This window comes from Talpa europaea, assembly GCF_964194135.1.
Source record: "Talpa europaea genome assembly, chromosome: 3".
Taxonomy (NCBI): Eukaryota; Metazoa; Chordata; class Mammalia; order Eulipotyphla; family Talpidae; genus Talpa; species Talpa europaea.
This window is the reverse complement of record NC_140069.1, coordinates 62622678-62694766: the sequence shown is the minus strand read 5'-3', so window position 1 is coordinate 62694766 and position 72089 is coordinate 62622678.

The following is a 72089-nucleotide window of genomic DNA, read 5'->3' as shown; positions in this document are numbered from 1 at the left end:
GGGGAAATTTTCCAGATGAGTTGATCTGAGGACAGCAGTAGGATGAGAGTAATGCGAGGGTTATTCTACATAAAGGGTATATCTACATAAATGTAGATAAGCAAGTGGGCCACTGTTTTAGCTATTCAATGCCTGGCCTACCCTACTTTCCCTTTCCTAGCAGGGGTCTTGGAAGTTTGCAGGTTTCTTTGTATTTAACTGCAGTCCTTGCTATGCAGTGATTCACTAAATTAAAACTTGGTTGTCATGGGCAGTTAGACTGATTGCAGAAGCTTGAATGACCGACATCTTGCTGTCTTATTGACCATTACCCTGGGATGAAAGTGAAACAGACAATGGACACAGGGCTCCAGAAGACTTCTGATTTTAAAATATATATATATATATATATATATTCATTTTAGCATTAATTAACTTAAGATTTGCCTTGTCTTCAATGTTTGATCCTTCTGGGTTTCAGTTCATTCCTGGATTTGCTTATATAAACTGTCACAAGCCCTGGGCAATTTAGACTAATATGATTGTCTCTTTATCTTCAGATAATTATCTCAACTTTTTCCTCCCTTTGACTAAGTGGAGAAGTCTGGTAGAGATAGATAGAGGGATGAGAGAGAATAAGTGTGCTATTGGAACAAACTATGGTGATGTCTGTCTAAAATTGAATGGAATTGTAACATTAACTTCTGACATGAACATATTTGTATTAATTTCAAATGTTATATTTGTAGCTAATAATAACTTTTCTGTTTGTTTCTAAAAGTTAGACATAAGCCAACAAGCTGTTGGGCATGCTTGTATTATGATTGTCTTTTGGGCAGTCATTGTTACAGATCAGTGAGATAAACCAGCTAGTCAACTGATCCCCCTTTTTATTTTTCCCTTTTTAAAAAGTAAAAGCTACAGAAAGGATCTGGCCACCTCTGAGGTTGTTTAGATTGTGTGGATTTTCTGGAAAACATCTTCATTATTCAGGGTGAGAAGTTGAAGGTTTATTTTTATGCATCCCTGTTTTTAGCTGCAGATCAACATTGCTGGCTCACAGTGGAAGCCCCTTTGTATGAAACATCCCTTATTGCCTTTGTCCCTGGAGCATTGCACATGCCAAATTATCATCCCTAATAGGTAGGCTGGCTTTCTGGAGAGAGGAAACATCTTGATAACTGCCTGAGATGTGTTATGTCAGAGAAAGTGTGTCATGGATCCTCGACAGCTCACACAGGGCATGGCTAGGGGAGTGATGCCAAGTGGCAGTGCCTCCTGCTTACCTGTTCAGGGACTGTTGCCCATCATATTACCGAACTGTGTACACTGGGCTGCCATTTTTTTCAGAGACACTTACGCAGTGGTATTTAGTAACGACGTCAAATCTTTTCCTGTCTGACCAAGAAGATTACAGTGACTCAATGCTGGCTGGTCAACCTTAAAGATTAAATCGAGGACATTGGCTTAATGATTTTAACAGCTAGTGTAAAGGATTTCCCAAGTATGAGAATCACGATATAAAAGAGGTTTGGGAATTTTATTCTATCTTAAAGAGAAAGTAAGTAACATAGCTGACTCACAAGTAAGGCACATTTTCTGACAGTGCTTCTTAAAAATCAGCTTCACTTTTTAAAAGATTTAAACTGAAATAAGGATATAGGCATCAAATAGAGAATAAACATATGCTAGTTGTAAAATGCCCTACTATATGAATGAATTATATGAACACACTGATTCTATGTTGGTAACTATGCAAGAATCATTATTTTATGATCATGATAATTAATTTCTCAGTTAAATTCTTTTGGATAAAAGTCTTATTTGGTCTGGTGCAAGGTTTTTCAAATAATTCACACACATAAGAATCTCCTGGGCTACTTGTCTACAAGTGGGTTGTATCCTTAAGTCTTCAGTAGGGATGGAATGGGTCCTAGGCCCATGGAATTATTTTATGATTCCAAAGCCGATGGTTGTGGAGATGGGGACTCTTTAGCCAATCATTAAGCACCCCTGGATGTTGACAGAAGAGTTTTATGCACACACCTGCCCTGAGTAAAGAACCTTTTGCTGAACCATCTTTAATTCTACTTCGAGCATCCTAGAGAGGCATACTGTTTTAAAAGAAGGGCGGAAAGCCCTGACATAATGACTATAAATCTTTAAAAATATGTTAAGTGGGGGAAAAAAAAAAAACAACTCCTGCCTTGGACTTGTCAGGAATAAGTCTATGATGTCTGCTTGGGATTTTGCATCCCAGTTGAAAGTACCTGGTCTGGGGTGCTTTACAATTAAGCTCTGTGTCTTTGTTACTCCACCTGAAATGGGCAGAATGGGAACACGTGGTGGTGGGGCTGTGGCGCTGGTCAGGTAGGATGGGAAAATGCCCCAGCAAGCTGCTTCCTGACCCTGAGCTCACTTGTCAAGCTGCATTTCCATGCTGGGCTGCTGCACCAGGTCAGAGGGAAAGAGTAGCGTGAGCCTTAGCCTCACCTTTTTCTCATAGAGTGTAATTTTCCTCAGATTTAAAAAAGTTGTATCTTTCCTCTTTGAGGAGAATGAGGCAAATAATTTTATTTTTAAAATATTGAGACTAGGCTATGGATGAATAGAGAAGCAATTCAACAATACAGAAACTCCTTCTCTGTTGGGGTTTATTTTTCCTGCTGTTATTTTGGAAGGCAGCAATTGTATGAAGCTTCTTGGAAATCAAGAACACTGTGGAAGACGACAAATTCTGTCTTCATTGCCTTGTGAGTCTTTTTGTGTGTGTGTGTTGTTTTTTTTATTATATTAATTTTTTTTATTTTTTTACATCATTGTTCATTTAAAGTCTTAAACCTTCTGGACTTTGATATTCTACAAGAATGTCATACTCAGTGTACATAAAAGTAGATGCCCTATCAAAATCCCAATGGCTTTTCTTTTTCAGAAACAGGAAAGAATTCTAAAATTCATATGGAATCCCAAGGGCCTCTGAATACCCAAAATAATTTTGAAAAAGTAGAAAAATATTGGAAGACTCACACTTTCTGGTTTCAAAATGTATTGCAAAGCCACAGTAATCAAAATAGAGTGGTACTGATATAGAAACAAATAGGCTAATGGAATAGAACAGACAGTCCAAAAATCAATCCACAATATGCTCAAATGATCTTAGATAAAGGGATAAAACCACCTCCCAATGACAACGGCTTCATCAAGATTGATAGCTTTACTAAGGGTTGAATCAAAGAGATCTTGACCAATCTGCTGAAATTTGGACACCGACATGAATTACTTGTCTTTGTCACTCTTCTGACTTCCACATCTTACATGGGTTTTTGACATGGGGAAGTGGTCCTCCTGATTAGACCAGTGACAATTCCTTCAAACTGAGCCTACCCAGGTCAGCTTCATATTCAAATGCTTGGGTCCAAAAGCATCTACTGTAAGATATCACAAGTCAGTCTGCACAGATGTGGAGTGTTCACTCTTAGTCTTCTCAGCAATTTCCTGGACCCTTTGAAGTGCTGTGTCATATTTGGTCAAGTCAACCTTGTCTCTCTTTTGACCTTCACAATGTGTCCTCAAGGCCTGGCCAAAGTCTTCACTGCCTATAAAAGTGTCTTCATTGATGAACTTAACCTCAAATACTCCTTTCTGAATTTCCAGGACAGACATATCAAAAGTTCCACAACCTAAGTCACATGCAGCAGTTAATTTTTTTTTTAAGATTTATTTATTTATGCATACAAGAGCTAGGGTGTAGGCCAGAGGTGTGGGAGGTGAGAGGATTCACCAGAGACAGCTGAGGGGAGCAGCAGTGAGACAGGAAAAGTCTGCTGCTCCATGTGGGTTAGCTACCTGGCCGGGGATTGAACTCGTGCTGCACTAGCTGAGGATTGCTTCATAGCGCTGATGCTTAACCCCCTGTGCCACCAGGAAGGCCCCAACCCTTAATTTTTTTTTTTTTAAGATTTAGTTATTTATTTATACAAGCACTGGGTACGTTTAGAATCGCGGGAGGGTTAGAGAATTCACCAGAGCCAGAGCGGGGAGCAGAACAAGCAGACAGATGAAGTACACTGCTGAGGGGAGCAGCGGGTGGCAGGAGAGGTCTGCACGCCATGTGGGACCCTGGCCAGCGGCCGGGGATGGAACTGGCACTGCAGAGGCTGCGGGCAGCTTCACAGCCCAGCGCTCAACTGGTGCGCCACCGGGGAGGCCCCCTAACACTTAATTTTTTCCTGTGTATCTAGACTATAGGCCAGAGCAGTAGCTGTGGGTTCATTGGTCACCCTCCACACACATTTAGTCCAGGTATTTGGCCAGCATTCTTAGTGGCAGTTTCTGAGAGTCAGTGAAATAAGCTGGGACTATGATCACATTTTTTTCTTTCTGCTGCATGTCCCAAGTAATTTCCTTCAGCTTCTTTCATCTTCATCAACACAAATGCTCCAATCTGACTGGGAGAATAGATTTGTCCATGACCTTCAACCCAGCTCATGGAGGCATGGACAGTACTTAGCAATATAGACTATGTTTCAGTGTTCTGAGATTCCTTCACATATTTCCATGGAGATTGGTTCTACCAGGTCCTGGAGCTTGATGGACACAGGGACAGAGTCATCCATGTCAAAGTGTGGATTTTCAAAGGTTAGGGACAGCTGGAAGAAAGATGGATGAAAAATTCTGCTGACCTTGTAGGGCACAGACCTGGAAGACAAAGGACCTGAAGGAAATGGAGGCGGCCTTAGGAGCCTGTAGCCTTCTTTGGGACCATCAAGACTCTTATTCTGTCTAGAATAGTAGTTTAATCAGCATGGAGATCTGCAAGAGTAGGTTTCTGCCTAGAATACTCTGAAAGAACTCATCAAGAGAAACTTGATAGGAACAGGAAATAAATATGCACTTGACAGAGCTACTGCTTTAATGCAATACTATTAAAAACACAAAAAGGAAAATGGATTTGGAAAAAAAAATCAATCAACATATTTAGTCTGTGTTAAGCATTTGCAATAAATCAAGAATCTGTAAAGAATAGAAGATAAAATCAACCTAGTTTGACTTATACTACTCAGAGCAACACAAGAGTATTTAAACATGATCTGGTCTACTTATAACAATCCTGGCCTATCTGATTGTCTTCATTATTTGTTCAAGAAATATGTACTGGGGCCTCCCTGGTGGTGCAAGGGGTTAAGACGCAGCACTATGAAGCTATCTGCAGCCCCTGCAGCAGGAGTTCCATCTCCAGCCAGGGAGGTGACCCACATGGTGCAGCAGACCTCTCCAGTTTCACCCGCTGCTCCCCTCAGCAGTGTATTTCAGTCAATCTGCCTATTCTGCTCCCCGCTCTGCCTCTGGTGAATCTGCTCACCAACACCCCCACCTCTGGCCTGTACCCCAGTTCTTGTATGCATAAATAAATAAATCTTTAAAAAAAAATTTACTGAACAACTATGTAACAGTTTGACAATATTATAAAGGAAAACCAGCACCATTCCTTTCTCCAATGGTTTTCTGTCTAGGTGATTTGTTTGGAAGAAATCACTAAATCAAGGTAACTTGTAATGGGCAATAAAGTTAATTGATGCTATAGAATTTAGTGGAAGAGGAAACAACTGATCAGTAAAAGTGGGGGGGGGGAATTTGACTGACTGTTGGCCTTTCCCCTTCTGAGTCTCAGTGGATGACTCACCCTTCTCTCCTACTGTTAGTCCCAGCAGTGCTGAAATACATGTGTTCATCATGCAGGTCCTGTCTCTCACAGCAGGTCTTACAGCAGTGAATCCCTCACCTTAAAATGTTCATCCTTTTACCCTCCCCTTCAAAACATAAGGACTAGTTGTTAGAGACCGAAACTTCAAATCTCATCTTCAATGACAACTTCTCTGGGAGACTCTCTTGACCATCCATAGCTTGGTAAGGGACACTTCCCCCCTTTGTTTAATAATTTAATGAACTCCAGCAAACAAAATATCTGTATCTTTATTCAATTCCATAAAGATATTCTTGCATGATAAATTATTTAAGGTTCACTATATATACACAATTTCAGGACAAAGCCAGGTAATTCAGGATGTGCTGATCACTCAAATATTAACAAAGCTGGAATGGTGTCAGTGGTGTCCAGCAGAGTTTTACAGTCCCCTAAATGGAAGGGTGTAAAGGCAGGACTGGACACGGTGCAGGTTTTCTGATTCCATGCAGACCGGGTAAAGGAGGAGTCAGAGTCCTCAGTGGTTTTACAGGCTTTTATTGGGATTACCAGGTACACAGCAGGCAGGGGTGCTGGGGGCCCGGGAGGCTGGCAGTCCTCCCAGCCCCCAGCAAATCCACACACTCTCTGGGCTCTCTGGCGTTCTCTGCTTCTGCTTCTTTGCTTCTCTCTTGGCTTCTGCTGCTTCTCTCGGCTTCTCTTTCGGCTTCTCCTCGGCTTTCTGCTCGCGTCCCCGTGACGCCACCCTTAAAAGCACAGTCTTAGCCCATGTGAATCCCATCTACCTATGCCCACACCCTACTCCAGGTGCCCGCCATCAGGCATGCATTCAGGACAAGGATCCATTATCTATCCTGATGGTGGGAGGGCAGAAAAGCCTGACATTTTTCCTTACCCTACAAAGGGCCATTAGCTTATGCAGCTCATCCCACTGTACTGAGTATAATATAATAATAATAAGTAATCTTAGCACACTGCATTGAGATCAGCATTTTAAACGTGGGATTTACAGATAACACATCTAACAAAGGGTCGATATCCAAAATATATAAAGAGCTCATACAACTCAACAAAAAGAAAGCAAAGAGCCCACTCAAAAAATGGGCAGAAGAACTTCTTCAAAGAAGACATTCAGATGGCCAATAAGAACATAAAAAGATGCTTGTCAGGACTTCCCATTAGAGAAATGCAAATCAAAATCAAAATGAGATAACACTTCACACCTGTGAGAATGATTCCTCTCAAAAAAACCAGAAACAACAGGTGTGGGTGATGGTGTGGAGAAAAAGGAAACTTCATACAACATTGGCGGTAATGTATACTGGTCTAGTTTTTATGGAAAATTGTATGCATTGTCCTCAAAATATTAAAAAATAGGTCTACTATATGATTCAGCAATTCTACTCCTAGGTATATGCCCAAAGAATTAAAAAACACTAATTAGAAGGTACTTATATATTCCTATATTCATTGCAGTGCTATTTTTAATAGCCATGTTATAGAAACAACCCAAGTGTTCAAGGATGATGAGTGAATTAAGATGTGGTATATATATACACAATGGAATACTACTTCATTTTAAAAGAAGGTGAACTCTTATCATTTGTGACAACACAGTAGAACCTGAGAGGATAATGCTAATCAAAATAGGCCAAAAGGAAAAATTTGAATGTCTTGTGTCTTTACCTTTATGTAGACTATATAACAACAAAACAAAGGGTCAGTAAAAACCAAACCAATAATGAACCCGGGAATCTCACTGTAAGATTAATGGTACAGGGCGAGGGTGGAGGGGTGAGGGGGTAAAGGGGAATGGTGGAGAACAGTGGGGGGGCACAATGGACTATGGTAGAGGACTGTGGGTGCTTGGTGGTGGGTGTGATGTGGTGACATGCATCTGAAGAGGTGTAATCCAAGTCTCTGAATCACATACAGTGTTGTAAGTCAATGTTACCTCAAAAAAAAAAAAATGATGATGCCGAGAGAGTGAAAAACAGAGTAAATTCTCTACTTGGAGTCTCCATTCCATCTTACTTTCTAAGGAACTATATTCTGATACTAATTATAACACCTTCTTAAATATTTGGTTTCTTCTTTTTATTGGTCCTTTTCTCATTCCCTGCAAATATGCTTAGTTTGAGCATATAAATTAAAAAGGTAAACAGGGCTTCCCTGGTAGTGCAAGGGGTTAAGTCTCAGCACTATCAAGCTATTAGCAGCCACTGCAGCATGAGTTCAATCCAGGCCAGGGAGGTGATCCACATGGTGCAGCAGACCTCTCTTGTCTCGCCTGCTGTTCCCCACTCAGCAGTGTATTTCAGTAGATCTGCCTGTTCTGCTTCCCAATCTGTCTCTGGTGAATCCTCTCACCCCTAAATTTCTGATTTACACTCCAGTTTTTGTATGCGTAACTAAATTTTCAAATAATAAACAAAACAAGTCTGCTGCAAGAAACAAAAAAAAAAGAAGAAACAAAGAGATGGGTTCTGGGTGTACTTATTGCTAAAGAGTCTCATTGTTTCAATGGACAAAACTAGGAAATAATATATGCATGTGTGTGTGTTACATACATCCCTCCAACTTCTAACATACATCTCCAACCAATAAAAATGAATAGGGCTATATCCAACCACTTGAATGAATCCCACAAATATAACTTTGAATGAAGAAATTGGGTACAAAGAAATATGCGCTATCAGATTTCATTTATATAAAGTTTCCAAATAGTTATAACTCTAATGCTTAGTCTGAATTTTTTTCAGTGGTAAAACTATAAAGAAAGACTGGGAGAAATTACTATTAAAGTAAAAATATTAGTTATTTTTTGGGGGAAAGAGGGACTTTAATTGGGAAGGGGAAGATAAACAAAAACTTCAGCATCATCATTATCTTATTTTATTTTATTGAGGTAACAAAGGGTCAGTAAAAACCAAACCAATAAGGAACCCTGGAATCTGACTGTAGGATTAATACTTCTCAGGGTGGGGCAGAGGGGGATAGTGGAGACCAAAGTGTGGAAGGGGCGCAAAGGACTATGGTAGAGGGCTAGGGTTGCTCTTTGAGCAGACATCTGAATGAAATGAGGGAAGGAGTCTGCTGAGCAGAGGGGAGAAGAAACATCCAGGCATAAGGATCAACAGGTTAGAAGACTGAAGTGAGTGAGGAACTGAGTGGAGACCGGAGTGGCTGGAGGAGGCGTCAGCCGTGTCCTGTTGAGACAGACATTTTAATTTGTTTAATTTCAAAGAGATGCCTTATAGACAATAATATTTATTAATTTTATTTTAAAAAATTATTTATTTTTGCATAGAAGAACTGGGGTGTAAGGCTGAAGTCGGGGAGCAAGAGGGCACACCAGAGACAGACTGGGGAGCAGAACAGGCAGATCTATTGTAATACACTGCTGAGGGGAGCAGCAGATGAGACAGGAGAGGTCTGCTGTACCATGTGGGTAGCTCCCTGGCCAGCCGGGATCAGGGATCAAACTCCTGTTGCAGTGGCTGCGAATAGCTTCACAGTGCTGTGCTTAACCCCTTGCACCACCAGGAAGGCCCCTGACAATAAAATTTACTAAAATATATTAAATGCTTAATGTACAGTGTTTTACCTATTATGTTATATCTAGTAATTAAAGTAACATGAAGGATATATAGGTTTTATTGTGGTATTTATAGTAGAATAGATGTAAATTTAAAATTTTTCCAAGTTATACTTCAGGTTCTTTATTATGCATAAGCAGAATAGTTAAAGTGTAAAAACACAAATAGGGAAGATACATAATTACTAAATTCCTGTGAGTACTTAGATCTGGGGAGGGAGGAACAGGCATGGGAGGAAGGTAGGTGAATGGGAATGGGGACATTTCAAATGGATCTGTAATGTTCACTTTTTTATGTTTATGGTATATAAATAGTATAGAATGTTTGATTTTTGTTATTGCTTTGTATGTTGTATGTGTGTGTGTCACAAATTTGGACTCTAATATAATTCAGTCTAACTTCCAACCAGTGTTCATTGTGGTTGTTTCCCTCAAAATGAATACCTACCATTAAAGAAAAAGCTCACAATAAAAATGTACACTCCCAGTGCTTAGCAAAATGTACAGTGGAAATTGTCTCCCAGTCTCATTTATGGAAGGAGAATTCTCTTCCTCTTAAAGCAGTCGAGGTCCAAGAACCAAGTCTGACTTATATGATATGGCCATGTCACTGCAATGGATGTGACTTGTTGCACAGCAAGTGAGCTAATGGGCTGTAGGTGTTCACAGCTGGCAGTTAAGTTCCAGTAAACCCTGGGAAGCAGGCTGCAAGCAGGAGGCAAAATTTCCAAGGCAGCAGCAGTGTCCATAGCCTCTGTTGCTAGTGCAGAGCTAGCATTCCATGTGCCACTAAGGTCCATAAGGGTTGTACATGCTCATACAGGAGCTGCCATCTTTCCTTCAAGCCACTGCCTGGAAATTGTTAGAATATCAATAGTGGTGACTTGATAAACATTTTTATTTTTTTAGATAAAACATTTTTATTTTTCAATCATGTAAGGTTTCTGAAAAAAGGTTTACAAGGTTATTCTAAGTTCAGAGAAGAGAATAGAAGATAGAAAGAGGCTGGAAGTATTATATGGCATGTTGGATTTTTTTTTTTTAATTTTATTTATGCATACAAGAACTGGAGTACAGGCCAGAGGTGTGTGTGGGGGGTAAGAGGATTCACCAGAGACAGAGTGGGGAAACAGAACAGGCGGATTGACTGAAATGCACTGCTGAGGGGAGCAGTAGGCAAGACAAGAGAGGTCTACTGCACCATGTGGGTAGCTGCCTGGCAGGGGATTGAACTCGTGCTACAGTGGCTGCAGGGAGCTTCATAGTGCTGTGTCTTAAGCCCTTGCACTACCAGGGAGGCCCTGTATCTTGGATTTTTAATTTTATAATCCAAGTAATAGATTTGATATATATTCTTTTAAGAGATTTCTGGGTGGTGGAATATTATTAAAAGCCATTGCTGTTGGGGAGTCACATTTTACTCTAGAAGTTCTCTTTGCTTGAATTTTTATAAAAGCTTGCTCATTTTTTTAAACAGTGTGTAAAGAATGATCGAATCCTTTTGATTAATGAAAAATAATATATCTTATAGTCACTGTAACCTTTCATTTTAAAATCATTTTTAATTCTCAGAATTACTTTGCTATATGTGTTTTATCCCCATTTGTTAGATGGAGAAACTGAGGCACATGACAATTGAAAACTTGTCTAAGACATCAAGTTAGTGATAAAACCAGAACTAGAATTTGAGTCTCCTATATTCTAGTTGAATTGTATCTTTTCACTAGATTGTACTAGTCTTCAGATACTGATTAAATTCTTCACCTAAGGGGAAAAAAAAAAAACAAAAAACAATGATAGAACCTTAAAATTCCCAGAATTTTATCTGGAATGAACTCCTATCCTTACTGATCCCCACCTCTCTCAACGTTTTGTTCAAATTTTGGTTAGATAAGTTAACTTTATTAGTTTATTTTTTCTTGTGATTTGCCACATTTGTCCTTTGTTTCCTTGTACTTCCAGAGTCAATTTTTGAGTTGCCATTTATCCTCACCATGATGCAAAAGCAAAAAATTTTTTAGATCTCCATGCTTTATTAAAAAAATAAGAGGCAAAAAAACAAAGCAAAATAAAAAACTTAATAAATCAAGCACATATAGTCCATATGTATTTTTAAATAAAGAATTGGGGATGGTTTACATTTCATGCTGATTCACTAGATGCAGATTTCCGTGTCCAAGTGTGCATGGATCAGAGTCCTGGGCTGTCTTAGGTGCATGCATAAGGAGTGGTGTATCTGTCATAGAATGATAGCATAGCTTATCAAAAGCCACACACTGAGAAACTGGAAATTGAAATACCTAACACATACAATGCTAGGTATGCTTTTCAGTGCTTAGTATATAAACTGACTTAGTTAATCTTTCCCACAAATTTATGGGAGAGAGCAGCACTATTCTCAGCTTAGATCTATGGCATAAAGAGACAAAGAGACATATCCCCACACACAGCCCAAAGAACTGTAGACCTGGATTTAAATCTAGGTGACCTGCAAGCTGCAGTTGGCTGCTGATCTCTAGCACCTCTCTAGAAAGGAAACCTCTGAGGTTTACAAAAATTTTTGTTATTTCAGATAATTCTCCTATAATTGCTTTCAAGCTTTTGTTTGGATGCACAGCTTGGACAATGTCAGCATTTGAAGCGATCTGGTGCCCAGGCTGAAATAGTGAGATGCAATTTTGAGCACTCTGAAATTAGCAATGCTTATTTTCCTTGCTCTCCTAGAAATTGAATGATTGTTTACCCATGCTTATTTTCATTGACTCAGAAACCAAACTTGAAATGTACTTAGTAGAGAGCAAGATGAAAAGGGAGAGTGTCTGGAACTTTTCAAAAGTCATCCAGAGGTTCCCTTGAATCAGTCTCCCCCCAACCCTACCCACCCCCCACCCCCCCACCCCCCACCCCCCACCCCCCACCCCCCACCTGCAACACCAAGTGAGGGCCAAATCAGATGCAAATTTCTGGTCGATTTTAAAATTCTCTTTTCTTCTTGTTTGTTGCACTATCCATTACCCAGCCTTGATCTATGGGAGGGACACGCCACCCCTAAAAAAAAGCACTCAATTTTCACACTGCTAGGCTAGTGAAGATGGCAGGATAAACAGTCCTTCAAGGATCAGATATCATGTGCCAGATCTTTAGAGCAAACATTTATGGAGGCCTTACTTTGTATAAGGCAATTGCAAAGAGTAGTCTCCTCCCAATCAAGGGTGGTAGACTTCTTAAATCCTGCTAATGAAGTTCAACAATGAGGATTAGGTTTTGAGATTGGGGGAAGGGGGAGAGACTGTCTAGGAAATACTCAATTTGCCTTAATTCCAAACAAATTTAGATTGCCTGAAAAGGAAATAGCCTTCAGTTTCCTCTGCAAAGGTGCCCCTAACTCAGAATATTCAGAATATTCAGAATATTCAGCTTGTCCAGACTAATATTAATCATTTAAGACCACTGTTCAAAGCCTACAAAATTGCTTTGCTCAGTTCTTTTAAAGAAATTTTAATTATTGGGCCTTCCTGGTGGCCTAGGGTTTATGTCTCAGCACTACCATCACAAGTGCCCACTGCGAAAGTCTGAGTTTGATCACTGGCCAGGGAGCTACCCACATGGCACCGAAGACCTCTCCTGTCTTGTCCACTGCTCCCCTTACAGCATGTTTCAGTAAATTTGCCTGCTCTGCTCCCCACCCTGACTCCTATGAATCCTCTCGCCCCCTGCGTCTCTGGTCTACACCTCATTTCTTCTACACAAAAATAAATTTAAAAGATCTTTTAAAAAAAATAATAAATTTTAATTATTAGCCTGGTTTCACTGCATAAAGCCCTTGACATGATGAGGAAAAAAAAAAAAAATTCATGGTTGATCCAACCTGGGATTTAGATAAATTGAATTCATCCTCCTTAGGAACTTTGGCACCAGGTCCAAGAAACAGCCCCCTGGGGAACCGTATCTCACATCATCACTATGCAATGCCTGGCAAATTGTTACACTACTGAAAAGTGTACGGAAATGTAAATGATTAAAAATACAGAACTGGAGAAATGGTCCCAGGAAACGTGACTCACTCTGCGTGACTCGTTTCCGTGGTTGGTCCTGTGGAAAGCTGCTGTGCCTGTTTCAGCTGCACTGATTTTCCTGCCCTGTCTCAGCTGAAGGGACCACCAGCCTGACCAGAAAGAGAAAGCCAGGGGCTCCCCTGGCTCAGGATCTTGGAAATGGGTTGTTTGCTTTTAGATTCAACTTCAGTTTACCTCAGTGAGATTTCTGTTTGTTTTGTTTTAGCTGTATAAGGATTTGAAGATTCACTATGAAAGAATTACTGTCACTTTGGGTGAGAGAGAGAGAGAGCATATAAAAAGAGGGAAATTGTTATATTTCACAGCATTTATAGTTCTCACCAACTTTATCTTTCACATACTTATGTGCTGTTGAAGTTTATTTTTCTGGGGGGTGATATAGCTCCTTAAGCTCCACTGTGAGGCAAAAATTGGTATTCTGAAACTGAGAAAATCCTGAAACTTCTCTTACGTAGAAGTTTTTCATATTTATCACAAATGTTAAAAAGAATGCTTTAAGTGGAAAAGAAATGCAATTTCATTGTTAATCTGTCAAAATCTTGGAAGTCACTGAATAATGGAACTTTCTGCACCCCCTCCGTTATTTAGTAAAAATAGGAAGAAAATTTTTAGTGACAGTGAACTTTTGAAATATCCTCCTCATTCTTTGAATAAGCTAACTTCATGCTTGATTTTTTTCTCCTGGGGAGACTCTCCTCTCTTTTTGGGAGGCAGTAAGGGAAACTCCATAGAATGTAGGTTTTTATCTTTCATTTTCTTTAACATCAAAGTTAAGTCTTATGGAAAAAATTTTGTACCTGGAACCAAAAATTATGAAATGAGTAGGCTTAAAAAATGTGGTTCTGGGCCTCCCTGGTGGTGCAAATCATTGAGCACAACACACTGAGGCTATCTGCAGCCTCTGCAGCATGAATTTGATCCCCAGCCAGCCAGGGAACTACGCACATGGCGCAGCAGACCTCTCCTGCATCGCCTGCTGCTCCCCTCAGTAGTGTATTTCAGTGGATCTGCCTGTTCCGCTCCCTACTCTGTCTCTGGTGAATCCTCTCACCCCCCCCCCCAACCTCTGGCCTGTACCCCAGTTCTTATATGCATAAATAAATAAATCTTTTAAAAAATGTGGTTCTGGATTCACAGACATAGAAGACTAGCATGTATAAGTAGTTAAAGTGAGCGAGCTGGACATCTCCTATTTTTATAAAAGACCTGGTGCTTCCCTCCACCTTACCCCCCTATGCCCTTCTCCTTCAAAATGTCTCTCCAGACTTTCTGTCTTTGCTAATTAAAATACTCCTTGAGGGCTTCTTCTACTTTGTGTTTTTTCAATATGTCAAATGTTTTCACATCATTTTTGGAGACTCTACTGGTAGGCTATTAAGAACACAATATCCTGAACCTTCTTCTGACACTTTATCTATTTTATCAGAGACCAGACCGCTGGGTCAAAACTTTAAAATAATTCATAAAAACAAAAAAAGAGTAAGTAACTAAGTGAAAAGTAAGCAATCAGGAAAACCAAATATGCTATCAGAACAAAATTTTTAATACAAATATCTTAAAGTTAAGTATGTAACTCCTCAGTAATTTTTTATTCTTAGCATTTCCTCTATCACAATCTTTTATGGTAAGATAACAGTGAGTCACCCCGAATATTTATCATATATGTCAAAAGTGCTTCTGACATTTTTGTCCTGAAAATGCTGACTTTCTTAATTTTAATATTATTAAAACAACACAAAGGAAAAAAAAAAACTTTAAAATATAATCTGCCTCTAATGTTTTATTTTGTGTTTGGCCATTATCAACGCTCCTGAAACAAAGACATTTTAATTACTTCGTTAAACAAGCAACATCTATTATCTCTTAACATTTTCTTTTTTGGATTTGTTGTCTTGGTGCTCACTAATAGCTCTCTCTTAACAACAATTTGAATATTCCTTCCATGTCCTGATTTTAAAGGAAAAACAGATATCCTTTAAATAGTGTAGGGGTAAGATTCTGATGTGACAGACAATCTGTGGAATTTTCTGCTTTTTCCCCTTTCTGCATAATAAAGGTGTTATTTCTCCTTTTGGGGGGTACTGTGCATCATTGCTTAAATTATTTTAGGGAGAGGGATCAAAACAGTGGAGGGAAGAGCACAAGGGACTATGGTGAAGGTGCACAGGTAAATAGGTGGTAGGAATTCAATGGGGACTACACCTGAGAAAGCAAATATTGTACAAAAATTAATAATGATGTAAAATATATATAAGTAAATAAATTTAAAAGATTGAAAAATTATTTTTAAATGAATTTTCTTATTTTCAGTGGTTTTACATTTACAGAAAAATTGTAAAAATATCTCATATATTCCCCACATAGCCTGCATCCAGTTTCCCCCATAATTTACATTTAATGTTAGCATACCTGTTTGTTACAATTAATAAACATATGCAGTATTATTAACTAAAGTTTGTACTTTATACAGATTTCTTTAATTTTTGCCTAATGTCTTCTTTCTTTTTTTTTTTTTAAAGATTTATTATTTATGCATACAAGAACTGGGGTGTAAACCACAGGTGTGGGGCAGGGGGCTGTGAGAGGATTCACCAGAGAGAATAGGGAGCAGAACAGGAAGACTGAAATACACTGCTGAGGGGAGCAGCAGGCGAGACAGGAGAGGTCTGCTGTGCCATGTGGGTAGCTCCCTGGCCCAGTCTGGGATGGAACTCATGCTATAGTGGATGGCAATAGCTTGATAGCACTGTCTTTAACCCCTGTGCCACCAGGGAGGCCCTAATGTCTTCTTTCTATAATTTAGCCATTAAGATTCCTTAGGCAACTTTGGTTGTGACAGTTTCTCAGACCTACCCTGTTTTTTTTTATTTGTGTGATTTTTTTTTTGGATGACCTTGACAGTTTTGAGGAGTACATAATCAGGTTTTTTTGAGAATAGTCCCCAACTGCGTTTTTTTCCGGATCATTAGGGTTTATAGGAAGACCACAGAGATAAAATACTGTTTCTATCACATCATATCAGGAGTAACTGAAGTGATGTTTGTCAGATTTCTACACTGTAAATTACTCTTCCCCACTTTCTTTATTATATACTTGGGAATTAAGTTACTAAGTATAGTAAATACTTAAGAAAGGGAGAATTAGCTTCACTTCCTTAAAGGCAGAGTATTTACATAAATTATTTGGATTTTTCTGCACAAGGTATCAGTCTCTACTCTCTCATTTATTCAATTACATATTGTATCAGTATGGACTTATGGATGTGTATTTTATACTTTTGATTATAATCTAACATTGATTTAGTGATTTTGTAGCTCAAATCGTTCCAACTCCTGCTATTAAGAACCTTTTCATTTGGCTCCATCGCTTTCAATTTTTTTTTACTGCACTTCCTTATTTCCTAGTGCCACAAAATGCTCCAGATTTATCTTGTATATTCCCTGCTCCAATCTTAGAACCAATCAATTGTCCCAGAAACTCTGGTTCCTGTTGATGAATGTTAGAGGAAACCAAGATCTGGGAGCTAAGTGTTGTTGCTTCTGGTTGTCATCCCTTCCAAGCCCTTTTAGCTGACAGCATATGAAAATAGAAGTGTGCCTACTAACCTGTATGTCTACACTTCCAAATACTTCTATAGGTGACCATCTATGTCTGTAGTTGAAATAAGTATACATTCATACGAAACCTCTGGTGTCTCCTCTGTAAATTCCCTCTCCAGCAGTGAGGGATGGCATTCCCATCATATGCTATGCATTTGCTTAATTGTTCAACATCAGTTTACATATACAGTGATATCAGAATTGTTAGCCTGCATCCCTAGGGACAACAACTTTATCCATTAGATTATGTATAGTTTTATTTGTCTTTAGTCTTATAGTTGTCACGCATTTCCAGTTATTTAGGTCAGTCTCTTCCCTCCATTCCCTTCAGTAAACTTTCTCCATAAGTTTGTGATATAGCTGAATTCTCTTGGCAAAGTCTGCATTCTACTCTGGGATAATTTAATTTAAAAATTTTTAATTTAAAAATTAAAATTATTTTCTTAATTTGTGTGTATTAAGGGTCCCTCCACTGTAATAGTCTATGGGTTTTGACAAATGCAAAGTGTAATGTGTACATACTTATAGTATCATAAAGAATAATTTCATCACCCTAAAAAAAATCCCCTGTACTCCTTCTATTCAAAGTTACCCGCCGGCCCTCAGGGCCCCCCTCCCACCCCCCCCCACCCCATCCCAAATGCTTGTAACCAGGCCTCACCGTATTAGAATTCTTATTAGACTCATTAGCATTTTAAAGTTTTCCCTTTTCCAGTATGTCATATAATTGGAAATACACAGTGTATAACATTTTCAGATTGAATTCTTTAGCTTAGCTATTTGTATTTTCATGGATGTCTTTTTGTGCTTCAAATAGCTTATTTCTTCTTATATCTGAAAAATATTCCATTGTATGGACATACCATAGTTTGTTTTTTATTCAACTATGATGCATATTTTGTATGTTTCCAGCATTTGAAACTTTGTGAGTAAATCTGCTATGGCTATTCATATGAATGTGTTTATTGTGGACATAAGTTTTCAAGTAAGTTGAAAAAACTACTTAGAAAAGTGACTACAAAGTCATCTGTTAAGAAGAATAGTTACTTTGCAAGTAACTAAACAGTTGTTCCAAAGTATTATATTATTATGCATCCTCACCAGCAATGAATGAAAATTTCTATTTCCTCACACCTTGGGCATCAATTGGTATTGCTAGTTTAGTGGGTTTTAACTATTTTCATAAGTGTGTTGTGGTGGAAGTATGCTGAAGATCTTCCACTTTTTTTTTTTTTTTTGAAGATTTTATTTATTTATTTTTGTGTAGAAGAACTGGAGTGTAGGCCAGAGGTGCAGGGGGTAAGAGAATCAGAGCAGGTGGACTTACTGAAACACACTGCTAAGGGGAGCAGTGGGTGAGACAGGAGAGGTCTGCTGTGCCATATGTAGGTTAGCTCCCTGGCTGGGGATCGAACTAAACTGCAGTGGTGATACCATGATAGAGCTGAGACTTAACCCTTAGGCCACCAGAGAGACCCAGATCTTCCACATTTAACTTTGCCTCGAGTGAAGAGCTATATTACTTCCTAGAGTGTGTTGAAAACTGATATATGACTGCCTTTTTTTTTTTAAAGATATATTTATTTATTTATACAAACACTGGGTACAGTCAGAAGCACGGGAGGGTGAGAGAATTCACCAGAGTCAGAGCAGGGAGCAGAGCAGGCAGAAGGACTGAAGTACACTGCTGAGGGAAGCAGCGGGCGGCAGGAGAGGTCTGCGCGCCATGTGGGACCCTCCTCCGGTGGCTGGGGAGCAGCTGGGGATTGAACCGGTGCTGCAGAGGCTGCGGGCAGCTTCGCAACCCAGCGCTCAACCGCTGCGCCACCTGGGAGGCCCTATATGATTGCCTTTTTGAGAATCATTTTGTAAGTGTTCTAAAATTAAAAAACTTTTATGTTATATAAACATTTATTATGTAAAGTCTACAACACACATTTGCTTAGTTGGTGCATAACCTCTTTATGAACAGAAAGCTCTAAGGAATAAATTTTTAGAGGTACAACCAATGTGATTTACTTACCATTTATTGCACATTTTCCATGGAAATAGATAGAAAGAAATACAAGTGCTTGTCATGCGAGTTTATAATCTAATAAGTGTGTATAACTTTTACTGTAAATTGAAAGAAGCTTGAAATACCTAGATAAATTTGATGGAGATCACACATTCTTAATAAAAAAAAAATTTTTAAAGATTTATTTATTTATATATACAAGCACTGGGTACAGTCAGAAGCACAGGAGGGTGAAAGAATTCACCAGAGCTGGAGCAGGTAACAGAATAGACAGACTAATGAAATACACTGCTGAGGTGAGCAGCAGGCACGGCAGGAGAGGTCTGTCACACCATGTGGGACCCTCGCCAGTGGCCAGGGATCGAACCAGCGCTGCAGAGGCTGCAGCTTTGCAGCCCAGCGCTCCACTGCTGCGCCACCAGGGGAGGCCCTTAATGAAACTTTTTATTTCATCTTGAATTACCTTTTTAAAAAACACAATTGACATGCAAAGGTATCAAATTTTATATTCTGTTTTATATTCTTAAAGTAACAGAACATTAAATTCAACAAAAACTTTTCTTTTGGGCATTTTGGAGGGTTCTGAACTCCTGCCCTCTCTGTTCTTTCTCATTGCCTGAATTTCTGAGGTAAGAAGAGGTTAATCTGTTGCTGCTCCTGCAAAGACTCCAGGGAACTCATCTATCTTTGATTGTACAAGAAGGTAATTCCTAGTCCTCCCTGGGATTTGGGCTGGGTAAGAATGATTAATGCTAGTAGGTAACTTTATTCACATCTCTTCATTGTTTTAGAAGGGTGAAGTTGAGTAAGGATGTAACCTTTAACATCAGCAGACCTCTTTAACCCTACATTTAGTTCATTTAAGTTAATATCATCCGGTAGTTGTCTATTTTGATTTTCCCAAATCTTTGAACTTTGCTCCCTCTTTCTTCTTGATAAACCTGGGGTCTGGCATTTGGGATTTGCAAATCACAGGTCTGATTTGCTTTAGAAAAGACATTCCTGTGCATTTTTAAAAACCTCCACCCCACCATATTCCTAATATAATCAAGGAATAGACTTCTTGAAATTGCCAGTTACAGAATAAAGGAAAGATAAATCAGTGGGAGTTGTATCTCCCTGTCATGAAATACAGCTTCTGACCTTGAGAGTTAAAAAGTCTATAGTTGGTCTTTAATTCCATGCCGTGGATGTCAGGGCCTAACCATTCCATTTGAATGACTAGCTTGCGTTGGGCCAGAGGACTAGCACAGTAACCCTGAGCTTCCAGGTATTCTTGGGGTTAGCATGAAGAACTGGAAAAGTTCCCAAAACATTGTAGTCTCCATAACCACCTTCAGATTTGACTCATTTTGGGCTGTCATGCAGGAACAATCCATTAGCTCTCAGAAGTTGAGTTGTCATATTTGTTAGTCCGAAAGCCAATCTAAACTCAGCGTACATTTTAATTTCAATTCCCTGGAAGAGAGCAAAGTGAGCTCCTTTATGCTGCATCAGTCCACAATAATAACTTTTTATCACAGCAAAATAGCACATGATCATTGTAGAAAATTACAAAGTAGAGCAAAAAATAAAAATTAAAATCTATTATATTCCTTCCACCTAAACTCTCTACCAGAACACTTATGCAGATGCTTCTGGATATTTTTCTGTGTATGTGTACATTATTATTATTGTCTTCAAAGGGATATAAAAGTGGACACTGTTTCGTGACTGGACTTTTAACTAACCATTTCCATTTCAATAAATTTTTCCTAGGTGCTACTCAAACTATAATCAGATTTCTATACTGCTGGTTTTGCAATGAAGTATTCAGGCTGGTGTCATGCATTACATGTGATTCTCATAACCTATGTATAAGGAATTTTTTCCACTTCTATCAGTCTTTGCTGAGGGCATACCAAAATCAAATATTATTTTTCATCAGAATTGATTCTAACCAACTGACACTGATAAAATACCATAAACTTAGAGAGATCCTTGTACATCAGACCCTAACTGGATCTAACTTAAGACTCTTTCTTCAATGGAACAATGGGGTTTACTTTAACCAATCTTTTACTGTGGTCTCCACCCCTTCAGAGTGAAATTTTCATTCCTTAGTTAACACAAGCGCCACACCTGAACCTACCACCTTCAACACTCCGACTTTTCCTCTGAGTGAACTACTCAGTTAATTTCTTTATTGGTGTGTGTTTCCTTACCTGACTAGAAAATAATGCTTGATTTTGTATTTTCTTTTCCTTTGCTCTCCAATGACCTTTGTTTTATTTTTTTTTAATTTACAGTAATAAAGAAATTGATTAATAAGGTCTCTTTTTAAAAATACATATTTTTCTTTCATCCTGGGTCATCTTTCTATAGTTATTGTTCCCCTTAGGTGCGGCCCTCCCACCAATAATCCATCCACATACCACCTCCCAGTCCCCCTGAGGCTCTCTCCCCTGCTCCAGTCACTCCTACTCCTCCCCTGCTGCAAGATGTGGATCAATGGTCCGCTCACAGGCCTGGTCTTTTTCCTGGAAACTTCATCTTTTCCTGGGCCAGGACTTGGGCTCCTGGACTGCAGCAGACCATACTGCTCAGATCTCTGGGAGCAAATGTGGCAGGTAGCCACGCAGAGCCCGCTCAGGAACATCTTGTAGGGCAGATGTGGGGGGTGGTTCTCTGGACTCCTTGTTTTTGGAACTTCCTGTGATATAGGAGACTGCCCTGCTTTGTCCAGACCAGTATGGTCTCTGTTTCGTGCCTCCTCATTTACACTGATTGTACCATCCATTCTGGTGACGTCACATGATGCTGCTTCTGAGTCTTGTAATTCCAGTGTTGGGAACCCTGCTCCCCGCCAATGTCAGGGGAGAAGTTCCCCGGTGGGAACAGACTGCAGTGGTTGGTTGGTCCAGCTCTTCTCATCTCTTTTCATGGGTTCCAGTCCTGCCCTGGGTCCCCAGACTCATCTCTGATGTTTTCCTCCCCCAGTTGGAAAATGAGGAAGTTACACTCAAGTTCATGCATCTCTGGACCAGGGGCTTGCTTCCCCAGTCCCTGGAGATATTGTATGTGGAGCTCATGGCATAGGTCACCACACCAGATAGACTCACGGCTCCGATCTTGCTGTTTGGGTCCACCCCAGGCAATGACTACGTCCAGGGATTTGATTGTCTCCTGAAAGCCTGTAGTGGGAGTGCCTGAATTACAAGTGTCTTATACTAAATCTGATTGAAGTGGGAGTCAGAATGGAGAGGGACACCCCCCTCTGGTGGCCCCGCCCCTGGCTCACATGGAGGTGGAGGACGGCTTCCCCAGCCCGAGACCTTAGAGCCCAGACCCTGAGACCCTGGTGGCACCGCACTCACCCTGCCCCCAGCCCTGCCTGCAGCCTAGGCCAGGGCAAGGGTATGCTAGGGCCCCCTGCCCAAGACCCAGGCCACATTGGGGTACACAGCTCATAGCTCATATCTCTGGCCTCTGATTAATAAACTCTTGATGGCAGTATTGGAATTATTATGTGAGTGGAGCTGATCACTGAAGAGAAACATTAGGTTGGACTATTTTAAGACTTGACTTAGAGAAGGTGGCTCAAGCGCCCTGTCTTGCTTCCCCATTCTGGTGTTCACATGGTACTGCCTTATTTTTTGGCTTCTGCCCTAGGACTATGTGTTCCATTTCACCACATTTCAATTTGGGGGGTTCTAAACTTGTTAACCTCCTGTGTTTCTTTTAGGTTGTATAGGATTGTCTTAGGAAAACTTCTGAAGGTTGTTTAATTCTCTTGTCTGAAGGTTTGCCCAGCTTAAATAAATAGCTAAATTTTGGCCCAGGCATGACAAAGAATATAATTTACAAGGTTTCTTAGGCTGCACTGTGATTTTCATGAACTCATCAAAGTGTAAGGCCTCAACTTTCATCTTACAAGACACTTCAATTTTGGTTTGTCAAGTCATTGTCTCTATTTCCTTTTAACTTTGATGTAAAAAATAGATTTATTTCTAATTTTGAAGTACATAATGCTGATAGTAGACCCATGAGTTAGGGGGATTGGGTATTCTCTATTTTGGGGGGAACACAAAGTGCTTACCTGCTTTGAGGCTTGGTTTCCTTAAAATAAGGGAGAGATAACGCTTCTGTGACAGAATTATTCCTGAGATTAAAAAAATGGAATGGCTTGAAAACATTTATCTGTAGGGACTGAATAAATGTTTTATAGACTGAAAATAATTTATTTTAATTCACACTTTCTGTAATCTTTTAAAATAAGTTATTATAAATGATCCCAAGAACTTGTTGACATGGCTCCAGGTATGGGGGAGAGGAAAAGTGGATACGAGTTTGTTCTGGTTCAGGTCTATTTAGTTCAAGATCGCAAGGGTTTGCAAAACCCCAGAGTAAGTCCTCTAACAGGGCAATCAAGTTTCCCTTGAAATAGGTAAAAATGCCAGACAGCCATCTACTGAGCTCACTTTTTATTACACCAGGGACATTTCGTATTTCAAATGGAAAAACTATGGGATAAAACATGCTGGTAGGAGATAATAATAATTGTAATGATTGTGATGTATTGGCTAATGTTTTGTTTGTACTAATTATAGTAATTAGTTAATCCCTGGTTCCTAGGGATTCATATATATCAACTCTTAATCATATGCTAACTTCATTAGGACAGCATTATTAAAATCACTTTAGACTGGTTCTTCTTTTAAAATTTTTGTTTTTATTTTATTGACATAAATGTTATCATTAAGAGAGTACCTACTAAGAATTTCTCATCACACAATGAGAAAAAACTCTTTTCTTCTTATTAAATCAATATGAAATGAATGTTAACTAAACCTATTTTAATTATTTCACAGTATATTTAAATCAAACCATCATGCTATACACCTTAAACTTATAAAGTGACATATGTCTTTTTTTTTTCAACAAAACTGGGAAAAAAGCAAATTCTTTTTACATTTTAAAATGTACAGTTCAGCCAAAACAGAAAAGGAAAGAGAAGTACGAAGGAAAAAGAACGAAGAAAGACTTCGGGAACTATCTGACTCCATGAGGAAAGGAAATATAAGAGTTATAGGAATACCAGAAGGAGAGGAGAGAGATGTAGGAACAGAGAAAATATTCAAAGAGATAATTGAAGAGAACTTCCCAAATGTGAAGAAGGAGCTGAAAATTGATATACAAGAAGCAAGAAGAACACCAAACTTCCACGACGAAAGGAAAAATACAGCAAGACACATAATAGTAAAGCTCCCAAGAATCCAGGACAAGGAAAAAATAATGAAGCTGGCAAGAGGGAAGAAACAGATAACATTCAAAGGAAAACCAATCAGGCTGACATCAGACTTCTCCGAAGAAACACTACGGGCAAGGAGAGAGTGGAGGGACATAGTCAACAGACTCCAAGAAAACAGATGCCAACCAAGAATACTCTATCCTGCAAAGCTCTCCTTCCTCTTTGAAGAAAGAATATGGACCTTCCCAGACAAACAGAAACTCCGGAATTTCATTGCAATTAAACCCCCACTCCAAAAAATACTACAAGGAGTCCTAAAGCCAGAACCTCAGAGCGACGAATAACAATGAAAGAAGGCCAAAAAAAAAAAAAAGTTATTAAAAGAATAAATAAATAAAATCAAAGGAAAGACAAACACAATGGCAAATACAGATGTTAACATATCAATATTAACTCTAAATGTAAATGGACTAAACTCTTCAATAAAAAGACACAGAGTTGCAGCCTGGATTAAGAAACAAAACCCAACCTTTTGCTGTCTCCAGGAAACACATTTAGCTACAAAAGATAAAAATAGGCTCAAAGTTAAAGGATGGAAAACAATCCTACAAGCAAATGGACCAAAAAAGAAAGCAGGAACAGCTATACTTATATCAGATAAAACAGATTTCAAACTCAAAAAGATAAAAAGAGACCCCAATGGTCACTACATTATGATCAAGGGGACAATACTTCAAGAAGAAATAACACTCATTAACATATACTCACCAAACGAAGGAGCACCAAAATATATCAGACAACTGTTGTCCTCTCTGAAAACAGACATCAGAGAAAACACATACGTAGTGGGAGACTTCAACACACCACTATCAACAATGGATAGATCAACAAGACAAAAAATAAGTAAAGAAACCAAAGCTCTAAATAAAGACCTAGAGCAATTGGGCTTAACAGACATCTATAGAACACTAAACCCCAAAAAAATGGAGTACACATTTTTCTCAAGCGCACACGGATCATTCTCCAGGATCGATCACATACTGGGGCACAAGACAAACATCAACAGATACACCAAGATTGAAATCATATCAACCATCTTTTCTGACCATGAAGGCATCAAACTAGAAATAAACCATAAAAAGAAGGCAAGGAACTTTCCTACCTCATGGAGATTAAAAACCACACTACTGGAAGACCATTGGACTAATGAGGAGATCAAAGAAGAAATTAAAAAATTTTTTGAATTGAACGACAAGGAGGACACCAATATCCTAAATGTATGGGATGCAGCAAAAGCAGTAATAAGAGGAAAATATATAGCAATAGAAGCTCACATCAAGAAACAAGAAAGAACGCAAAGAAACAACCTAATCTCGAAGCTCAAAGATCTAGAAAAAGAACAACAAAAAAACCCCAAAACCAGTAGAAGAAAAGAAATAATAAAAAACAAAGCAGAAATAAATGAAATTGAAACTAAAAAAACAATCCAAAAGATCAATGAAACCAAGAGCTGGTTCTTTGAAAAAATCAATAAAATAGACAAACCCCTAGCCAGGCTCACAAAGGAAAAAAGGGAGAAAGCACAAATAAACAGGATCATCAATGAAAGAGGAGAAATCACAACGGACACAGCAGAAATCAGAAGAATAATCAGTAACTACTATGAACAGTTATATGGAAACAAGTTTAACAATCTAGAGGAGATGGACAAATTCCTACAACTCTACAATCACCCAAAGCTAGATAAAGAAGAAATAGAACACCTAAACAGACCAATTACAATTAGCGAAATTGAAATGGTAATCAAAAACCTCCCCAAAAACAAAAGCCCAGGACCTGATGGATTTACAAATGAATTCTACCAAACATTCAGAGACGAATTAGTGCCTATCCTTCACAAACTCTTCCAAAAAATTGAGAAGGAAGGGACAATACCAAACACGTTCTATGAAGCCAACATTACACTAATACCAAAACCGAACAAGGACAACACAAAAAAGGAAAACTACAGGCCAATCTCCCTAATGAACACTGATGCAAAAATCCTCAATAAAATTTTAGCTATCAGAATCCAACAATGTATCCATAAGATAATTCACCACGACCAAGTTGGATTCATTCCAGGGGCACAAGGATGGTTTAACATCCGAAAATCAATCAACGTTATCCAACACATCAACAAAAAGAAATATAAAAACCATATGATAATATCAATAGATGCTGAGAAAGCTTTCGACAAAGTGCAACACCCATTCATGATAAAAGCCCTTGAAATTCTTGGGATACAAGGAACATACCTCAACATCATAAAGGCCATCTATGACAAGCCAACAGCCAGTATCATTGTCAATGGTGAAAAGCTGAAAGCAATTCCATTAAGATCTGGAACAAGACAAGGATGTCCACTCTCACCATTGCTTTTCAATATAATACTGGAAGTCCTAGCCAGGGCAATAAGACAAGAGAAAGACATCCAAGGAATCCAAATAGGAAAAGAAGAAGTCAAACTATCACTATTTGCAGACGATATGATATTATACATAGAGAACCCCAAAAACTCCACAGAAAAGCTAATTCAACTCATCAATCAGTTCAGTAAAGTGGCAGGATACAAAATCAACACGCAAAAGTCAGTAGCCTTCCTATACACAAACAATAAATCTGAAGAAGAAGAAATCAAAAAGACCATACCTTTTGTTATTGAAACAAAAAAAATCAAATATTTGGGAATAAATCTAACAAAAGAGGTAAAGGACCTATACAAAGAAAACTATAAAACACTGTTAAAAGAAATAGAAGAAGACACAAAGAAATGGAGAGACATCCCCTGCTCATGGATTGGAAGAATAAACATTATTAAAATGGCCATCCTTCCAAAAGCAATATACAGATTCAATGCTATTCCAATCAAAATTTCAATGTCATTCTTCAAAGAAATAGAACAATTATTGATGAAATTCATATGGAATCACAAAAAACCCCGAATAGCCAAAGCTCTCCTGAAAAAAAAAGAAGGGAATGGAGGCATCAGACTCCCAGACTTCAAACTATACTACAAAGCCATAATCATCAAAACCGCATGGTATTGGAACAAGAACAGACATACAGACCAATGGAATCGAATAGAAAATCCAGAAATAAACCCACAGGTTTATGGTCAACTAATCTTTGACAAAGGAGCAAAGACTATGCATTGGAGCAAAGAAAGTTTGTTCAATAAATGGTGCTGGGAAAACTGGGTCGCTACATGCAAAAGAATGAAGCTTGACCACCACCTCACACCATACACAAAAATCAACTCAAAATGGATTAAAGAACTAGACATAAGACCTGAAACCATAAAATATATAGAAGGAAATATAGGCGAAACACTACGTGATTTGCACATCAAAGACATCTTTACAGACACATCACCCAAAGCAGTGATAGTGAAGGCAAAGATAAACAGCTGGGACTATATCAAATTAAAGAGCTTTTGCACAGCAAAAGAGACAATAACAAAAACAAAGAGAAACCCCACCAACTGGGAGAACATTTTTGCACCCAACACTAATGATAAAGGACTGATCACAAAAATCTGCAAAGAGCTGATGAGTCTCAACAACAACAAAGAAAATAATCCAGTCAAAAAATGGGCAGAAGAGCTTAAAAGAAACTTCTCTGAAGAGGAAATGCAAATGGCCAACAGGCATATGAAAAAATGTTCAACATCACTTGTCATCAGGGAAATGCAAATCAAAACTACCATGAGATACCATCTTACACCAGTGAGAATGGCACATATTAAAAAAACTAGCAACAACAAATGTTGGCGAGGGTGTGGAGAAAAAGGAACTCTTCTGCACTGTTGGTGGGAGTGCAAACTGGTCCAACCACTGTGGAAAGCTGTGTGGAGATTTCTGGACCTACTAAACATAGAGCTTCCATATGACCCAGCAATTCCACTCCTAGGTATTTACCCAAAGGACACAGAAACATCAATTCCAAAGAACACCTGCACCCCTATGTTTATAGCAGCACTGTTTACAATAGCTAAGCTTTGGAAACAACCCAAATGCCCAAAAATAGATGACTGGATCAAGAAGATGTGGTACATATATACCATGGAATATTACTCAGCATTCAAAAAAGATAAACACATGCAATTTGCTGCAACATGGATGGCGCTGGAAGGGATCATGCTCAGTGAAATAAGCCAAAAAGAAAAAGAAAAATACCGGATGGTCTCACTCATAGCAGGAATCTAGAAAACTTAAATAAGGGACCAGGAAAATGAATAACTATAAGAAAGTGAAAATCAAAATCAACAAAAAACTATGAACCAGAGACACTTTTAGGGGGGCGGGGGCGGGAGGGGAGGGATTGGGGTCAGAATGGGGGGCTGCAATTGTATGGGGAATATAACAATAAAATTTATAAAAAAAAAAAATAAAAAAAAAAAAATAAAGTAAATGAAATAATCCAAAAAAAAAAAAATGTACAGTTCAGTACACTAAGTGCATTCAAATTGTGCAACAACTACCACCATCCATCTCCAGAAATGTTTATCTCCCCAAACTGAAACTCTGTGCCTATTAAATACTCATATGTCATGCTTCCATCATACATCACACAATATTTATCCTCTTGTGTCTGGCTTATGTCACTTAAGATAATGTTTTCAAGGTTCATCTTTGTTGTAGCACATGACAGAATCTCCTTCCGTTTTATGGCCGAATAATATTCTACTGAAGCATATACCACATTTTATTTATCCATTTATCTGTTGATGGCCACTGGTTTATTTCCTTTTATCCATTTATCTGTTGATGGCCACTGGTTATTTTGAATAATGCTGCTGTGAACATGGTTATATAGGTTCCTCTTTGAGTCCCTCCTTTCAATTCTTTTGGGTCTATACCCTGAATTATGTGGTAATTCCAGGTTTAGTTTAGGTTTTTTTCCCCAGAAATTGCCATACTCTTTTCCATAGCAACTGCATCATTTTAAATTTTCATAAGCAATGCACAAGGGTTACAGTATCTCCACAATCTCACTAATACTTGCTTTTTTAGGCTGGAAATTCTGGAGAAATGCCTAGAAACTTGATAGAAATGGTACAGATTTGAAGCAATTTATTATATTCATAAATACAAAATCTTATGTACTTTGGCAAAGCATAACTGATTGCTATGTGACTGATTCTTTAAAAAAATTAATTTATTTAAATATTTGATTATTATTATAAGCATTGCTTTTAATCAACTAAAAAGGTTTACAAGTTAGTTGATCTTACAAGTTAGTTGCTCTAAATGAATTAGCCATTCAGCCTGAATTCACTTCAATTTTTCAAGGATTCAGTCATCAAGAGAAAGGAGAGTGAAATTCCATGTACAGAGAGGCCCTGTTTCAGTAATATTTGCTCACATAACCTCTCAGTGTGTATTTTTAATACGTTTGATTCTACTTGATCCAATCTGTCTTATTTAATCTTTTCTGAGATGGGAATCTTTATTATGAGTTACATAGAATCATTCTGCAGAATCGAATTCTTTTTCATATCAGCACACTTTTCTTTTATTTTTTTAAAGATTTATTTATTTATACATACAAGAGCTGGGGTATAGGCCAGAGATGCAGGGCGGGGGGCGCGGTGAGAGGATTAAACAGAGACACAGTGGGGAACAAACAGGCAGACTGACTGAAATACTTTGTTAAGGGAATTCAACTGGCCGGCCAGGGATCAAACTCATGCTGCAGAGGCTGTGGATTTCTTCATAGTGTGGTGCTTAATCCCTTGCGCCACCAGGGAGGCCCAGCACACTTTTCTTTTATAAGGAATAAGGCAAGAAACATGTGTAGCATTAAAGTTGGACCATTAAAAGATAGCATGAAGCTTTTCAATGATTTGCCATCTTCCACAATTGTGCACAGTAATCTCCCCCTTCCCTACCACTTGGCACAGACAGTGTTTTTTGATGGGCAGCTGGGCATGTGTTACTCTTCCCCTGCGCGAGTTAAACTAACTGCAAAAGAGTCACAAATGTTCTCTCCCTCCTTTCTATTGCCATCATCCATCTGTGCTGCTAAGAGTAATTTTTTGTTTTTTTGCTTTTTAAAAATTTTATTTTATTTAAATGAGGCAATATTGGGATACCCCAATTAGGTTTTACCACTGTAGGATACCCACCGCCAAATCTCCTATATTTCACCTCCATAGATCATTGTGCTTCCTCCCCTCTTTGTTCTTATCCCTTGCTCATCTTCCCCATATTTTGGTGCTTCAGTTCTATAATTGGCTATCAAGGGTTAGTTTTTAAGCTTGAGATGGGAATCTGACTCTTAGCTTAGTTACTAGAGATTATCTTTTTTCTTCTGACTTATTATCCCTTCCAGTTCCATCCATGTTGCCACAAATGGCATGGGTTTATCCTTTTTGATCACTGAATAATATTCCACACTGCATCTTCTTGATCCACTCATCTGTTCTAGGGCACATCAGTTGTTTCCATAATTTCACTACAGTGAACAGAGTTGTGATAAACATGGGAGTGCAAGTTTCTTTTCTAATTAGTATTTTTGAATTTTTTGATAGATATCTTGGAGTGGAACGACTGGGTCGAATGGTATATCCATTCTTAATGTTTGAGACACCTCTGTACTGCTTTCCATAAAGGCTGGACCAGGTTGCATTTCCTATCTGCAGTATAGGAGGGTCCCCTTTTCTTCACTTCCTCACCAGCATTTGTTGTATCTGGTCTTTTCCATATGGGTGATTCTCACAGGTAAGAGAGGGTATCTGATTGTGGTCTTGATTTGCATTTCTCTAATAATAAGTTTATTATGTATATATACACATATTCTTTTTCATGTGCCTGTAGTTCATTTGAATGTCTTCTTTGGAGAAGTGTCTGTTAAGTTCTTTTGCCTATTTTTTAATTGGATTGTTTTATTTTTGTAGAGTTTTATGAGTTCTTTGTATATGAGTTATATTTTTAAGCATTATGGACCAGTAATGTAAATGCATCACAATATGAAAAAAGCTACAGCAAGTTTTTATGTAAAAATCATGCATAAATTGAGTAACCATAATCTCAGGTGAGAGGAACGTAAGGTATGATGTGACTGTGACTGGGGTTTAAACTAGAAAAGTTTATCCCTAAATTGGAAAAGAAAAGAGATAATAGAAAGGAAATGAGTACTTACTGCAAAATCACTATGTGATATTTATTAGCTTGGATCTTTATATAATCAGCTTCAAAAACTACAAAAGTCCAGTGAAGTAGGCAGGGTCAGCTACCTTTCATGTATTAAAACATCCTAGCTCATTTAAAGAATTTAGGTAATTTTCTGGAGGTTAAAAATAGGATAATATTTCGATGTATCCAACAGTAGAGTTTTTTTCTTTTGAGTTTTATTTTTAGTGTTTTTATCTCAGCAAAACCATTGTCTTCTTTGGTTTGATCCTTTGGTCATTGTTCTGTCTGTGGGTCCTTTGCTCAAAACATTTTTAGAATTTAATATTTGGGATTTATCTGCACGGTGTATCACAGAAAAATAAGTATGTTACTGACGATTTTGTTATTTGTATCTTTGCTTATTTTCCAATTTATTTATTTATTTATTTATTTTTTAAAGATTTATTTATTTTATTTATACAAGAGCTGGGTACAGTCAGAAGCGCGGGAGGGTGAGAGAATTCACCAGAGCCAGAGCGAGTAGCAGAGCAGGCAGAAGGACTGAAGTACACTGCTGAGGGGAGCAGCGGGCAGCAGGAGAGGTCTGCGCGCCTTGTGGGACCCTCCTCCAGTGGCCGGGGAGCAGCTGGGGATGGAACCGGCGCTGCAGAGGCTGCGGGCAGCTTCGCAACCCAGCGCTCAACCGCTGCGCCACAGGGGAGGCCCTATTTTCCAATTTAATGACAGCTCTTTTTCTCTTTGAGTTAGAGGAAAAAATATGCTTTTCTGTATGATATAAATTTAAAAAAATGTATTTTTCTGATTATCATTTGTTTTCTGTTTATAGAGTTTTTGCCATACAGAGTTTATAAAATAATACAATCATTTTAATTCATTTTTGTTTGTTTTTATGGCTCTGACTTTTGTGATGATTAAACTTAATTGAATTATCACATTTAAACAATTGCCAATAATACCGTATGGCATATATAAAAACTGTTAAGAGAGTAGATCTTCAAAGTTTTATCAAGAAAAAAATTATAATTGCATGGTGATGGGTGTCAACTAGATTTATTATTATGTAGTACATTTTGCAACATATAAAAATATTGAGTCATGCTATATACCTCAACTAATACAATGTTATATGTCATTTATAACTCAATAAAAAATAAAATAGAATGTCCCAGTCTGTAATTTTTCAAAAATAATTACCCCATGTTCTCTTCTTGTATTTTATAGTCCCTTTTCTTACTCAGAATTTTAACCCTTCTGGAACTTATTTTGGTGTAAACATTAAGGTATAGATAGATGTGCCCTGGGTAGAATTGTGCCCCCCTAAAATTCATATGCAAAAATGCTCTTAGAAGCCAAGAATGTACTCCTGTTGGGATTTAATTGCAGATATTATTAGTTAAGATGTATTAGAGGTAGAGTGGGCTCCTAATTCAAATATGGCTGTTGTCCTTGTTAAAAGGAGAGCGTATAGACACAGACACACATAATGAGACTGTCATAATGGCTTCTGATAAGTAGAAATTTTAATGTAATCCAATATGGAAAAACTTTCTTCTTTTATGGTTTGTATATTTAAAGACATATTTCCTTACCACACTCCATACAACTATTTTCCTATTCTATCCTCTGGAAATTTTGTTGTTTTTCATATCATGTTTTGATCTAAAATCTTTACTTTTTAATATAGTTTTATATAAGGTATGCGATGTGGTTGATAAAATTTCTCCCCTTGTGGATATTGCACACCCTGGAAAGATTCAGGGGGACATGGCTCTTTCCTCCCCACTCTGTGGTACACTCCTGTGTCAGAGGTAGCATGTGTGAGGGACTCAGCTCTCAATGCTGTCATATTTGTCTATCTTTGCACCAGCACCTCCTTGTCTTGATTACTGTGACTTCATAAAAAGACTTTGTATCTGGTAGAACACGATTTTTCACCTTGTGCTTTTTTAAGATTTTGATTTTCCCTAGTCCTTAGCTCTCTATTTTAGTTTCTCAAGACACAATGCCATTGGGGTTTTGACAGTCATTGCAATTAAATGCAAAATATTATCTTTTTTCCTTATTTATGGTATGACTGCATTAATATTTGATCTAGAATGTTATGAGTGAGATGGCACCATAATTTTCATTTTCATATGTTTCAATTTTTGGAATTGAAGTTTTACCAGCCTCCTAATAGGAGTTAATGTCGTGGAAGAAGTTACGTTTAGAACAATTTTTCAGGAAATGAAAGCACAATATTTTTTCAGAAAAAGTTTTAGTGTAATATAGATAGCCAAAGCAAGTTCTTGTTGTTCTTTGTTTTTGTTTGTTTGTTTTGGGTTTTTTTTGGCATCAAACCTTTAGTCAATGGCTCACTGTGTTCTCAGCCTATGAAACCACTTTTTAGGAATACTCTAAATCTTCAGAAAAGTAGATCTCTAAGACTCATACTGCAAGTGCCCTAGCCTCACTTTATTTTTTTTTAAGATCTATTTATTTATTTATACATACAAGAGCTGGGGTATAAGCCAGAGGTGTGGGGGGGTGAGAGGATTTACAAGAGATAGAGCTGGGAGCAGAACAGGCAGATGTACTGAAATACACTGCTGTCTCTTGTGCTCCCCTCAGCAGTGGGTGAGACAGGAGAGGTCTGCTGCAACATGTGGGTCAACTTGTTGGCCATCCAGGGAATAGAATTCATGCTGCAGTGGCTGGCGATAGCTTGACAGCACTGTCTTTAACCCCTGCGCCACCAGGGATAGCTCACTTTAAAACTCAGGTTGTGTGCCGATACTGTGGTGAACGTGCCATTTTTGCTAATTGGACATTCCAAGAGCTTGGACACACTAGGAATAACTCCAGCATGATGGAGTGTTTTCTCTCTCTCAGCCAGGACTAAAACTCCATCTATTAATTTCAATATTGATTCTTAAGAGAAAAATGTGATATATATTTAACATAAAACCTACCATCTTAACCATTTTTAAGTGTGCACAGTAGTGATATTAAGTACATTTACACTGTTGAACAGTCATATTCACTATCCATCTCTAGGTCATCTTGCAAATTGAGACTCTATTAAACACAGCTCCCTATTCCTCCTCTCCCAACCCCTGGACAACATTTTATTTTCTATCTCTGAATTTGATACTCCAGGTTTTCATTTAAGGGAATCATACAGTCATTGTCTTTTTGTGACTAGCCTTAGCTTAATGTCCATAAAGGTTCAACCATTTTGGGCAGAATAATATTACATTGTGCATATATAGTTCATTTATCCATTCATAAATTCACAGACATTTGGGTTATTTTCACCTTTTGGTTTTCATTTATTTACTGTTAACAATGCTGCTATAGACATTGGTGTACAAATATTTAAGTCCCTGCTTTCAGTTCTTTTGGATATTTATTTTTTTCCTTAAGACTGAAAGAAGTTATTTTCAGTGTAGTTTAACTCACTGGTTATGTGACTACCTTTGTACGTGTACCATGTTATGTCATGTGGAAAATAGCAGTGACAGGACAGAGTCTGACTTGTAAAGGGCTTATGAATTTGATGAAGCATTATTCAAAACAATAACAATAATAGCAATAACACTAATAGTTCATGCTATCATTTTATTAGATATGCCAGTAGTTTTCATTAATAACTTTTGCCATATTTTCTAGGGAAGTGGGACCAATAATAGCATGTAATCTAAATTCTCACTTTTCTTATGTAGCAAAGAATAAAAGTAGGAACTATACAGTCAGACACAGTTGAGAGTGACTTTATCTCTGTTATTTAATATCATGTACTTACCTCTCTGTAGAATTTACTGGAAGCCACATTGTTTATGCCTGGTGGAGTCACTGCGTGATATAAAAAGGGACTCTCACAGCGCCCTATATAGAAACAATCTGGTGGGCCTCACACTATACCATGGAGGATCCCAGGCTCAGAATTCCTAGCCCTTCCTCCTGGAACCAGAGATGGGGACCTGCTCCTGTCCGCAGCAGGGGCTTGGGTGTGGAGAGACCAGCCGTTTTCAGTATCAGTCCGCCACAAGGGTTGTTATTTTTCCTGTCATGTTTGTTGGGGTCCAACTCAAATTTGTTTTTCTTGCAGAAAGGCAGGAAGGCCAATTTGGAACACACACAACTCACATGTCATCGACGATGACTTGGCCCAGTGTTTGGCATTGGCTCCCTGTCAGTTAAAAGGCACAGGGTGGGCGGGCCCCAGCAGCCACAAGGAAAAGGAGGGAGAAGAGGAGATTCTTATCTGCTCAAGTCTTGCAGCCCCCCTCCCTTCTGCTCCCCCTGTTTACTCCTCCCTCTGGGGATTTCTGGCTTCAGCTCACACAATCTCTTGCCTGCCAGAGAGGCCCTGCTGTTCAGTGGCCGCCTCTACTTTCTGTCCACCTTTTCCTTTTACTGAATGTGTGAGGAAGCATCCCACCCTAAGGAGGGGAAAAGTCTGAATCAGCAGAGATCCATGCAGTAGCCTTATGGGAGGCAAAAGCAGGAAGAGGGAGAAACAGCATTTTCCAATTTGGAGCCAAGACAATCATGTGGTTATTTGAAAAAGGCATGGTGTTTTCCTTCCAGACTGGAGTACTCTTGGGAGACACCATATAGACGTTTTCTCTGACCTTAAATACTAGGATGTCCAAGGAATGGTGTGTTCTTGAATGTGTATATGAGGGGTGATAAATATTGTACAGTCTCACTGTGTAAAGACACTGAGCATGAGAACCAGTTTCACAAGTTAATGAGGGAGTACCCTAACGGCAGGGCTGCTTGACTGGGTAAAATTGGAAATCCAGATAACAAAATCCCCACTTAGGGGAAACAGCAGAAAGAGAGGAATGACAGCTGCCAGCAGGACTCAAGGCTTGTTGCTAGCAGCTAAGCTGCTGTTTCCACTGAAAGACTACACGCAGGCATGGATTGGTTTTGGGCCTGAGATGTCAATGAGCATATAACTTTCTCAGTGGAGGGGAGGTGACAGGTGAAAGACCACTGAGTTCAGAGGTTCCCATGGGGGTGATGGTAGAAACATGAGACGCGATGGGATAGTCAGGGAACAAAGGTAGCTGCCGAGAAGATGAGACCAAAGGTCCAAGAGCCCCTTCTTGCTGACCCCCCCAGACCCAGGAGGGCCTGGCAGACAATCTAGCTGCAGGACTCTGGGCACACCAAAGAAGCTCTCCGAATGTTTCCATTTATGAGGATTGCAACACTCACTTCCAGGCTGTTCCAATTCATGTCAGCCTCAGCACACCGGCACTGCTCTAACACAGTTCTTATCTCTCTTCTCCTAGGGTGAAAGATTCAACAGGGCCTGCAGAACCATTCCAAAGCTATCTGGTTGAAAACAACTTCATAAGAAGCCTGGAAAAATGATGAGGGAAGGGAAGTGTTTTCCTGATGACTTTATTCTTCCCTTTCTGAACCTTGATTTTGCCACTCTCAGGGGGTGCATCATTTTTCAGAGACCCTTTCCCTTAGCCCAGAGCCTACACCCTCTTTCCTTCTACCTTTACACAACTTAGCTGGTTTTGTGTTCCAGTTTTGCTAATACCTTCACTACCTAGGTGGCAAGATAAACGGGTCAGAGGGTTAATGTGTTAATGGTGCTAGTGAATATTTGGTTAACCTTCTCAATCTATTTGCATTAAGTAGCACAGGACACTCCCCCCCCAAAAAAACCTCCCTGCTGTTCTAAATTGGGGGTGTGGAGAGGTGAGAAACCAGGGAGATCAGATTTCTGAAAGGATCTAGAAAAAGAGCAAATTTTGTCTATGTGCTGTGAAGTGGTTTTCACAACCAACTGATAAAATCAAGTTGTTCTTGAAATAAAGATATTTGGAATTGAATAAGCATAAATGTAGACCAAATATGTGATTGTCTCATCCTGACAAACAATCCAGTGGCCTTAACAATAGGTCTCAAAGAATGAGGACTATGATGTGCTTGGTTCTTGCCTTGAGACAGTTGAGTATATTGTGAGAAATAGTCTATTAATGCAAGAAAAATAACTTGAAGGTGAAGTGCTTTCTGATATACTTAAATCATTCTTCCAAAACACACAGATTTAATGAAAAGAGGAAAAATTTAGTGAAGATAACACCATCATTGATAAACAAAGCCTGTTTCTAGGGAAGCGGCAATATTTTCCTTTTAACAGAAGCAGATTGTAATGGTGAACTTGGAGAATTCTGATCTTTGAACTCCAGAGTCGAGAGTTGAGTAAATTCCATTTTGTTTTTTAGCAAGTTAATGCAGAAGTCTGTTCTTGGAAAAACATGCATTCTGAAATAATCGAATTTGCAGCTGAAATCTTGAAATTTACAAAACTACTTTTTATAAAACTTTTCCTTGGTTTTCATTATGCTCAAAGCAAACCTAAAAAAAAAGCTTATGTCTCCCCCAAATTTCAGAACTCACAGTTAAACAAAACCAAAACCAAAAAGAACAGATGACACTACTACTTTAGTGAGTAGGTCCATCGTGAACCTGAGACAATTTCAGTTATATTTTGGTAATTGTTCTTTGAGAATTTTTTTCTGAGAATGTTTTCCTCTAAAAAATGGGCTCATGCCAAAAATAATTCAAGGAAATCTGATTTTCCCACTGACATTACACCTGTTCCTGGACCTTGTTTCCCAGTCACCATCTATTGGTTGCCCCAGACAATTTTGCATGCCACATGGCCTCTAACCCAGTGCTGTGTTTCTGAGCTAGTTTGTCAACAATGGCAAGACTGAGTCCCTGCCAGGACAGAGCTTATAGGTTAGTGAGGGATAGTAAAGCAGGAGACAAATAAACTAAACAGAAATAGTGAGGAACTGGTATGTGATAGAATCATAAATTTTTGGAAGGAGAGATATTCAAGTTTCCTAGATAGATGAGAATTAACTGGAGCATGAGGAGAGGGTGATGGTCTGGCCTGAAGATCACACTAGAATTGAGATGCTGGAAGGCAAAAAGCTAGCAGGGTTTCTGCAAACCAAGGGCGTGGTGACTACATTGAGTTGGGGAGGTGGATAGTGGTGAGGCTGAATCAAAGTCAGATGTGAGATAAGTCCTGTGAAATATGTTTGGGAGTTCAGATTCAATCCCAAGTGCATTGAGAAGCCAAAAAAAAAGGTTTGAGCAGAGGAACAATTAGATTTCAGATTTGGAAAGATTACTCTGCAAGGCGTTAAGTCTCAGCACTATGAAGCTATCGGCAGCCACTGCAGCACAATTCGATCCCAAGTCAGGGAGCTACCCACATGGCGCAGCAGACCTCTCCTGTTTTGCCTGCTGCTCCCCTCAGCAGTGTATTTCAGTTAATCTACCTATTCTGCTCCCCACTCTGTCTCTGGTAAATTCTCTCGCTGCCCCCTGCTCCCGCACATCTGGCCTACATACCAGCTCTTATATGTATAAGTAAATAAGTCCTTTTTTTTAAAAAAAGATTGCTCTGACTGGAGTGTGGAGAGGAGATTGATGGGAGCCAGCTTGTGAAGTGCCTTCATGGGAGAGGCTCTGCAGGTTTTAAAAGGGGAAACAGAGCATTAGTTGGAGACATATTTAAGAGGCAGAAAGGAAGGGACTTTGTGTTTATAGTGGACCTGAAGAAAGGCCCAACATGCCCCTTAATAAAGGACTGTCCCTCTGCCTGGAGGGCTGCCAGTTATCAGCCTTCTCATCCCCAGGGCCTGCTCTTCTGGAGTGGCTCACATCCATCACTGGTTGAGTTGAAGGCACTAAGACCTACAGAACCTGGGCAATGTTCAAAGACCGCTTCAGCTCCCAAGTTCCCCAAGGACTCCACAAGCCTACTCTTGGGCTTCCTCTGCAACTTGACTTTTCTTTTGTTATAGAGCAACCCCGATATTAAACGGGTTCCTGGCTGTGGGTCCTCACCCGCGCGCTTTAAAGGGACTTATGAATACTCTACTACAGACACACACAAAAGGGTTAATAAAAGGTTTATTTACAAGAGGAAAGGAAATAAGGAAAATGTACAACTCAGGGAGAAAATAGGGAAATAAAGTCTTTAATGCGTCCTACCCGATCCGACGACCTGGAAACCCAAAGTCACTCCCAGAGCTGGCCGGACGCTCCGCGCTGGCCGAGAGCCCAAAAATGGAGAGCCCCCCAAAGCCCACGTGTCTGCCTTTTGTATCCACCTGGCTGCTTAACCCCACCCTCAGGTCCCAGCCACCTTCCCTTTGGTGGTGATGGGATTTGGAGTTCCCAGTGTCTTTGGCTTTGACCTGGGGTGGGGGTGGAGTCCACAAAGCCTGTATGGAATTTGCTTTGGGACCGCCTTTTCCCCCTAACACTTTGACCAGTGCCACTTCCACCTCCTTCTTCCTGCAGGAGCCCATCCCAGGACACATGAAGGGAAAGAAACTGACGAGCTTCATGTGGACTTCTGGGTTTCTGGTGCCATTGTTCATTGTGATGGGGACTTAAATAGAGGGGGTCGACGTTGGAGGAAGGGGAATAGATGGTGAGCTTTCTTGGGGCATGTGAACTCCAGCTTTTTGAAACCTATGCTTGTAAAGACACTCAGCATGTGACTCAACATATTTGGCTTTGAAGTTGAGTCTGATTTGAAGCTACGTGATCACAGATGTATTTCTTGCTATCTTTTATTGGCCTTTCTTTGCTCATATTCTGAAATAATTCCAGTTTTTTAAGTATTCTCTTACCTCAAAGTCCTCATACATGCTTTGAGGACTGTGCTATGTTCTCTGCCTGGAACAGTATTCTTCCCATACTTAATTTCTACTCTTCCTGATGATGTGATTTCTTCTGGGAAGTCATCCCGGATCTCTTTGACATATTCCAAGAGCATCCCATACTCCAGTATGTTTTGTAACATATAATGTCTGTGACATTGTAATTGCTAACTTTCTCCTTTATGTTCTCCCAAAGCTTCATGGGAAAGGAGATTTTATCTGAGTTGTTGGAAACTTAACCCTCAGTACCTCCGTGGTCTGGACACAGAGGAAGTTCAATAATTATTTTTGAACCAATGGTAATTGAAAAGAGAGACTTGGAAAGAAACAGAAAAATGCCCAGATGTAAAGTTAGAGGCAAAAGAATAAACAAAGATGACCAGGAGTTAAGAGTAATTCATTTACTAAATTCAATCAAAATTTATTAAGGTAATATATTGTTGGACATTTAGGTCCTCCCAGCACTTTCCTAGCAATTTGCTATTACACACACCACTATTGTAACCATTCTTTTTTTTTTTTTTAAATATAGGAACCACTACTTTATTATTATTATTATTTTTTTAAGATTTATTTATTTATACCAGCACTGGGTACAGTCAGAAGCACGGGAGGGTGAGAGAATTCACCAGAGCCAGAGCGGGGAGCAGAGCAGGCACAAGGACCCGAGTACACTGCTGAGTGGAGCAGCGGGAAGCAGGAGAGGTCTGTGCGCCATGTGGGACCCTCCCCTGGCTGCTGAACCAGTGCTGCAGAGGCTGCGGGCAGCTTCACAACCCAATGCTCAACCGCTGCGCCACTGGAGAGGCCCACTATCATAACCATTCTTTTCACATATAGATTTTGGGCACATTTTGAATTATATCCTTAGAATAAGTTGATAAAAATGGAATTTCTGTGTCAAAAATTTTATGTTAATTAGATTTTTGATATCTATTAGTGATCATTTATCTACCAGAAACATTGCATCATTTTTGTGCTCATTTTCCAGGACTGAATTATTTAACATTTTAATATAAAGCTCTTATTTATTTTATTGTGGTAAAAAACATGCCACATAGAATTGACCATTTTATCTATTTTATGTGTGGAGGTCAGGGACATCAGATACATTCACAATGTTGTGCAAAACTTACTACTGTCCATTTCCAAAACTTTTTTTTCCATTAGAAAGTCTGCACCATTGGGCCTCCCCGGTGACACAGAGGTTGAGCGCTGGGTTGCGAAGCTGCCCGCAGCCTCTGCAGTGCAGGTTCCATCCCCGGCCACCAGGTGAGGGTCCCACATGGCATGCAGACCTCTCCTGCTGCCTGCTGCTCCCCTCAGCAGTGTATTTCGTCAGTCTGCCTGTTCTGCTCTCTGCTTTGGCTCTGGTGAATTCTCTCACCCTCCCGCACTTATGACTGTACCCAGGGCGTGTATAAATAAACAAATAAATCTTAAAAAAAAAAGTCTGCACCATTGAGTAATAAAGCTTCATTAACTCCTTCTCATATGTTTCAGAGGATTCTTTGCTGGTTTTAGGAAGGAATTTTTGTGTTCAACTGCATTTTCAACAGCAGTGGGAATGTTACTTGATTCTTAAAATTTTTGGATTCAGCATTAGGTCAACTACTGGGGAAATGGATGAATAGCTATAACTTTATGTCAAGGAATGGGACTGTGTTAAAATATTATTCAGGTCCACAGGGTCACTGAATCCTTCAGTTTTCTTAGACCCAGAAGAGCATCTTTTTTTAATTTTTTTTATTTTATATATTTTTTACCTTATTTTTCATTTTTGTACAATGCATGCATTTCATCTTGGTTATCATCCCTGTAAAATTCCCACCCTCCTTGTTTTGATCCTACTCCCTTCTCCCCGCACCCCCTCCCCCACCACCCGATAGTGTGTCTCTGGTTTATAGTTGCTTATTGATTTTGATTTTTACTTTATTATAATTAGTCTTTTTCCTGATTTAGGTTTTCTAAATTCCTGCTATGAGTGAGACCATCCAGAATTTTTCTTTTTCTTCCTGGCTTTTTTTGCTGAGCATGGTCCCTTCCAGCACCATCCATGTTGCTGCAAATTGCATGTGTTTATCTTTTTTGAATGTTGAGTAATATTCCATTGTGTATATGTATATGTACCACATCTTCTTGATCCAGTCATCTATTTTTGGGGATTTGGGTTGTTTCCATAGCATAGCTATTGTAAATAGTGCTACAATAACATAGGGGTACAGGTGTCCTTTTGAATTAAGGTTTTTTTGTCCTTGGGGTAAACACTTAGGAGTGGGATTGCTGGATCATATGGAAGCCCCATTTTTAGCAGATTGAGGAACCTCCACACAGCTTTCCATAGTGGTTGGACCAGTTTGCAGTCCCACCAGCAGTGTAGGAGTGTTCTTTTCTCCACATCCTCTCCAACATTTGTTGTTGCTAGTTTTTTTTTTTTTTTAAATATGTGCCATTCTCAATGGTGTGAGATGGTATCTCATTGTAGTTTTGATTTTCATTTCCCTGATTACAAGTGATGTTGAACATTTTTTCATATGCCTGTTGGCCATTTGCATTTCCGCTTTGGAGAAGTTTCTTTTTAGCTCTTCTGCCCATTTTTTGACTGGGTTATTTACTTTGTTTTTGTGATCAGTCTTTTATCATATTATGATCAGTCCTTTATCATTAGAGTTGTTTGCAAGAATTTTCTCCCAATAAGTGGGGTGTCTCTTTGTTTTGGTTACTGTCTCTTTTGCTGCACAGAAGCTAGAAGAGCATCTTATTGCAATATTCAAGTGCTCCTTAATCAATCTAATCTTATTCATCTAATAATTTAAAATAAGCAAAGGCCAACATATATAGGATTTTGAAAGCTTATCCTAAACTAGAAATAAGATACAGGAGGGTTCTCTTTGTTTTTGCAGGTGAAATTCTTAATCCTAAATATCAGCATGGTACTAACTTGCCTAAGTGGTAGCAATTTTAAGAAGACAATAACCCAAAATTTACAAAGAATGTAAAAAAATGCTTTTGCTTTGAAATCGTTTCCCATGTTGAAGATTGTATTAATTTTTGTATTTCCACAGCACCTTCTGGAGTACTTTCATGAAAATTCAAAGTAACCCCAGGGGGAGACACTACAGGATTGAAGAGGAGGATATCTCTAAGACTTGACAGGTTTCCTGAGGTTAAGGTACCTGGAGATTCACTAAAACAATGGCAAGCAGCTTTGCTAATTACTGGTTTTGTCTATCTCTTACTGCTAGAGTTACCAAGCAAAAAGGTATTGTATTGAAACTCAGGATATAACAGGAGGAAGAATTTATGGAGGATTAACTTTCTTTCATCTTTTTTGCCTTTTAAATAATGAAACAAGTCTAACAAACCTGAATTAAAGGGAGGCACCTTTTTAAAGACTTTGAAGTTTACCTTTGCAAACAGTTGTATGTATTTGAGTCTTTTCCTTCAAAGTAAAAGTTCTACAAGCATGTTTTCTTTATTCATCCTTTGTGAATTAACAAAAAAGAGGAACATTGTGATAGGGAGTTGAGACAAATCAATCTATATTAATAGATGCTGATGAGCTCATCTCAATGACAGAACTTTATTTTTAATAACTAAAATTGTTTCTTTTACACTTTGGAAGAATTAAAACTTTAGGATGGGATAATTTTAACAGGTAGAGAAATCCAAATATAATATGACTTCCTAATTTTGAATCTTGGCACTATTTACATTCCAACAAATGCTGTCTGATGGTGGGGCTTCTTTTCAATTTCTGAAAAAGTAAACAACAAAATACATGAAAATGTTTCAAAATAGCCCAAACTTGGTGAATCTCTTTAATAAATGGTGTCAGTAGAACTGGAAGGTTACACATGAGAGTGAAGTTGGATGACTCTCAAACCCTATGCACAAAAACAAACTCCAAATGGATTAAAGAACTAGATACAAGACCTGCAACAATAACATATACAGAAGAAAATACTGACAATATATTCCATTACATCAATGATAAAGATGTTCTTGGAGACTTGACCCTTAAGGTAAGGGGAATAAAAACAAAAATAAACAATTAGGATTTCCTCCAATTAAAAAAGCTGTTAGACAGCAAAAGAAAATATAAATAGGTTACTAAGATAGCCTACTGAATGGAAGAAAATATTTACATAACTGACAAGGGGTTAATATCCAAGATGTAAAAAACTTCCAGAATGCAATAATAAGAAAAACAAACAATCCAATTAAAAAGAGGGAGCTAGTGTGAACAGACAATTCACTGACGAGGAGATCCAGAAGGCCAATAGATTACATGGAAAAATTGTTCATCATTGCTCCTGATAAGAGAGATACAGGCTAAAACTATAATAAAATATCACACACAGTGAGAATAGCACACAGTGAGAATAGCACACAGTGAGAATAGCACACATTGAAAATATCCCCAAAACAGTGCTGTTTGGAAAGAATGTGGAGAAAGAAGAACCCTATTGCATGTTTGGTGAGACTGTAAACTGTTGTAGCATTATGGAAAGCAATCTGGATTTACCTTAAAAAACTAAAAATAGAAATACTGTATAACCCAACAATCCCACTCTTGGGCATCTATCCAAATAACATGAAACATCGATCCTCAAAATTACATGCTCTACAATGCTTATTGAAGCATTATTTGCAATAGCTAGGACATGGAAACAATCTAATTGCCCCCAGATGGAAGACTGGATCAAGAACGTGTGGGATATCCACACTATGGAATATTATCCATTCATAAGGTAAGATGAAATGCTGCCATTTACAGAAAACTGGAAGTGTAACAGGGTGGTCCCCAGGAAAGGGGGAGGTTCCCTGCCCCACCCAAGGGAGGGTGGAGCTGAGCAGGAAGAGGAGAAGCTGAAGAAGAGACTGAGGAAGGAAGCAGGATGGAGCCAGGAGACCTGGAAGAGGCGCATGGAGCCTAGAGACACGTGAAGAAACTGTGCTTGTCTTTTGGTCGTGGACTGGGTGACACAGATGTGGGTGAGACCCGTGGGGAGGTGACCATGGCAGCTTTTATCTTGATGTTGATTTTGCTCTTTTCCTTCCGGGCTTGTCCGGTTGTTTGTGACCCTTTGCTGTGGGTCCCCACTGGAAGATGCTTTAGACTTGTGGCAGGCTTTGGGGCTTTGCTCTGGGCCAATCCCATTTGGATGGAGTTTTACCCACGAGGGGATGGGTAACTTTGGGTGCTTCATTTAGAAACTAGACTCTTTGCCTTACCTTCATTGTTTCCTAGTTTTATTAAAGATCCTTCCCATTAAAGTCTCATATGTTTTGTGTTGATGTGGCGGATGGCAGAACCCATTTAGAATAGGCAGGTTTGCGGGGCTTGGGCTGCCCCTCTCCCTGTCCTATAACACTTCTGTTTTTTACCCTCGTGGGTAAAAGTCCATCCAAATGGGATTGGCCCAGAGCAAGGCCCCAAGGCCTGCCACAAGTCTAAAGCATCTTCCAGTGGGGACCCACAGAAAAGGGTCACAAACAACCGGACAAGCCCGGAAGGAAAAGAGCAAAATCAACATCAAGATAAAAGCTGCCATGGTCACCTCCCCACGGGTCTCACCCACATCTGTGTCACCCAGTCCACGACCAAAAGACAAGCGCAGCTTCTTCACGTGTCTCTAGGCTCCATGTGCCTCCTCCAGGTCTCCTGGCTCCATCCTGCTTCCTTCCTCAGTCTCTTCTTCAGCTTCTCCTCTTCCTGCTCAGCTCCACCCTCCCTTGGGTGGGGCAGGGAACCTCCCCCTTTCCTGGGACCACCCTGTTACAGAAGGAGTACAAGGAATTATGTATAGTAATATGTGTCAGAAAGCCAAAGACAAATACTGGGCATTTACATACAGGACAATTCAAGAAAGTAAAATACTTATAAAAGTTAGTGGACCTTAATAAATGAAGTGAGATTTCTGAGGTTAAGAGGGAGGGTGGAGGGGTCAGAGGGTAGAAGGGATAGTATTGAGGAAAAAAGTAAAAACTAAAAAAAAAATAAGCACAAGCATGATCCATAAAAGAATAGCTCAAATTAATGCCACATATAACTCACCAGTTTTATGGTCACCCTACCTTTAGAATACTTTTTTTTAAAAAAAGATTTATTTGTATGTATTTAAGCATACAAGAGCTGGGGTATAGATGAGATGGCTGTCATGTATAGAATGACATTGGAAGTGCTCTTACTTGGGAAGTTGCTGGCTTGGATCTGCTGTCAGCATGACTCTGGACAAGTGAGGACACTTCTCTCGGCTTACATTCTCTTGAGGTAAAATGAAGGGTGTCTGACCAAGACCTCTCTACATACTCCAGTGTTTAACTCTTGAAAGCAAGCAGTTGCTTCACTTGGGATTGGGCTTTTTGAGGATAGGAAAGAATTGGGATTTTTCCTTTGATTGTCTGGGATCAGAAAGGGAGATCCAGCCTAGCTGAGGCAGTGAGTTCATCCTACTTGGCTGCCTGTAGCCACAGTCTCCTATGTGCTCTGTTGCTCCAATGCCCTGTGCAGACATTCTCGTGCAGATTGGGTAAACCAAAGCAGTGATTGCTCTTGCTGAGTGTGGGCACATCACTGCTGCACCCTTTAATGGGTAGGGCTTTCATCCTCTAAGCTTCCTTCCCATCTTTATTGTCCCTCATCTCCCCAGTGTACATAATGCAATTAAGAACAAATTAGTGCTCTTGTGTGTGTGTGTGTGTGTGTGTGTGTATCAACTATTACATTTTAAAATAATTTTATAATTTGGTATAGATTTAGATTTACAGAAGAGTTGCAAAGATAGTACAAAATGTTTCTGTGTCTCTTTTAGTCATTTTTCCCCCTTGTTAGTACTCCTCGCTATGTACATATTTATAGATTTATAGATATATGTATATATATTGATCTGTATATACATGTATACACAATGATATACTTATATACTGATATACTTATATACTGATATATGCTTATTATGTTTTTTTGTGGAAAACTTAAAGAGTGGCAGTTTCCAAGAACCTATTGATGACATTACATATAGACCAACTGTACTTAATGGTGTTTTAAACCCATGTGCTTTGGCAGATACAGCAATCTCACCTCAAGATCTTCAGACATATCAAGTAATCTATTAATATGGCATTCCTGAGGAAGTTCTTCCAGATCCCATCCAATCTCAGCTGGCTGCCCCTCGGGTCTGAGGATTCCCTTTCCCTCTGTTCATAAAACCTACTGTTCATAAAACCTAAATTTTCTTTTCTTTGGTTTACTCATTCACAAGCTTTTAAAATTGTTTCCTGAGAAAAACACATGGCAAATAAAAATACTGCCTATAAATTGTCTTTATTCTAGCCACATGTTTGATAAGCTGGCTGTATATAGAATTTTCCTCCCAGTTCCAGTGCTGCTACTGAGATTTTGAAGTCACTTCGATCTTTGGATGAAATCTATTGATTTTTGATTTGTTTGTCTTTAAATACTAGCTGTTCATGTTTCATTTTTCATGGTTACAATACCTTTTCTTAATAAATAGTTTCTTGAGGGGATGCAGAATTTCTTCCACTTTCACAGTTTCTTGCTTGTTACTTTTTTCCTGATTGTTTCCCTGTAGGTCCTCTCAGTCCCTTGAAGTTTCTCTCATTCCTTGATGGTCGGCCATTTCCCCAGATATTACTGACCATTCCCCAATAATCCTGATTGAAACGTATAGAAGATTAGACATTACGATCATAAAGTCTGTGCTTTATGGGTCTGAGCTGGAAAGTTGTGCACACTCTTATATAAATATTGTTAAGTTTTTCTTCCTAAGTAACTTATATTCTCCAGAGAAGACAACTTCTATCTCTACCTGGAGCTGAAGCTTGCCTGCCGGTACTTCAGAAGCATAGTCAGGGAAGAACAGGGTCTCAGCAACTACTTTCCTTCTTTCAGTATTGTGATGCTCCTCTGTGCTTGGTACTTACCAGTTTAGAGACTTGGGATTAGCTCTCTTCAAATAATAAACTTCCAGGGTTGTTGTTTTGTTTTTTAATTTTACTGGTTGAGGTAACTGGTGACCTGATCGTCCTTATGTAGGCTTGCAATCAATCTTTCTTTAAAGCATCTTTTACCCCTCTTTTCAGAGGCCCCAAACGGGGATATTCCTAGAGACTTTGAAGGGCCCATAATAATTAGTTTCTTAACAGTTAATTGCTGTTAATTATTCTTATTTGTCTCTATAGGATCATGTTATCTTAGGTCTGCTGATTCATTTGCAGCATCCAAATTATCACTATCCCCTCTCGCTCCTTCCTTGTGAATTTCTGCCTCAGCAAAATTTTTTGTTGTTGTTTTAGAGGGATTTCAGCAGAACCAAAAGTGAATGCACATACTCCACCTGCTATCTTTGTCATTAGTAATCTCCATTTCTATTATTATTATTGTTCTTTACTTGTCATTAATTGTGTATCCTGTGATGGAGCAGTTAGAAGGCAGCTTGTCCAGTACTTAAGATAAACTGCCTTTGAGTTATAGATTTCAAAACACTGACTAAAATTATTCTGATTTCTTCATTTAAATGACACAGAGACCACAAGAGATTAAATGACTTAAGGCAGAGCTGAAGTGTCAGGTCAAATGTCTTAAGTTATTTAGCAAATTTCTATTCAGCACAAATTTATTGCCACACCAATTTCCAGAGGAATGGTGCTTGCTGTCAGCAGGGTAGAAGCCCTTGTAACAAAATAACTCCACAGTGAAAATGTCTTCAAGCAATTATTGACCTCATAGAATTATACAGATAAATCCTTTAAAGGCAAAGTCTGCCAAAGTTTGGCGATTTCAACAGTGCCCTATGTAAAATTTAATATGGAAGACTTATTTAAGTGAGGTTGGGAAAAGAAAAGAGAATTCCCATCCATACAAAATCAGTAAAGACCCCCAGGTGGTGCAAGGGGTTAAGATGCAACCTATGAAGCTATCCCCAGCCACCGCAGCATGAGTTCCATCCCCAGGCAGGGATCTCCCCACATGGTGCAGCAGACCTCTCATGACTCACCCATTGCTCCCCTCAGCAGTGTATTCCAGTCAGCATGCCTGTTCTATTCCCCACTCTATCTCTGGTGAATCCTCTCACCACCCCCACACCTCTGGCCTGTACCCCAGTTCTTATATGCATAAATAAATAAATTAAAAAAAAAAAACAGTAAAGAGCAAGTCACAGGACCCAACATATCTTGCATCTCCGAAGGAAAGTAATGTTACTCCCTTGCCCTAGTGGAAGGAAGGAGGTACCGCTTTGTTCAGCAACATCCCCTCAAAAATTATATAAGGGAGTGCTGGCTTTTGTTCTGAGAAAATGCATGTGTCTCACCACAAGTCTGTACTTGCCAATTTGCCTTTTCATTTCTTAATAAACCCATTTTTGTTGGTGAAATAATTGATTATGTTTTGTTTGTCAACACCTACTTCTAAGAGTGGTGGTAAATTGGTAATAAACATAGTATTTAAAACATTTTAAAAGATGAGATCACTTTATAGTCTTACTATTATAGTATTATTTAATCTGATTAATGCTTCTTTAGAATGCAAGCTGAGACCCTTAACAAATTTTGTAGTCTTTGATATTTGAAACTGCTATTTACTTTTTGGCATGAGAATTTATTCAATGTATGTAAAGCTTATGGTTTCCTTTATTTCCTCCTAAAACTTAGAAAAAAATTTAAAAAGAAATTTCAAGTGATGTCTCTTCAGTGATATTATGTCAACATCAAATATTAAAATAGAAGTTCCTGTTTCTGAAATTATTCATATACTGGATAATTTAAGCTAATACAATGAAAGCAGGGCCTCCCTGGTGGTGCAAGGAGTTAAGCACCGCACTATGAAGTGATCTGGAGCTCCCCACATGGCGAGGCAGACCTCTCCCGTCTCGCCTGCTGCTCCCCTCAGCAGTGTATTTCAGTCAGTCTGCCCGTTCTGTTCCCCAATCTGTCTTCTGGTGAATCCTCTCACCCCCTGCATCTCTGGCCTGTACCCCAGTTCTTGTATGCATAAATAAATAAATCTTAAAAAAATGAAAGCAAATAAGAAAAATAGGAACATATATGAATTAGGAAATGAAGGAAAGTATTCAACATTGAGAACCTGTTACTTACCAGGCATTTTCATTTGCCTCATTATCCATTCTGGAGGAGGACATTGAATCTGCTCTTCACTCTCCAGTTTTCTTTGCTATTCTTAAAGGCCTATATTTGAGAACTTGATATAGGCAAAGCACCGTGCTAGGAGTCGTCTGTGATGAATACTGTTAATGTATTAGATAATAATTATTTTCAAGGAAAATAAATCTATAATGTACACTTACTATAGTAATATACTCTCTTAGTAGCTTGCTGTGAAGAAATACACATATACTGTTTTTTTCTTTTTTTTTAAAGATTTTATTATTTTTATTATTTTTTCTTTTTTTAAAGATTTTATAGAAGAACTCATGCAGGGGTGTAGGCCAGAGGTATGGCCAATTTACTGAAATACACTGCTAAGGGGAGCAGCAGGTGAGACAGGAGAGGTCTGCTATACCATGTGTAGATCAGCTCCCTTGCAGGGAGCTCCTGGCAGGCTGTAGTGGTGACAGCGCTGAGACTTAATCGCAAGGCCACCAGGGAAGCCCCATATAAACTGTTGATCCTCATTATTAACAGATTCTCTGTTGTGAATTGCATACTAGCTAACATTTATTTGTAACCTCAAGGTCAATACTTGTTGCACTTTTGCAGTCATGCACAGCACACACACTGCAGGAACTTTGAGTTGCCTATGCATGTGTTCCCATTGAGGCGGAATATTACAACACTGCCTTCTGTTTCAGCACTCTATTTATTTTTTTAGAGAGGCAGCATGAGCTTTATATATATATATATATATATATATATATATATACATCATTGTTCATTTTTAAACAATGTTTACTTCCCTCATACCTCCCCCCCGCCCCCGCATATGTGGTCCCCATAGAATTTCCTTCACCAATGCACCCATGCACCATCACCTCAGTCCCCTGTCAGCACTCACTTTAAACAAGTGCCCTTTGCTCATTCTAGTTAGTACTACATTTTTTGGCATTGTGTTTGTGATTTCACCATTTAAAGTGGTCTCCAACTGTAGTGCTTAAGTGTCCAGTGTTGCTAAGCACAAGAAGGCAGTGATGTGCCTTAGGGAGAAAATAGATGTGTTAGGTAAGATTTGTTCAGTCATGAGTTACAGGGCTGTTGGCTGTCAGTGAGTCAACAATATATATTAAAATAAGGGATCTTCATGCAGAAACATAAGTACATATCAATCAGTTGAGGACAACATTGTGAGCAGAGACTCATAAGAACCTAACTATATATTGAAAGATCAGTTGCAGTATTTAGTAGTTCAGTGTTCACAAGACTTCACAGAACACATCTACTGCAAAAAACGAATATTGTGTGTGTCCATACATGAAATGTTATCTTCAAGGGAAAAAAAATCTAGTTGAGAAGGTAAAGTACACAGATAAAGACAATATAAATGGAAACATTTGAGTGACAACTTTAGGACACTAACTAAAATAAATTGACAACTGAATGGAGAATGAACTCATTTATCTAAGAAATCCTTGGGTCTCCAAGTAAAATTTTACCCTGCCAATAAAATGGAGCAATGACACCAACGGCTTGGTTACTTTCTGCTTATTTTTTCAGTACAAACAATGATGTATTTAAAAATAAAGATAAACATATCCATGCCAATTTTATATAAGACTCTTCCTGGCAGAATAACTTCCCTCATTTTCCTCACGTAGCAAAGAGCATGTTTCTTTGATCTCTTCCTGCCATCTAGGCAGAGCAATTAAATCTGCTGCTGAACGTCCTTTGCAATGGTTTATGTTCCCTGAAAGTGACATATCGTTCTGCTTGTAATCTACATCTAATCTGTATTTCTGCCAAGTTTCAATTCGTGTTTTTCCTAGTTAGCAGTGGATCAGTGTCCAAGTGAAGAGTTTAAAACCAAAGTTTATAATTCTCAGATGAAAAGTTAACTTAAAATGGCATTCTTGGAGGAAAGAGACATCAGTTTGGCTTTTTCTTTCATTTAACGTGGTATCAAATGCTCAAAGCAATTTCAGAAATTCTGGCAGAGCTTCACCTAAGGACTGGTTTCTGCCAACTTCTTCCTCACGTCTCATGCCTGAGAGGGGACAGGCCATAGCCTGGATATAATGCTACACTAAGTCCATTAATTCACAATTTCTAGGACTTGGTAAGTGACCCACATATTTTATTCATGGGGAAAACATTTATTTCTTCTTTTTCATTTTCCCCTATTGTAGGAGGAGCCCTGCAGCTCCTGGTTCAGTGGTCCAGTGGAGCTTGGTCCTTCTGTGCAAGAAGGCCAGGCTCCAGGTCAGGTTTACCTACACTGGATGGATCAGGTTTTTAAGCTCATACAGTTTTGAAAACACACCAATCGTGTTTGAAATATGAGACTCTGGAAGTCATTGAAAGCAAGGTAGCAAATGGTTTGAAATATTCACCTAACACTCACACATTAAAACATCCTTTCTTGGGCAGACATTCTGTTCCATACTTCAGAACTTGTTTTGTTGCTTCTGAACGTGGACCACTGTTCCTACCTCCAGCTACTGCCTCCAGCACAACCAGCACCACTCACTGCTGGCCTGTGCCAGTGGCCTCTAAGAACTATCACCGACAAGTGCTAGGTGCTTCCTAGAACTATTTACTGCTGCCTAATTCTCTACATCGTCATCTTCTGGCCTGTACACGACAGCTCAAAGAGCTGTCCAACCATCTCTAAGTACTGTCCACTACTCCTAACCCTCTGGCACTATTGCCTAACTGCTGTTCTTGCCTCCAGTCTGTCCAGTACCACCTCCTGTAGCTGTGTCTCTGTTATGTCTGGTCTGGCTTCCAGATAGGAGCTACTGGCTCCTTTGTTGCCACCTCAGCAGCACCATCTATGATTATCCCCAGCTGCCACTGTGAGTTGGGTCCTGGCCCACCACTTTCAGTGTACCACTCACTCCAGGTTCTCATCAAAAGGATAATGCCATCTTGCACCAGAAGCTTTTGGTTTTGACTAATGGAGACTACAGACACTATCTGGATAGAAGAGACAACAATTGTGGCCTTAGAAACACTTTTCTTTTTCCCAATTTTCCTTGTAAATAAACCTTGTTGTTGTTACTCTCTGTGTCTGAGTCATGTCCTGCAGCTGCAAATGCATGGGTGAGGACCCATGAATGGTGTCATGCCCTGGGTTTGCATGGTTTCACTGTCTTCTCCCTTGTCCTTCTCCAAAAGCAAATCTTAGCTTCCTTTGGTAGGCTCCCTCCATGCCCCTCCCATCACTGTTCCCTCCCAGTACCATTACGCAGGAAGTATGCTAGGATTCCTTGAACTATCTGTGTCTCCAATTTCCTCTACTCAGATTCTTCAGCCCTTTCTAGTCAATTCCAAAAATCATTTTTCTAGGCGAGAATACATCTATCTAGGATCACCTTGTCTTAACTTTTACCTGAGTATTTGTGCTGTCAGACCCATAGGTTGTATAAAGACAATCTGAAACAGTCAGTTTTTCGAAATTTGGTTATTGTTTAATGCCCTTGGCCTCAGCTCGTATCACTGAGGAGAGGAAGTCCTTCAGCCACAGGACAATGAGCGCAACCTTGGCAAAAGCAACCTACACAATTGTACATTTTCCTTGTGATTGGCTGCCATTATGCAAATTCAGTGTAATAATAGTCGACTGACTTAGTTACTCTAAAAATCACCAAAATCTAAAAAAATAACTGATGGGGCTAAAGAAAAGAGGGATCCAGGATTGAAATCACTGATTTCAACCATCATATTTTTTAAAAATTATTTGAAATTTTTCATGTTTATTGAGTTAATCTTGGTTTATTCCACAGATTTATACCTCTACAAATATATGTTACAAAATGAACATACAAAAATGCAGTCTTTTTAATACAAATAATCAACAAGAAGCAAAAGAATTTTTTACTTGTTTTTAAAAGACCTAAATACTTTAGAATCAACTTAACAACGAATACTACAAGATGTCACAGAAGATCTGAGATGGGCACATAAGGAGATAGAAGGATAACCCATGTTCATGGATGGAAAGAATCAGTATTATCAAGATGACTATGCTGCCTAATGCAGTCTCCATCAAAATAAAAGCAATATTTTTTTTTAAATGGAACAAAAAATTGAAAATTATATGGGACCACAAAAAACCTCAAATTACAAAAGTAACCCTGAGAAATGCAAAAGGAACCCTGAGATAAAAGGCAAGAAATGGAGGTATTATGTTACTTCCCTTCAATCTATAAAGCAACTAAAAGCAACATGGCATTGGTACAAAAATGATATATTAATTGATGAAACATCATTGAATGTCCAGAAATAAATCCACATATATAGTAGCACTTAATTTATGATAAAACAGCTATGATCATCTAATGGGGAATAGACAGTTTTTAAAACAAATGGCACTGGGAAAATTGGAAAGTCACACATTAAAAGGATAAAGGTGGATTACCTGTTAACACCATATCTAAAAATAAACACCAAGTGGATTAAAGATTTAGATATAAGACCTGCAAGAGTAAAATACACAGAAGAAAATATTGGCAATACATTTCATGGTATCAACACTCTTGCCAGCACTTGTTTCTGGTCTTTTTGATAAGGTCATTCTCTTTGGCGTGAGGTGGTACCTCATTGCAGTTTTGATTTGCATTTCTCTGATGATAAGTGGTACTTTTTATGTGCCTGTTGCCCACCTGTATGTCTTCTTTGCAGAAGTGCCTATTTAGCTCCTCTACCCATTCTTTTGTAGAGTTATATGAGTTCTTTTAGAACTTCTATTATCAATCACTTGACAGATGAATGGTGTACAAATATTTTTTTCTATTTAGTATGGTGTGTCTGGTGTTAGTTACAGTCTCTTTCACTATGCAGAAGCTTTTTAGTTTGTAGCAGTCCCATTTGTTTATACTCTCTTTCTCTCTCTCTCTCTCTCTTTTTTTAAGATTTATTTATTTATATAAGAACCAGGGTACAGGCCAGATAGTGCGGGAGGGTGAGAGGATTCACCCAAGACAGAGCGGTGAACAGAACAGGCAGACTGACAAAATACATTGCTGAGGGGAGCAGCAGGCGAGACAGGAGTGGTCTGCTCCGCCATGTGGGATTCTCACCTGCCAGCCAGGATCAAACCTGCGCTGCAGAGGCTTTGGACAGCTTGACAGTGCGGTGCTCAATCGCCTGCACCACCAGGGAGGCCTATATTCTCTTTTGCTTTCCTTCTGCGGGGGACAAATCTGTAAAGATATCTTGGAGCAGCTTGTCTGTGTTTTTTTCTATGTATTTTATGGTTTCAGGTTTACATCCAAGCCTTTTATCCATTTTGAATTGATTTTTGCGTGTAGTGTGAGACAGTGGTCTGGTTTTATTCTTTGCATGTGGCCATCATGCAGTTTTCCAAACACTGTTTATTAAAGATGCTTTCTTGTCCCAGTGTATATTGTTCACTCACTTGTCATAGATTAGTTGTCCATAGATGTGTGGGTTTATTTATGAGGTCTCAATTCTATCCCACAGGTCTGTGTGTCTGTTTTGTTCCAGCACCATGCTGTTGTAATTATTATCTTTTATAGTTTAAAGTCTGAAAATGTGATATTTCCATTTTACCTCTTTTTTTGGTCAGGATAGCTTTGGCTATTTGGGTACTTTTGTGATTCCATATGAATTTTAGTAAAGCTTGCTCCATTTATTTCAAGAATGACAATAAAATTTTTATTGGGATTGCATTGAATCTGTACATTGCTTTGGGTCAGTTGGCCATTTTGACAAAGTTTGTTCTTCCAATGCATGAGTGGAGACTATCTTTCCATTTTTTGTGTCTTCTATTTCCTTTAACAATGTCTTATAGTTTTCCATAGGTCCTTCGCCTCCCTTCTTATGTTTACTTCTGTCTGTCTGTATCTTTCTCTTTCTCTTTGGTGAGATTATATGGGATGCTTTTCTTAATTTCTTCCTCTTCTAGTTTATTGTTTGCATGTAGGAAGGCAATTGATTTTTATGTGTTGATCTTGTAACCTGTGCCTCTACTGAACTGTGTTAATTAGATTGGCCAATGGTTTTCTATTTGTGTATTGTCTCTGTTTGATTTTGATATTAGAGTGATATTAACCTTGTAAAATATGCTTGAAAGTATTCTCTCAATTTTTGGACATAGTTTGAGCAGATAGATAGTTCATCTTAACAGTCTGGTGAAACTCACTTATGAAACGATATTATTATGGATTTTTGTTTTTGGTAGCGTTTTGATTACTATTTAATTTCCTTGCTTGTGATTGATTTGTCCAGGTTTTCTCTTTCTTTCTTATTCAGCTTTTGTGTGTGTGTGTGTGTGTTCTTTTTTTTAATTTTTATTTATTTATGCATACTAGGGCTGGGTACAGGCCTGAGATGCAGGAGGGTGAGAGGATTCACTGAAGACAGAGTGGGGAGCAGAACAGGGAGACTGACTGAAATACACTGCTGAGGGGAACAGCAGGCAACTCAGGAGAGGTCTGCTGCACCATGTGGGTTGCTCCCTGGCTGGCCAGGGCATTGAACTTGTGCTGCAGAGGCTGTGGATTGCTTCATAGTGCAGTGCTTAACCCCTTGTGCCACTAGGGAGGTCCCTTATTCAGCTTTTGATGATTGATTAATTCAAAGAATTTGTGCATTTTATCTAGGGTGTTGAATTTGTCTGCGTATAAATGTTCATGGAAACCTCATATATGTGTGTGTATATAATATATATATTTCTTACTCATTTCTTATCCTCTGGATTTCTGTTGTGTCTGTTGTAACTTCTCCTCTTTCATTTTTTATCCTTTTTATTTGAGTTTTCTCCCTCTTTTTATTTGTGAGCCTAGTTAAGGTTTTAATCTATTTTATTTTTTCAATGAACCTTTTTTTGGTTTCACAGATATTTTAGACTGTAGTTTTTTATTTCCATTTCATTTATCTCTACTCTAATTTTTACTATTTCCTTCATTCTACTGGCTTTTGGGATTTTTTTTTGTTCTTCTTTTTCTTGTTCTTTGATATGAGAGATTCAGTTGTTTCTTTGGATTTGTCCTTGTCTATTGATGTGAGTCTGTATTGCTATACACTTTCCTCTGAGTACTGCTTTTGCTGTGTCCCATACATTCTGGAATGTTCATTCCTTATTGTCATTCTTCTCAAGGCATTTTTTTATTTCTTCTTTGATTTCCTCATTAATCCTGTGGTCTTTCAGTAGAGTATTATTCAGGCTCTATGTATTAGAGGATTTTCCTTGCCTTCTTTTTGTAGTGGATTCCTAGTTCAATACCTTTATGGTCAGAGATATAGAGATATAATTTTAATCTTCATGAATTTGTTGGTACTTGTCTTGTGACCCAGTATGTGGTCAATCCTGGGAGTGATCCATGTGAACTTGAGAAAAATGTGTTATTCATCTCTTTTGGGGTGCAGTGCCCTATAAATGTATAGTTTGGGTCTAGTTTTTTTATTTAGGGTGATTGTGTCCTTATTTATTTTCTGTCTTGTTGATCTGTCCATTGATGAGATTGGGGTGTTGAAGTTTCCTACCACATATATATTTTCTCCAACATCTGTCTTCAGATTTGATAGTAATTATCTCATATATTTTGGAGCTCCTTTATTTTCATAAATATTGAAGAGTGTTATGTCTTCCTGGAATATTATTTCCTTTAAATAGTGTCCATCCATGTCTCTTGTTCTTTTTTAGCTAGAAGTCTATTTTATAGGATATAAGTATGACTCTCCCTGCCTTTCTTTGGGTCTCCTTTGCTTATAGAATTGTTTTCTAATCTTTTAGTTTCAGTCTATGTTTATCCTTGGAACTTAGGTGTGTTTCACAGAGGCAGCAGAAGTTTGAATTCTGTTTCCTAATCCAGGTAGATACTCTGTGTCATTTTATTGGTGAGTTCAGTCCATTGACATTTAGGGTAATTATTGACATCTGAAAGTCTGGCACTACCATTTTGTCCTACTTAATTTTTTTGTTCAGTTCTTTGTGTTCACTTCTCTTCTTGATTTAAATACTAAAGCTCTTTTTAATTTATGTTGCAGATGGGGTCTAGAGGTTGGGTCTTTTGGTTGCAAACTCCCTAAGATTCTGTATATCTCAGAAGGGCTTTGAGGTCTCTCTCATATTGAAGGAGAGCTTTGCAGGATAGAGTATTGCTGGTTTGTAATTTTTATCCTGGAGTATTTTTAATGTCATGCCATTTTCTTGCCTATAGTGTTTCTTCAGAGAAGTCTGATGTTAGCCTAATCAGGATTCCTCTATCGATATTTGTTTCTTCCCTCCTGTCAGCTTCGTTATTCTTTCTTTGTCTTGGATGCTTGGAAGTTTTACTACTATGTGTTTCTGTAGGTCTCCTTTTATTTAGCTAGCTTGGTGTTCTTTTTACATCCTGTGGTTGTATTTTCAGTTTCTTCTTCAAGTTAAGGAAATTTTTGTCCATTACTTATTTAAGTAATTCTAAGTTCCCTTCTCTCTCTCTCCTCCTCCTGGGTTACCTATAATTCTTACACTACCTTTTCTCATGATTTCAGATAATTCTTGAAGTGCTTCTTCACTATTTTTCCTCTTTGCATCTCTCTCTGTATCTTGATTCTTTCCCCATTTGCATCTTCGAGTTCACTGATTTAATCTTTCATCTTTGTGGTTGTATCTGCAGATTTGTTTTCTCTCTGTGATGTATTATCCCCCTGAGGAATTGTTTGACTATTTGTATTTTTCTTTCTCTCCATTGTTTGCTTTTAGATTTGCTCTGCTGTAGTTGGGGTTTCTGCGGTGTGTGCCTTTCTCTCCTATTCGAGCTTTTACAAGTGGCTGGCACATCAGCTGGTTCCTTGTGTGGACCAGCTCTTCTGGGCTGAGGTCCAGTCACTGGGGTGGCTGGGTCGGGGCAGGCATAGGGCTGAAGTTAGCAAATGGCTGAAGACCTCACTCCAAATCTTTTCTGGTGGCCAAAGTGGCTGTACCTGGGTGGGTGCAGGTCTGGTTTCATTTTTGTGACCCTAGTGCTGCATGTACCAGCTCCCGGCAATAAGTTATCAGACCATGGATTTCCAGTAATGACCAGAACATCTGGGTCTGTACTCTTTTTTTTTTTAAGATTTATTTTATTTATACAAGAGTTGGGGTACAGGCCAGATGGGCGGGAAGGTGAGAGAATTCACCAGAGACAGAGCGGGGAACAGAACAGGCAGACTGACGAAATACACTGCTGAGGCGGGCAGCAGGCGAGACAGGAGAGGTCTGCCGCGCCATGTGGGATTCTTGCCGGCCAGCTGGGATCCAACCCGCGCTGCAGAGGCTGTGAACAGTTTCACAGTGCGGCGCTCAACTGCCTGCGCCACCAAGGAGGCCCTGAGTCTGTACTCTTGACTTTGCATTCTGAGCTCTTGTGATGGGGAAATATGCTGCATGCTGTCTCTGACCTCTGTGGTGGATATTGCCTTCAGCTGTGGACACACTTCCCTCCTGTATTGTTGCTTCTCTCCCCTACTTCATTTCTGCAATGCTAGCCCCACTGTGGAGCCTCTCTTGGTTATTTGGAAGTTGGATTAGGACCCTCTTCCCTCAATCAATTTTCCTATTGTATCTATTCTATAACATTAGCACTGGCCTGACCACACTGCATTATATATATACATATATATACATATATACAGATATATGTATATGTCAGTATCTTTAAAAAGGAGTAAATATATTAATACTCTATACTGAGTATTTCATGGGAACCAGGGCAAGTTACTTATCCTTGGGGATCCAATGACTAGCTCAATATTTAGCATATGATGGTAAACCAAGAAATAGTTATTAATCTGTAAATTAACTCTGAAAATTACTGACAAGGTCATCAACCTCATGATCCTATTGGCTGCATTTTAGATATGTATGCAGACTTATTGTCAATATGAGAACTCTCTCTTACTACCATGAACTTACACCTGGATTATTTTCCATTATCGAGGTGATGGTAATAGGTTCAGGATGATGGGAGAAATAGAGGACTTGGAAGTGTGCTATGATAACAGGAGGCCCTAAAACCCAACTGTGGACACTGGATAAAAGGTCATATCAAATCTTTCTGAGCAATCTCTGCTCAGTGTCCAAGAAGAAATTGTTACTTCACATCTTTAGGAAACTTGCAAAGTCTGGCAAAGGCTAAGATTGAGATTCTGCTGTGGTTTGGATGAATCTGAAGCAGCCACCATAAGAATTTTGTGCTATTTTTGCTGTTTATCTTTTAAAAATAGGGCAGTGGTTCCAAAGCAGAAGCCTGAGCCTGCCCAGCTCCTGGCTGAGCTCTGCCGGCTCCCAAGCTTGACAGCACTTCCTTCCTGGCCTCCAGTGGCTTCCTGCTCTGGCCTTATCGCGCACAAAACTTGACACTGCACTGGAATTCACTTAAAGCCCATACATGGAAATTTCTTGTTTTCCACATTGACTAACAACTGTCATCTACAAAATGCCTTCTTTATACCCAGTCTCACACTTTCTTTACACTTGTCAGAGAGGATTCATATAACTTGAAAAGAGTAAGGGGCAGGGAGAATGAACTTTTCTTCTTCATTACTTTTTTTCACCTAAAATTTTAATATTTTGTTTAATAAATAATAAATATGAATATTTGTATATTAACAAGAGAGAGAGGTAGCAGGAAGTTACAGTATTTATAGGGCTTTTGAAAATGGCTTCCCATATAGAGAGAATTATTCTTTATGTGACTTCCTTCATTTTGTTATGTCTCCACCTTAAAGAAGGAGGGTACATAAGTAGTTGTGAATACTTTTATATGAACAAACTTTTAGTTCTTTGTTGCAAATTTTGTGTTTTAACAATTGCAAAGGGTTTTATTTCTCACCATTTGAGATTTACTGCTATACTATCGTTTTTTCCCCATAAAATTTCTTTATAGCGGATATTTAATAATCCTGTTATTGATAATTAAAATCATACAAATCCATCAAAGATAAATGGGGCTTACAGACTTTTTTTTTAAAGATTTTTTATTTATTTATACAAGCACTGGGTACAGTCAGAAGCACAGGAGGGTGAGAGAATTCACCAGAGCCAGAGCAGGGAGCAGAACAGGCAGACCAACCAAACACACTGCTGAGGAGAGCAGCGGGGCGGCAGGAGAGGTCTGCACACCATGTGGGACCCTCCAGCTGCCGGAGACTGAACCAGTGCTGCAGAGGCTGCAGGCAGCCTCGCAGCCCAGCGCCCAACCACTGCGCCACCGGGGAGGTCCTAGGGCTTACAGACTTTTAAAAGCTTGATTTTCTGAGCTATTTAATACCATGAAAATAGTGTAATAGAAAGAGTTTTGAGAAACTAGAACATGACCAGGTCTCTGCTTTCCAATGCATTAAATAAAATCTATTTTGAGAATAATTAAAAATTTGGTCTGTGCTGATCTGGAAAGTTCAAGGGGTTATTGAAGTAGAAGAGTGGCATTAAGGAGGTTTCTGGGTGTGCCTTGGCTGTCTAAATTCAATTGCTTTTCATGAGCTCATCAACCTTCTTAAGATATTATGATCTTTTACCCAGGCTGGGGGAATTTCCTCAGATGTGATTAAAGAGTGGGCGGGCTGTGTCCTCAGAAGTCAGAAGACAATATTGGAAACATGACTCTCTTAGAGTTTTCCTGATTCTATTTCAGAGGAATTCCCCCTTGAAGAACAAATCCCATGATGGAAGGCAGAGGACTGAGGAAACCTTTTGAAATCCATTTATTTTTTAATTTGAAAGCTGAAGAATCTTCCCCTCCCACCACCCCCACTCCTTGGAAACTACTAAAGAAAGAGTCAGGGTGAACAGTTTGAAGTGATTTTTTTTTTCAAAGAATGAGTAAATTAAATAAGCAGAGAGTACTGAAAAATATTCATTGAGGATACACAGTCATCCTGAATGAACACGTCAAGCATATGACGTGGATCACCTTGGATGATGATAAAGAATGAGGCTGCTTTAATTTAGCTACTAAGTGACTAAGTGTGAATATAAATTCCCCTGTGATATGTTATAAGGAAGTAGCATATGACATAGGGTAGGAGGCTGTCTTGAGGTTGAGAGAGAGAAGGCCTCTACCTGGAGGTAGTATTTAGTTGTTGCTATGTGGAAGAGAAGCAGTCCACTGGGGTGGGTAGGAGGGATCTACTGAGGGCTGAGGTTCTCAGGTACAGTGGGAAAGAGCCTGTGAGGTCACAGCACAATGAAAATGCAGCCAGAGAAGGAATAATGAAAGGGGAGGTTGGGCAGGTAGATGAGGATGAAATTGTAAAAGGCCACCTATGCCATGTTAAGAGCTCTGGATTTTTAAAAAACTGCAGCAAAATATACATAACACATAGTTTACTATTTTAACCAGTTTAGAGTGTGCAATTTGGAGGCATTAAGTGCATTCACATTGTCATGTAACCATTACCATCATTCATCTCCAGAACTTTTTTTTTTATCACCTGAAGCTGAAACTCTGCCCCCATTAAACACTCCCTATTTCCCTTCCTCCCTGTCCCTGGAGGCCACCATTCTACTTCCTATCTTTTTAAATTTAACTTCTCTAAGTATCTGTCATGTACCTGGAATTATATTGTATTTGCCCTTTTTTTGTCTAGCTTATTGCACTTAACATGGTGTCCTGAAGCTTCATCCTTATTGTAGAATGTGTCAGAAGTTCCTTCCTTTTTAAGGCTGATTAATATGTCATTATACGTACAGATCACGTTTTGTTTATCCACTCATCTGTTGGTGAATATTTGGTTATTGTGAGTAATGCTGCTGTGAATGGCATCACAGTATACAAGAATGTACAAATATCTGTTAGAGTCCCAGTTCTCAACTGTTATGGGTATATCCCCAGAAATGGAATTACTGGATCACAGATTGTCTAACTTTCATAATTTGAGAAACCACAATTCTGTTTTCCAAATAAGTTGATATTTTTACCTTCCCAACAGCATTGCACAAAGTTTCCAGTTGCTCCACATCCTCACCAACACTTGCCTTCTCCCTCCTACCTCCCTCCTTCCTCCTCCTTCTTCAATAATCACCTTTTTTGGTGTGAAAAAGTTAGAAATGTTTAAGTTAGAAGTCACTGAATATTAAAAAAAAGTATACATTAAAAAAGAAATCACTTAATAATTTTAATGGAATAACAATCTTTTTTTTTACAAGTTTTTTTAAACATTTATTTATTGATGTGTACAAGAACTGGGGTTCAGGCCAGCGGTGCAGGGGGAGAGAGGATTCACCAGAGACAGAGTGGGGAGGTGAGAGGATTCACCAGAGACAGAATAGGGAACAGAACAGGCAGACTGACTGAAATACACTGCTGAGGGGAGCAGTGGGCAAGACAGGAGAGGTCTGCTATGGCATGTGGGGAGCTCCCTGGCTGGGGATGGAATTCATGCCGCAATGGCTGGGTATAGCTTCATAGGTTGCATCTTAATCCCTTTTACCACCAGGGAGGCCCACAATCATCTTTCTTTGTGAAACATCACTCTGGCTGCTTGATGGAGAATGACTAGGGAAGGAAAGATCAAATGGTAGACTAATTATGAGAGTATTTTGGTGTCCAGGAAAGGGATGAAGGTGGCATGGGCCAGGGTAGTAGTTTGGAAGAGGAGAGAGGCACAGATTCAGGTTATACTTTAAAAGTAAAATTCATTGTCTTAAAGATGTGTTGAATATGAGGGTGGCTGAGAGAAAGGGGGAAGAAAATCCAACGAGATTTCAGGGATAAACATCTGGGTGTGTGATGCACTATATTCAGAAAGACGAAAGACTGGGTGTTTTGTAGGGTGGGTGCTAGAATTGGAAATTGAATGCCCATGAAGCAGTCAATGGAAGTGTCAAGAGACAGTAAATTGGATAGGTAATATGAGACAGGAGAGGTTAAGTAAGTAACTTAAAGTCACATAGCACAGAATACAGAAGGTATTCAATATGCAAACTCGAAATTGTCTGACTACAAAGACAGGTCTTTTCCATTTGGTGTTACTTTCTTCCAGTCAGAGCAGACCAATCTCTAGGAAGTTAGATGAATAACTACATTTATTAACTTCAGAAAATCTCCAGTAGTAAAAAGGATGTACATCCAGAAATAAGTGTGATGTTCAGAATGTAAACCTTGAAGAGATTTTGAGAATAAGTACAGCAGATGTGAAATATGGTAGATAATAATTCAACAGAAAATCTCTCTTAGAAATGATATTAACAGAGTTTGATAAATCCAGTCATCTACTGCTGGGAAGCAATGAACATCTTTAATTTCCTCCAATAATCTTTATAGTCAAGAGTGATGTTCAACCACACTGTGGAAGAATTCCAGTCTCTAGTGTTGCATCATGTACTTGATACCAGGGTATTTGTACAGATGAAAGATGTTGACATGATAATCATGATGGATGAGAAAGGAAGAATGATTACAGCATTAAGGTGAAGAACAGAGGTTCCAAACAAGTTTGAATCCACTTATTAAGTTGTGTGTCCTTGGGCTGTTTAACCTTTCTTACCTTCGGTTTCATCATCCATAAAAGGAAAACACAATTCCTGGTTTTAGAGGCATTGTGAAGGTTAGATTAGACCATGTATGTAAAGGGCTTAACTTAATAAAGTCTAGTTAATAAAATCTAGAGTTCTTTAGTAAGGACAGAGTCATGTTTTCTAAAATCTTACTGGAAGTTGGAGGAGTAGAGGAAAAAAAACAGTACAGGATCTGACCCTGGGTGGATTTGGTTTGAACCCTCGTTCTGCTTCCTAGTTGACTGTGTGACTCTAAGGAAACTACTTAAATCTCTATATATGTGTATCTCTTTTATCATTTGTACAATGAGTATGATAAATCTTTTTCCTGGGATTTTATGAGGCTTGTAAAGTGCTTAATTATAGCTGGGTTCATCTTAGGCTGTCAATAAATGGTAACTAATATTAATAGTAGCTACCTTTAATTTTTTTTCCTTTTCTCTCTTCCTCCTGTACTATACAATATGCTTTTTCACCAAGTGAAAGGATACAGAAAAAAATATTACTAATCTCAGGCCAACAAAGGTTCCATGGAATTTTTGAGAAATCCTGGGATGTCTTTCTAGCTATTGAGTTCACTTCTTAAAATAACTTCTTGACCATCTATAACCCTCCTTGATAGATGTTACAGATGGAAATGAGTGAGGAGAACAGCTTGTGGTCAGCGCTTGAGTGGTTGCTTTCTTGGCTCAGTTTTTTAATGGTTTGATTTTGAATCATCGCAACCACAGTGTTTCCCACTGTTTCTCGCAGAGGTCCCTCCACATTGTAAGGACACTTCTCTTGATGGAAGCATGAATTTTCTTTTGTTCAACTGTGGCAGCTTGACTTTTACTGACTCTCTGTTCTCTAAGTTCAATGCAGGGTCTCACTTTATAAATTAAAGAGCAGAAGAACATGAAGCAGGTATTGGCCTGATTTGGGAACTGATGGAGTGCGGAGCCACTGGCCAGGAAAGGTTAATGCTGTCAGTCACTGCAGACTTTTAGGAATTGGTCTGCAAAGTAAATGGCAAGTTTGAGGTTACAAAGCAACCATCAGCTGGCTGGAAGTAGGGTCAGGGGCTTGTGGAGAGTTCTGGAATTGGAGTATATGGTGGGTGGCCACTGGCATGGAGGTGGGAGGCAGACAGGGAAATGGTTGCCTCACCCAAGGAGAGGTAGAGTGTGGGCGTCTATTAAAGAATGCCGTGGAGGAAGAATTTGAGACTGACTACATTATGGACTAGGAGAAAAATAAAGACCCAATGACACTAGCAAAAGGGAGTTCTTAAGATGTGAAAACCCAACAAGAAAAAGGTCTGAGGTTACCATATCCAAAACAAGGCCAATACTGGAGGAATAGGAAGTTAGGGATGGAAGCAGGATTTGGGGCGATGGGGCACCCGGTGTCTGATGATTCTTAAAACACCCATTTCAGAGACTGATGGAGAAGTTTCATCCTTAATTTAAAGGGAAAGGGACAATTAACATGAGGGATGGTGGGAAGTGGTTAGGGGCTAGTGATAAGGCACGTGTGTGTGTGTGTGTGTGTGTGTGTGTGTGAAGAAAATCTTTAGAAGTCTTTGTTTTAGTCTTTAGAGAAGGATCTGCAGCAAATCAAATGTGATCAAATTATTTTTTGACAACGACCTCAAATTCAGGTATTCTTTTGATATTATTATATAAATGCAGAGTTTTTATGAATTATAAACATAATACAGTTTATAGCAAAGTCTTCAAAACTACCTAAATGTTAAAAAAACAACTTTAATTTTTCTCTTTATATTTGATTTGCCTTAACACACCTGAACTAAAATGCTTTCAACTCTTTTCCACCACTGTTTGCAAGTTTTTGATTTTCTATTTTAAAACTTGCTTGCAAAACTTATTTTAGCTTTACTAGCTACTGCTTTAAACCTTATTTTAATACAAATTTTAATATTTACTTGCTGAGTTTTTAGTATCTCTTACTTTTGCCATGTCTTTCCTTCTTTGTAATAATTGACCCTTCTTCTTTATTATGGAGTTTATGAGACATGCAAAGAAATACCCTGGATAACATGGAACTAAATTTTACTATTGATTGCAGCCCAAATTTGGGGATAACATATTTGTAGGGTAAAGAAAATGTCAGGCTTTTCTGCCCTTCCGCCATCAGGATAGATGATGGATCCTTGTCCTGAATGCATGCCTGATGGCGGGCACCTGGAATAGGGTGTGGGCATAGGTAGATGGGATTCAGCTGAGCTAAGACTGTGCTTTTAAGAGCGGCGTCACAGGGAGACGCCAGCAGCACCAGCAGCAGCAGTAGAACCTGAAAGAGAAGCCGAAGCAGAAGCAGAGAACGCCAGAGAGCCCAGGTAGAGTGAAGACTTGCTGGGGGCTGGGAGGCCTGCCAGCCTCCCAGCCCCCCAGCCAGCACCCCTGCCTGCCATATGCCTGGTGAACCCCAAATAAAAAACCTGCAAAACTACTGAGGACTCTGACTCCTCCTTTACCCGGTCTGCATGGGATCAGAAAACCTGCACTGTGTCCAAGTCCTGCCCTTAAAATTGGCGTAAGTCGGCAGGATCCATGCAGACGGGTATTGGAGCCCTCCGAAGACCTGGAGGGACTAAGGAGAACAGACTGTTTGCCTGTGATGACGCTGGAGGCGCCATGGTGGCATAGAGAGACAGAGAATATCCCAGTGGACAACTTCCACGAGCTACAGGACGAGAAGGTGGACAACTTCCACGAGCTACAGGATGAGACCTGGCGTGAAGGAGACCCCCAAAAGGACCAGCCAACGACACCGGAAAGGACCAGCCAACGACACCGGAAAGGACCAGCCAATGACCCCTGAGGCAGCAGGCCGTTGCTGACGCAGGGAGAGGCCAATGGACATGGACTGATAAACTTGACTGACAATCCCGCCAGAAGGCGGAGGACCTTGGCAGGTTATGTTTTTTTTTGAGAATCTGGGGGTGGCCAGTGGGCCTAGATGGCCAAAAGCAGCCTGTGTATGCCCAGCAGCCAGGTGGAGGAGAAAAGCCAACTAAGAAAGCAAAAGCTGGTACTGATGATAAGTTGAGAAGCCCTGAGTGGCTGTTAAGCAGCCTTAGTATGCTGAAGAACTGTGAGTCTCGTAAAATCACCTGTGGGTGATGTCCTGCTCATTCTTGAGTGAGGGTGAGGAGCTGAGGAACCTGTCCTTGGGGGACGGGTGGGGAACGTGGCTTGGGGTGGAGCCCAAGCCAAATGTAGAGTTTTGGTCCCCAACCCACGTGCTTGTGCAGTGGGTTGGCTTGAGTGCAGGGGTCTGCGAGTCACATTGGTGGCCATGAAGGCCGAGTGTTGGAGCGATTGCAGACAGAAACCCTGAGGATTGGCGATTACCCCCAACAGAATAAAATTGCCAATCCCAGAGCTAGTGCATCCTGGGGGTGGATGCTGTGTGTGCCTTGTAGCCTAGACTACAGCTGGAGAAGGCCAGGAAGCCTGACGGCTCCTGGTATGTTATAGCAGATGCCGTGTGTGATTTCCCCTCCCTTGTATGAGCAGTGCCTTCGGCAGCAGATTTGGTGGCTTATCTGCTGGTACCAATAATTGTCTTTTGCACTAGGTTGGTGCCCTGCCTGGACTTATTTGTGTTCTGTTGTATTTTGTTATATTGTATTTTATTATATTTGATGTATTTGCTTTTGTGGGCCATGGCTGCATTGTTTGTTTGCTTAGAAAATTGTGTATATATATGTATAGACTGTATGGCAGAAAACCCTGAGGGGGTGGACTGTAGGGTAAAGAAAATGTCAGGCTTTTCTGCCCTTCCGCCATCAGGATAGATGATGGATCCTTGTCCTGAATGCATGCCTGATGGCGGGCACCTGGAATAGGGTGTGAGCATAGGTAGATGGGATTCAGCTGAGCTAAGACTGTGCTTTTAAGGGCGGCGTCACGTCACAGGGAGACGCCAGCAGCACCAGCAGCAGCAGTAGAACCTGAAAGAGAAGCCGAAGCAGAAGCAGAGAACGCCAGAGAGCCCAGGTAGAGTGAAGACTTGCTGGGGGCTGGGAGGCCTGCCAGCCTCCCAGCCCCCCAGCCAGCACCCCTGCCTGCCATATGCCTGGTGAACCCCAAATAAAAAACCTGCAAAACTACTGAGGACTCTGACTCCTCCTTTACCCGGTCTGCATGGGATCAGAAAACCTGCACTGTGTCCAAGTCCTGCCCTTACAATATTAATACTTTGAATTTTTATATGGTATATATATATATATTTTAAGTAAAATATTAATATAACGGTCTGGTAATTATTTTATCATTAACTTTTGTTTTCTGAGTTTTGGACTCTGCAGCTCAATTTTCTGCCACAAAAAAAGCCAAATATGCTATAGGGTAAAGAAAAATGTCAGGCTTTTCTGCCCTCTTGCCATCAGGATAGATAATGGATCCTTGTCCTGAATGCATGTCTGATGGCGGGCACCTGGAATAGGGTGTGGGCTTAGGTAGATGGGATTCAGCTGAGCTAAGACTGTGCTTTTAAGGGCGGCGTCACAGGGACGCGAGAAGAAGCCGAAGAAGAAGCCGAAGAAGAAGCCGAAGAAGAAGCCGAAGAAGAAGCCGAAGAAGAAGCCGAAGAAGAAGCCGAAGAAGAAGCCGAAGAAGAAGCCGAAGAAGAAGCCGAAGAAGAAGCCGAAGAAGAAGCCGAAGAAGAGCAGAAGAAGCAGAGAAGGCCGGAGAGCCCGGATAGAGTGGAGACTTGCTGGGGGCTGGGAGGACTGCCAGCCTCCCAGTCCCCCAGCACCCCTGCCTGCCATGTACTGGGTAAATCCCAATAAAAGACCTGCAAAAAGCCACTGAGGACTCTGACTCCTCCATTACCTGGTCTGCTGGATCAGAAAATCTGCACTGTGTCCGTTCCTGCCCTCTACATATGCTAACCCATTGGCTTTTTGAATTTTAGATTTCGTGAAGTAGTAAAATAAAAAATTAATGAGTGGTGGCATGGGTTTGGAGAATGTTATATATTTTGCACAAGAAGAAACAGTGTAGGGCCTCTCTGGTGTGCAAGGGGTTAAGCACAGCCCTAAGAAGCTGTCCGCAGCCACTGCAGCACAAGTTCTATCCCCAGCCAGGGAGCTGCCCACATGGTGCAGCAGACATCTCCTGACTCACCTGCTGCTTGCCTCAGCTGTGTGTTTCAGTTAGTCTGCCTGTTCTGCTCCCCACTCTGTCTCTGGTGAATCCTCTCACCCCCCGCACCTCTGGCCTGTACCTCAGTTCTTGTATGCATAAATATATAAATCTTTTTTTAAAAAGAAGAAACAGTATGACCAACTTTTTGCCAAATGAGAGCATCTTCCCTCCCAAAGGCCTGTATATAATCATCAACACGTGAAAACACTGGGCCTCATGGAATGAATCAGTGCTATATCTTCTGATAGAGACCCTCAGGATAAATTCAGTTAAAAAGGAAGGCAAGGTACAGAGCAATACTGGATGACAGAGGATTCATAGATGTATAAATTGATAGAGAGGTGGTTAGACAAACAGATGCAGGCATTATGCATGTTACTCAAGAAACCAATAATAATGGAGATTTGCACAGAGGAGTGAGAGAGGAGACTTATTATTCACTGATTATGTACTTTTGAAGTTTTTTTTTTTTAATGAAACAGCAGCCATAATAAAAATAAATGCAGTGTCCACACTGAAGTGTAATAAATGACTTAACTTGTAGGTAACTTTCAAAAGGTGTGAAGTAGGCAAAGGACCAGTTATGTCTGCACATAACAACATATACATATTAATCAGTAGAGCTTAATTTCTCACATTTTGTGTAGACATACGTATTTTCTTCTTTGACCTGGTGAAGTATCTTGAATTTCCCTCTTATTTTGTGTACTTTACAGACACTTGTTATAAACTGCAGGCTAAATATAGCACCTCCCTGGAGGGAGGAAGGCTATTATTGACTGGAGGCATCAGTGGGACTCACAAAGTCATTTGGCTGCTTTTTACATTTTTTGAGGTTTGCCATCATGTTCATTTTTTAAAAAATGATTTAAAAGATTAGCTTTCGAAAAATTCATTCCAGTGTCTTTGCTTTTTACTTTTGTCCTGGGTCAGTAAAAATTTTGTCCTGAGGCCGGAACCAGAACTTTGGGAAGCCCTAGCCTCAGACAGTTTCCAATTACCTTTAAATGGTAAGCACCTAAGAAGGAGGGGAGACTGTTGCTGAACATTAGCACCCTCCCTCTGCAAAAATGACACACAACAGAAATGATTAGTTCTTAAGAGGAGAGTGGTTATTTTCAGGATTGAAGAAGAGATAAACTATTTCAAAAGATTCCCTTCTTTCCCTTTTATCTCTCCTTGTTTATATAGATGGTAAGCTTCATATAAGGAAGCTTAGCCTCCCAGCACTTTCCTTTTGAGGGTGTTTGTAATATTACTGTGTGCCAGAATGCTGAGTTTATTAATATGCACTACACATTGTGTTTATTTCTGTTTCATCAAGGCTTTGCCAGATTATGGCCTGTCTGTGGCTGATAGTGGCTGTGTTTGTGTATGAGCACAGGGTCATCTGATAACGAATTGTCGCATCATGCGATTAAGTGATGTTTAAAATGGGTGTAAGCCAAAACGGTTTGACTCCCAGTGCACTTTTAGAAGGTCCTATCAACAAAAGAAAGTTCAAGGTATCTTGGAAGAGGTCATTGATTACAACCCACGTCTTGATCATTCTGGACTTGTTCCTTCCTGCAGAGACACAATTAAAATAATGTTGTACAGTAGAAATATTTCATTGTTGGAGGAAGGACACTTTTTGCAGAGGTAAATCAATGTAAAATCTCTTTTTTGGGAAGATGAAACCTACTTGTTTTACAAGTTCACTGAATGATTTGTAGAAGAGTTGATACTTTATTATCTGCATCAGTTACCGTTGTTGTTTATCACAACTTTCCCTGCCACATCCAAGGCCACAGGGGCAGACAGCAAGCATCATGGGGGCTGGGACTCTGTGTCATTCACTCTTTGTCCCTGGTACAGTTTTGTGGCACACAGTAAGTGTCTAGTTCATTTCTGTTGAATGACTGGGTGAATTTTGCAAATAAATCTAATTACCTGGCAGGAAGATTAACTAAAACTTAAACATTGACTTGGAATATTTGGACTATATTTTTTATTATTAACATCTAATCTCTGAGTTATAAATGCTATAATTAACTATAAAACTAAATTAGCCTGGTAAGTATTAGAGGAAAGATTTGTCTGTTAGCTAAAACCAAGGAACAATGTCATCCTTATTACAACCGGTTTTGTGCTCTGGGAAAAAACTCCCAAATTAAATTTTTCCTTATTATTTTTTGGCCTTGGGTTCTCCTCAATAGTATGGGTATATATTCCTC